A 72,089-nucleotide genomic window follows, 5' to 3' on the forward strand; every position below is an offset into this window, starting at 1 on the left:
CATAACATCTAACATACAGAGAGTTTAAATCACTATGTTGTACACCTGAAGCTAATATAACATTGCTATGTCAACTATACTCAAATTAAAAAACTGAAACAAACTTGTTTAAAAAAAAAAAAAAAACTCCTAAATCAAGAAACATTAAGGGAGTTGTTGTCAGTGTGTTTTCATCTGTTGAGAGATACTAGTAAAAAAACCCACTAATATAGTCATGCAAGGATGTATTATACAATAATTTAAAATAAACATGGTGCACTTTTTTAAAAAGTGCATTGAATTTGGAGATTAATCTGGGATAAGTTTCCATCTTTATGGTTTTGATCCTTCCCATCCACAAATCATGGTATCACAATCATGTTTTATCTTTCCGGTCATTTAAGTCTTCCTTTAATGAAGTTTTATAATTTTCTCTATAAAGTTTTTAATAATCTTTTAAAAGTTTCTTTTTCTGGAAATTTTACAATTTTGTTTTCCATTACAAATGATATAAAGCTGTTACAGTACATCATCTAAGGAAGACAGCCTACCAAGTGATTAATATACAAGATTGGTATTGAAACCAAAATGTTTGAGGTCAAATCCTGGTTTTGCCATTTATAAAGCGTATTACCTAAAGCAAGTCACTAAACTTCTGGGAGATAGTTCACTCATCCATAAAATGAAGAATTCTAATAATACCTGCCTCATAGGATTGTTATAACAATTATATAAAAGAAGATAGAGAGAGAGAGAGACTTAGAACAGTGCTTGACACAAAGTAAATGCTTTGCAAATGACAGTTTGACTCAGGATGGAGCAGAGCAAGCTGCATTAACAGGCAGCCCTAAAATCTCACTGGCTGAAAGCAACAAAGTTTACTTCTTGTTTACGCTACATGTGTGACATCCATTGTGGGGGCAGGGGAAGGAGATTGCTCTGTTTCTCTATTTTATTCTCACCCCAGGAACTAAACTGATAGAGCAGCTATTACCTGGATGATTGCCACATGCTGGGAATAATGGAAAACGTTAGCAAGTCATGAACCGGCTCTTAAAGCTTTCACGTGGAAGTGACAGGTATCACTGGGCTTACATTTCATTGGTTATAATAAGTCACCTAATCAAATCTAACTTCAAGAGACAAGAAAATAAAATCCTACCATGTGCTATGACAGAATTGAAAATACTAGCATTAATGGCTATCACGGTTATCATTACTCACTTGATCACACTTTATAAAAATTGAATTTTAAAAAATCATAATTTAAATTCTATCAACTTGCTAAACAATTGTTAAACTGGTTTTAATAGTTTGTGTGGAGCTTCTCTTGATTTTCTTGGTAAATATTCCACTATCTACAAATGATAGTTCTGTGCTTTCTTTCCCAATGGCTAAATTTATCTCTGTGTTTCTGTTCACTTTTGTGTTGAGGTATGTTGCTGCACTGGCTAGAACTTCCAATATAATGTTAGAGAAAGAATAAATCACAATAAAAAGGTGTGTACTGGCATCCCTTTTAATTTTTGTGAATTATTTCATTTTTACATTAGTTGACATCTCCTCAATTACTAGTGAAGAAAAGCTTTTTTGGTTTGTTTGGGGGTTTTTTTGGTCATGCAACTTCCCCTTTTGCACATTATGAATTTATACCTTTGGCTTATTTTTCTATTGAACTGTTTGTCTTTTCCTTATTAATATGTGAGAGTGTTTATATATTTAGATACTAATCCTTTGTTAAATACATTAAAAATATATTCTTACAGTTTATGACTTGTATATGACTTTTTAAAATGATGTTTTATGGGGGCACCTGGGTGGTTCAGTCAGTTAAATGTCTGACTTTGGTTCAGGTCATGATCCCAGGGTCCTAAGATTGAGCCCAGTGCCCTGCTCCCTGCTCAACAGTAAATCTGCTTCTCCCTCTCCCTTTGCTGCTCCCACTGCTTGTGCTCTCTCTCACTCTCTGTCAAATAAATACATAAAATCTTTTTAAAAAATAAATCAAATGAAAAATAAAATAAATGGTGTCTTACATCATACAGAAGTTTAAAGCAGCCAAAATTCTTTCCTTCGTGTTTTGAGTTTTTATGTGGGCTTAAAGAAATTCTTACTATCATTTTATTTTCTCCCACATGGTTGTAATTCTTATTTTTCACACTTATTTCCTTCATCTACTTGAAATTGATCTATGAGCTCTATATAGTGGGATCCTTGGGGAGGGAGATAGAATCAAGAGAACAGCGATTCACTTCCAGCCAACATATCTGACCATTAAAAACATTTTGATGAAAATGTAGCTTTCATAAAAATCTTTTTAATTAACATTAACTACATCTGTGTCCTGCAGAGCACAGTTTGGTAAATACTGAAATCAGTGAATTCTACCTGAAATGTCAAAAGGAAAGAAAGAAGCCAATCATCTAGTGTCCCCTAAGTGGAAATCACCGTGCTAGGTATGTTACCACAACTCATTTCATCCTCAAAAAATAAAAACAAAAATGACAAAACAAAACAAAATTTTAAAAAATCCTCCAATCTTATTAATCCTATTTTACAGATTTCTCAGATCATCCGGCTGATGATCTGTGAAAATAGAATCTCAGGCCAGATTTCTCTGACTTCCAAGTCCACTTCTTCCATCTTCTTCCCACTGCAAAATCTTCAAGTATTCTGAAAAGATGAAAGTATAGATTGACACATTAGATTTTAAGACAACATTAGACACTATAAAAGAGACATCGTGACTCTGGTAGAAGGTCTCCTGGCTTTTAAATACATAAGCAAGCTCTGTTTAAACATAACCTAGGTTTTATAGCTATTTTTAAGTTAAAAATATTTACCAGTATTCAAGTCCTGTAGACCTGAGTTTAAACCTGTTATATCAAGCAAGCTATTTTCCAGCGTCAGTTCAAGGAGGATAACAACAGCCACGGCACAGGACTGTTGAGCAGATTACATGGGTTACATAGAAAAGGCATCCAGCACTCTGACACAGAATTGGCACTGAAATATTTTTTCCATGGAACCTCAACTGTGTTTGTTATATGGACCTACAAACCCGCCACAAGGTCCCTACAACCTAAAAACTATGGGAAACTGTTGTCCTCTTATTTTTTGCTTTTGTTTTGTTTTTCTTTTTCTTTTGCTGTTGTTTCTTCTCCTCTACCTCTGCCCCAGGCAGCACTTTGTTGATAATACTGGACCTGCTGTATAACAGATATCCTGTTATTAATTATGACTAGGTTCAGCCCAGTGGAGTGAAGTAACTCTCAGAAAGCCAAGTCAGTGCTAGAATGAGTCACCAAAAAACTGAGACTCTCTTCTTTCTCCCCTGCTGCTTTGTTCCCTGCAGTGGCCACAGCTGCCTTTAGGTTGTTAGGGGTTAGAAAGTTATTGAACAGTGCCTGAGACAGTGACCTCTAATATCTTGTCTTGTCCTCAAGCATCTCAGAAATGAACAAAGTGGCATTCACAGGGAATTGGTTGGGTTATATCAGGACCCACAAAGATGCCACGTTGATTCTGTCTTGGGTTCTACTACTCCAACCTGTGTCTTTCCTATCAAAATTTTTTCCTATTCTTTCTCTTTCTTTTCTCCTCTTGGTTCTCCTTTGTTAAGTGTTTCTTCCCTCTCTCTGGCATTTTCCTTCTCTTTGCTCTACATTATGAAGCTACTGTCTCCACCCTATCCCCATCCTCTTCCTCTCCTCTCTCTTCCTCATTCCATTCAAACATAATGATGATGATGGATAACAAAAGTAATAAGCAGCGGTCTGCGGACTGCACTGCAAAAACACGGAGTACTTTCCGTTAGTAATCACAGGTGGTTCCCAGCTCCTGCCAGCCTGGTGGCTAAATTGTTAGGCCACAGAGAGACAAGTGGGAGAGTGTGGGTGGTACCCAGCCAGCAGCCGACTTGAATCATTCTCCTGCCAATCCTTCTGACAATGAAATGTCTAATGCAAGCAAATGCATTGTAGCTCATTAAGTCTGTTGCTAATGTACTTCAAGTTAATCACAAAACAGTTTTCAATGGAAAATTCCCGTATTTACTGTATGCAAGTAAAAAAATAAAAGAAAAAGAAAAACAAAAACAAATGAGACTGACTTGATGTCTTAACTAAGACTGTGACGTCATCTTTTGATTTTATGTCTGGCCAGCGTTTATTCTACAAATGAGTAGGCTTGTGCTTTTCAGACCAATGTTGTAACATACACGTGTGCTAAAAATTATACTGGAAGGCCCAGTGAAACTTGCATCTAACCAGACAAATTATCTGGTGGAGATACCCAATGTAGTTAATTCAAGACTGTAAGTTCTTATCTTTTCATATATGGCAATTTAAGAACTGACTCAAATGCATAATTATTTCAGACTCTTTGCTTAATTCTACCTATAATCCGGCCTTGGTTTTCTATTGTGTATTTACTTGATATTTTTATTTTAAAAAATCTTACTGTTCTTAACACATTTGTGTATTGTTTTGTGTAGCCACTCCAAATCTTTTGTAGAACACTGCGAGTTCTAAAATAAATAAATGAAGAAATAAACTCTATCTTTATCCAAATACTTAAACCATGTCTTGATCTCTATTCTGATTTCTATCTTGTAGATTTTTTTTTTCATTTTCACTTCCTCATTTACAATTTGACCTCAGGCCTATAGACTAAATGTCAGTGTCGTCCCCACCAAAATTCAGATGTTGAAACTAAATGCCCCATGCAGTGGTATTTGGAGGTGGGACGTTTGAAGGTTCATTTTGTCATGAGGATAGCGCCCTTATATGGGATTAGTGTCCATACAAAAGAAACTCCAGAGAACTTCCTCCCCACTTGTACCGTAGGAGAACACATAAACCAGGAAACAGGCCCTCACCAGACACCAAATCTGCTGGAGCCTTCATCTTGGACTTCCCAGCTTCCAGAATTGTGAGAAATAAATGTTTGTTGTTTATAAGCCACATAGTCAATGGTATTTTGTTGCAGCAGCCCAAACAGACTAAGATACTTCATGAAGTGTTTGATTGAAAGATATAATTAGAAAACATACAAGCTTTGGGACACCTGGGTGGCTCAATCAGTTAGGCATCCCACTCCTGACCTCAGTTCAGGTCTTGATCTCAGAATCATGAGATCAAGTACTGTGTCAGGCTCTGCACTTAGCAGGGAGTCTGCTTGATATTCTCTCTCTCCCTCTACTTCTGCCCCTTTCCTCAGCCCATGTGCACACACATGCATACTTTCATGCTCTCTCTCTAAATAAATTAGATCGCTTCCTCTCTTTCAAAATAAAAAAGAAAGAAAACACGCAAGCTTCATTTTATCAGAGTTATGCAAACCTTCTTAGCCTAAGACAAATGTAAGAATAGATTTGGAAAAATATCAACACAAAGTAGATATTTATTGGCCATTATTCTAAACTAAATATCTGGGAAATTCTGACTTAAAAGTTTTGGGGTGGCTAGGTGCTCAGTGGGTTAAGCATCTGCCTCCAGTTGAGGTCATGATCTCAGGGTTCTGGAATGGAGCCCCACATCAGCCTCCCTGCTTAGCGAGGAGTCTGCTTCTCTCTCTCCCTCCACCCCTCCTCCTGCCCATGCTCTCTCTCTCAAATAAATAAATAAAATCTTTTAAAAAAAAGTACTTGTTTTGATATGAATATCCAAATACAGTATTACTAAGGGTATAGCTCAGGGTAGAGCATTTATTTGACTGCAGATACAGTATTTCAAGCTAAGTTAAGTTTAAAGCCATGAAAGAAGCATGCACTTTTTTTCATTCTTACCTTTATTAGTTCAAGTCTCCATTAATAAATTCATCACAGGAAGAAAGTTTCCTCATAACCTATTGGGAATTTCTACTGCACATGGACACTCTGATTTGGAAAATTCATCTATATTCATGGGCTGAAGCAAAAACTGATTGCCTTGTGTCTTTCTCTTTTTCGTTCTTGAGGGTTAGAGAGTCTTTTTCACCATGGAATCTCCAGCTCTGCTTCCTGTGGCAGCATCTTTGTCATGGAGTAAGTCATGAGCTCTGTGGTCAGGGGGTTTAATTACAGGCCTAGCTCTGCCAGTTACTCTGTACATATTAGGGCAGTCTGCTTAAACTCTCTGTGCATCCGGTTTTTCATCAGTAAAACTGATAAAATAGCAACTCTTAGAAATTAACCAATACCTGCATATGGAAAACATTCAATAAATCATAAATAAATGGATGGGACAGTTAAATTTCTACATAAACGCATAACGTGATTCCTGAATTGTACATGCATGTCTCTGAAATTCTTCGAAACGGATGCCAGGGGGAAAGTCTTAATTAGTAACTACTAGTTACCCCAGCTGGCATGATCAGCTGCTTGATGTCACCTTCCCAGGTGACAGAGTGCCTGCCTGATAAGAAACTAATCAGTGTCAAGAGCTGTCTTTCAAATTTAAGCCTGCTTCAACCATGGCAAGTATCCTAATAGTATCAGCTTTTTATTGCATTTCACAATCAATTGAGCTATATATGTGGACAGTCTCCTCCCCTACCCCTGCCCTGGACCCCACACACAAGCAGAATAACAGCATGGCCAAAAAATAAGATTTGCCCTCCCATCCAGACTGAGGTTTCTGCTCTTCTGCTTATTAGTTACGTGTCCTTGGGCAATTTAAACTCACGAAGCTTCAATTTTCCCTTGTAAAATGGGGATAATTCCTACTCTGAGAGCTAGTAAGTAGAAAAGTAAATGACACAATATATGTAAATCACTTAACCTAGTGCCTGACATATATGAAGCATTCATTAAGGAGTGGCTGTCATTATTGTTGTTGTTATTATTATTATTACTTCACCCCAGATTTTGGGAAACTTTTCCTTAAGAGAAAGATATAACATTGGGTTACAAAATAATTTTATTTTAGTTAGGGAAAAAAAGTGTTCAGCAGTGTTCATCTTTGACAGAATTTCTGGTGTTGCAGTTGCCATCTGGGATGCACTAAAACCTAAAAAGCTGATAAATTCAAGATCGATTTGTACTGTGGATAAAGTCTCAAGATACTAATTAGATAAGAGACTGCCATGATTTTTCCGGATGACTGTGTTAGAATGGCTGGGGTTTTTTTGGGGTGGTATTATTATTAATAATGGTAATAATTATTAAGCCTGTTAATGTCTCATAATTACAAATGAAGCCTGCACTGAGTGCCACATCAGAAAAATTTTCTTTGCTTGTGGATTCAGTTTCTTTGTTCACCATCAGGCACAGTCCATAGATGTCAGTACTCATAATGATCCTTCTTTTCATGCCCTTTTTGCTTTGAACAATTTCTTCCAGTACATTTGGCTGGAAGGTAATATGCCTGTATAGCATCTACTTCCCTCCATGTGCCTTAGAGGGAAGGGAAGGGAAAGGGAAAAGGAAAAGGAAAGGGGAAAAAAAAGAGAAAGAGGAGGGAAGAGAAGAGAAGAAGAGAAGGAGCCTACATGGGGAGGACCTCACCACATTGGACTCACAAAAGAAGCAGGGGCAGGAGGTTATCAGCTGACTAATATCTTATAAAGGATTCATCTGCCTGAATGCGTTGAAGAAGGAGATGTTTGTCCTTTTAGGGAATCTAACAGGTAATCTGAGGACAAGTCAAAAAACATAACCATCTCCTCCAGAGGGGAATATCTGAATATAAAAGAGGCCAAGCTGGCCTTTAGAGAAATATATAAAGGAAATGTAATGTAATCAAGTCCACCTGGATATTTTCCGGGCTCAGTTCTATGTTACTGTGGTAGTGGTTTCATTAGTCATTTGTATAGCTACAAACTTGATACTCACTCAGAGCACATTTATTTTTTAAGCCAACCTACACTAGCTCCTTATTTCACTTTGCAATTTTTTTTTTTTTTTTTTTTTTTTTAGTGCATTTCCAACTTCTGATTTAAAGATTGAATCTCTGAGTAAAATTCTGGAAGACAGTTCAGATGCTTTGACAGGAAAAAAAAGGGGCGGGGGATTTTCTTTTACCTGGCATTGAAGTAGCCAAATATATTGGCATCCTGTTTTCAATGTGTAATGACTTCATTCCATAAGTCTTTCAACAAACATTTCCTGATTGCCTACTAGTGTCTTACGCACACCATTATTTGTGAAACCAAGCATAACATGATCCCTACCCTACTATTCCAAGGCTAAAGTCTTTCCTGAGAGTTTTGATATGTTCAGAAATGCATAATGTCTTCTGCCCAGCTACTTCAAACATTGTTCACCTCATGCAAGTTGAACAAACATTCAACCACTCTCTGTCACCCATACCCTGTTAGAATGAATAAACCACAAGGAAAAGAATGACAGGAAGGGATGTAGAAGCTGGGCCTCCAGAATGAGGATGAAAGAGAATGGAAGAAGCACTGACATAGCTAATTCAGACACCTCCCTTCCCTGTTAAGTACCCACAGCGTCTGGAAGCTCTCCAGAGGCTTGAAAATTCTTGTCTTCAAAGTGGTCCAATAAAATCATTCTCACTCAATGAATGGCAGGGAACGTACAGCGGATGGTGAAGAAATAGGATTTCTTATGGCTTTGTATTTCTCAGGGAAAAAAAGGTAGACACACTAAATCTTTTGTGACCCACATAGGATCTTCAAATTTTTTGATAAAACAACTTCAGTTACAAGTAAACATTGCTTTTGATAGCAGATTAGCAGTCTAGGATTGATACTTTGATGGAAAACCATAACACTCATTAATAATGTACATAGTACTCAGTTCCTAAAACCATTTCCCTAGTGGCATAAAGATTCCTCTTAAGAGATTCTGTAGCTCTCATTATCATTATCTTTTGTGACCTTAATGAGCATCAATGCCTACATATAGTGTGGTGGTATTGTAAAATGCTCCATGTACGCTAGCACCTAAATTGAGAGAAATATTTAATTTGTGAGGTTCTAGTTACTACTCTGACATGGGTATTTAATAAATGCCTAAAGAAGAGCTAACCTGATAAGCTCAGTCTTTGAGAATCAGAAATAGTTTACAATTGTTTATTCCAAGTAAAGGGTGAGCCTGATAAGACTATTGTAAAATACTATATCTTTTATCTTCAAGGTAAAATACAAAAATTCTTGGGTAAATATCAGTTTATTCATTTGATTATATTTTCTCTGTGTTCCTGAGGTATTCTACTTCATCATAAAACATGTTTTATTTTTTCAAGACTGAAAAATTCGTTTCTAAATAATACCAAGTTCAATGAAGGCAATGTTTATGCATTTACCCCATTTATACTGAGAATTTAACAACTTACAGTGACTTAGAAACATTGTTCCAGAAGACACGTGAAATTGTCTTCAGGATCAAGAAGGAAATCCTCAATAATGTTTACCCTTTTAGCCAAAAGCATTTAACTAGCAGTTTGGACCTTTATTGATCCAAACTCAATAGAGACTTGTGTTTAAAAGTATCTAGCTTATAAGCATAAGATAGAAAAATGTAAGAAAATCCAAACTCAAAATACCTGGTATATATATTTTTTCTCCTTCTTGGAAGCTGAATGTCTTATCGGTGTATGACCAAAAAATGAATTTAAAGCAGCAAGTATTAAATTAGGACAATAGAAACTCTGAAATTATATGAAAAAAATGTGAGCATGTGCATGTGTGTTGGTTAGGGAGAGAGAAAGGACAAGAAACACATATATACTGAGAAGCTTCTATATGTCAGGCCTGTTCAAGACACTGGAATAGAGTGTGAAAAAGAGTGTTCCTGACCTCAAGTATCTTATATTCTCATTAAGAAATACAGCCAGTAGGGACGCCTGGGTGACTCAGTAAGTTAAGCAGCTGCCTTCACCTCAGGTCATGATCCTAGTGTCCTAGGATCGAGTCCCACATCAGGCTCCTTGCTTGGTGGAGAGCCAGCTTCTACCTCTGCCTCTGCCTGCCATACTGCCTGCCTGTGCGTGCTCTCTCTCTCTCTCTCTCTGACAAACAAATAAAAATAAAATCTTAAAAAAAATAAAATAAAAAGAAGTACAGCCATACAAACAAATAAATAAATTTCAGAAACATACCCCAAATTTAGGATCTGGGATTTCTACAAATTACATTCAAAATAAGAACTCAAAATCTGAGATGGGCAAAAACCAAAGACACAGACCATTATGAGTATGGGCAAAAGAGAAAGGCAACAGTTTTAGGACACCAAAGAATCAGCTTTTAGAATTATTAAATACACCCAGAGGGAAAAAAATGTATAATATGTCACCATGCTTCAAAAATATATGCTCATGATCAAAAAATAATCAAGGAAGAAGTAACAGAAATAGCCATAAAAAATTAAGGGAGAATTAATTAAAATTAATTAAAACAAAAACTTATTTAAAAATAAGTTTTATTTTTAAATTTAAATTTAAAAATTAAAATTAATTTTAATTAAAAATTTTAAATTTAAATTTAAAAAATATTTTATTTATTTTAAACTTATTTTAAAATTTTTAAAAATAAAATTCAAAAAATAATTGAGGGAGAATTAACATTTAGAGATAAAACATAAATTGGGGGACATCTGGGTGGCTCAGTGAGTTAAGCTTTCTGCTCAGGTCATGATCCCGGGCTCGTGGGATCGAGTCCCGCATTGGGCTCCTTGCTCAGCAGGTAGTCTGCTTCTCTCTCTGCCTCTGCCTGCTTGTGCTCTCACTCTCTCTCCCTCTCTCTCTGACAAATAAATAAATAAATAAAATCTTTAAAAAAAAAAAAAGAAAACATAAATTGGGTGAAGATGGAGTCTCAGTGAATGAATGGGACATCAGAACAGACAGAGTTAGTAAACTGGAGGATAAATCAGAAGACATTACCCAAAGTGTAGAGAGGAAACAAAGACTGTACGAAAGAACAGAAAAAGTGAGAGATTCTAGCACACATCCAGTTGAGTCCCAGAAGGAGAAAACTTAAAAACACAGAAGAGAGGGCACCTGGGTGGCTCAAAGTGTTAAGGCCTCTGCCTTCAGCTCAGGTCATGATCCCAGGGACCTGGAATGGAGCCCCGCAACAGACTCTCTGTTCAGCAGGAAGCCTGCTTCCCCCTTTCTCTCTGCCTGCCTCTCTGCCTGCTTGTGATCTCTGTCTGCCAAATAGATAAATAAAATCTTTTTTAAAAAATGCAGAAGGGATAATCTCTGAAGAGGCAATCTCTGAAACATTTTTTCAGTGTTGATAAAAGACATATATGCATAGAAATAAGAGGTCCCACATATGCCAAGCAAGATAAATAAATGAGGTCAACATTTGGGCATATTTTATAAGGCTACACAATGCCTAAGACAAGAAAAGAAAATTTGGGGGGCGCCTGGGTGGCTCAGTGGGTTAAAGCCTCTGCCTTCGGCTCGGGTCATGATCCCAGGGTCCTGGGATCGAGCCCCGCATCGGGCTCTCTGCTCAGTGGGGAGCCTGCTTCCTCTTCTCTCTCTCTGCCTGCCTCTCTGCCTACTTGTGATCTCTGCCTGTCAAATAAATAAATAAATAAATAATCAAAAAAAAAAGAAAGAAAGAAAGAAAATTTTGAATTAGATGGAGAGAAAAGGCAGGAAAAGACATTTACCAGGAATGACAATTACACTGAGAACCAGCCTCTCAAGGGCAACAACAGAAGCCAAAAGACTGAGAATTACTATCTTCAAAGTCTGGAGAGAAGGTAACTGTCAATCTAGAATTTTAAATCCAGTAAAACTATCTTTTCAAAATGAGAGTGAAATGAAGATATTTTCAGATTAACAAAAACTGAGGGAGTTTGCCACCAAAAGTTCCTAAAAGAGCTTTTATTTTATTTTTTTTTTTTAAAGATTTTATTTATTTATTTGACAGAGAGAAATCACAAGCAGGCAGAGAGGCAGGCAGAGAGAGAGAGAGGAGGAAGCAGGCTCCCCGCTGAGCAGAGAGCCCGATGCGGGACTCGATCCCAGGACCCTGAGATCATGACCTGAGCCGAAGGCAGCGGCTTAACCCACTGAGCCACCCAGGCGCCCCCTAAAAGAGCTTTTAAATGATGTATTTCATGAACAAGAAAAATGGTTCTGTAAATGTCTTACATAGTTAAATAACACAGATTATTGAGGTGATGGTCACACAGCTCTATAATTATGTGAAAAAAAACCCCACTGAATTGTACCCTTTAAATGAGTAAATTGTATTGTACATGAAATTATATCTCAATAAAGCTGTTTTTAAAAATTGTAAGGAGCAAAAATCCTCCTTTGCAATAGAGACTGTATGACCTGAGATCTTGGGAAAATGAATATCAGAACTTACACTTACAGTTTAATGCATACAGTCTGGCCAAAGGTACACTGATAAATATCTCAATTTGATAATGAAAACATACATAGAGCTACCTACAAATCAAGAATATATTTTAGTGAAAACTTATAAGTTTCCAATAATAATAAATATATTGGAATAATCTTTTTTTTTTAAAGATTTTATTTATTTATCAGAGAGAGAGAGGGGGAGAGAGCGAGCACAGGCAGACAGAATGGCAGGCAGAGGCAGAGGGAGAAGCAGGTTCCCTGCTGAGCAAGGAGCCCGATGTGGGACTCGATCCCAGGACGCTGGGATCATGACCTGAGCCGAAGGCAGCTGTTTAACCAACTGAGCCACCCAGGTGTCCCTGGAATAATCTTATTTTTAAAAACACATACACTAAAAAAAAAAAAAAAAAAAAAAAAAAAATTCCTAACAATACTGAAAAAAATGTTTCTAAAGACAAAACTATAGAACAAGTTCAGAGAAGTCCTGTTTTCATCCCAGTATCACCAACTGGTCCCTCCTTCCCACACTGGTAATTTATATTTGCTTTATATCATCATTTACCCAAAAATTATATCTCAGAGGTGGAAGGTTAATATATCCATGTTTCACTGTTTCATGCAGTAGAGTACTGTGACTCAGGTACCTGCATCCAGAACAAAATGGAAAGCCATTGTAAATCTAACTTCCGATAATGTATATGGATAAGAGTCTCCCACAGCCTTCAGGAATCAACAAAAGACAAAACTGTTCTTTTGAGTAAAAAAGAGTTTCTGGTCAATTAACACATCAAGAGAGAGATTTGGAGGCCAGTGGCACTTTGAACTCTATATATGAAATTGCCAGCTACTTCCACCAACATTTGTAGCAGTATGAAAGGAAAATAGTTTCAGAGGTATGCATTTCCAAGCTGTGATGGTCTGAGCAGTTGGTTAATATCTCGGTGCTTCAGTTTCCCTGTTAAAACAAGGACAAAACCACCTACCATTTCAGACTGTTCTAAGGATGCTATTAAGTGATGTAATGACACAGAACCCAAAGAAAGAGCAGTGTGTGGATATATGGCACTCTAAGGCCAAGGTCAGAATTCTAACCCAGGACCACAGAGACAATCAATGTCATTTCAACAGTGATCAGCTGGTCAAGGTGTGAGCCAGGCTCCCATTGTACATGGAATTAAAATCTCAATTTCTATATTTCTCTGAAAGCATATAATATTCCAAAGCATTATGCTATAAATTCCATTTAAGAGTGATATGGAGGGTATGGCCCGTTCACAAAGGGGCCCAGACAAAGCTAAATGCAATTGGAATGCAAACACTTTTTAGCTGATTTGAATCTTTTCAGGGCTACTGCTGAAAAAACAAACCCACAAGCTATTCTTCCTCTTCTGCCATTAAACAGTGCTTCCCCGAAAGGAAAGTCTCCCATTGTTTGGATCACAGAAAATGTCACAATTCTTTACTTAATCTTACTATACACAATTTTTGGCTTTCTTAAACAGCCAACTCACAGGGCGTATTGTAGCTGGCAAGGCAGCCATGGAACATTTCTATAAAATCGCCTGGGAAATGTATCAGTGGGTTTTGCTGCACAACAGTAAAACTTGCTGCCACACATCAGGAGAGAACACTGGCCAATTATGGTCCTGAAGTGAACTGCCCACTGCTTCTTCTCCATTTCTTAAGCAAACTTCCTTTCCAGATTATTTTCCATAATGTGACAATTCTGGGTGACCACAAGCTGTGCTCGTTCAGACCACATTTGTTGAAAAAGGTACAACTGAACTTCACAAGTGGAAAAAAAGAGAGAGAGAGATCAAGTATTAATCTGGGTCCACAGAGGAAAGAAACAAACTATTTTTGCATCTACAAGCTTTAAAAACAAATAAATAAACCTTCACTCCTAGAAAGAAGCTTTTCTGCTGCTTTGCAAGCTAGTTGGCTGGCACAGGTAAGGACAAGTGACCACAAGGTTCGTGCCAGAGGCAGTCTGAGGGATGGACAGGAGCTCCAGGGTTTGCTCAGGACAATCTTCAAACCATCCTTCATCCTCTCCAGCTCCTAAAGTCAAAGCTGAGAAAACATTTTGCGATGGCCCTAGTAATTAGGCAAAAACAAGCTTTGCTGTCAATTAATGCATAATTTCGGCTAGGCAGGCCTGAAATAATGTAGTTAAAGTAGACCAAAACTTCATAAAAATATAGAAAATGCTGGGGTGCCTGAGTAGCTCAGTGGGTTAAAGTTTCTGCCTTCAGCTCAGGTCATGATCCCAGGGTCCTGAGATTGACCCCTGCATCGGGGCTCTCTGCTTAGCAGGGAGCCTGCTTCCCTTCCTCTCTCTCTGCCTGCCTCTCTGCCTACTTGTGATCTCCGTCTGTCAAATAAATAAATAAAATCTTTTTAAAAATATATAGAAAATGTAAAATGGGCGATCTGATAGACCTGGTTCCTACAAATGCCAGCTTGTTTGTTCTTCGAGATCATGTCACGTGACAGATTTGCACTTTTTCACCTAGAGTCAGAAAAAGACAAATCAAGGATGATCTCGTTGGACCAGGTCTGCTGTGGTGATGACAGATTCCCCCAGGTACAGGAGTAACCCAAGGGGGAGGCCATGAGAACCAGGAGTAGTCATTATCCCACGAGACAAAACCTCCAGCTCCAACAGGCACTTCTCTTGGTGGAAAGCCAACAAGACTCAGCCTGAAACCACTGGTTCTACACTTAGCAATGACCAGGTACCCATATTTCCTTCCTGTGTATGCTTCTGCCACCACATGCCACAAAGAAACCAAGGCAGTTTAGGAAAACACATTTCTTAAGCTTATTTTTTTAAATGTTGATAAATATGTTATGATAATTTTGCTCAAACTGGTACATGAGAAGATTTATGTAGTGCACAAATCAACTCTTTTTGAAATGTGACTTGTATTTTTATGTATATGTTTTTAAAATACAACACACGTAACCTATAATTTCCCACAGACTAATTATTTAGAACAAGGTTAAATTTATTTAGAATTTCCAAATGAGTTTATTCACAGAAATAATAAGTAAGTCATAGTAGAAGTGTCAAATGTAAATGGCAAAAATGTGAAGTTGGTACACATGGGACATATTGGGGAAATACATAATTAGGACACAAATACCAGGAGGAGATTTGTATGTTTCTAGTCAAGTCATAGGGTTCTGGCTGGTGGAAGAGGCTCCTAAGGTCTTCTTATTCCATGAAGTTTTCTCTGAACTATCTCTATAGGTAGACAGACCTTATTTCCTCAGCTGTGCATGGATTCCAGGAAGATGCTCCTCACTGCCTGGTAACCCACAAGACGAGTCTGCGGCTCATCACTGAGGGAGGGAGGATATCCCTTCTCCGCCCATGATGAATGCCACCACACATGTTTCTCCCTGAAGGAAATATACTCTCGCCCCAACGATTTAAATGACTTCTCATTGAAGGGGTTCCTGCAGAAGTTCCAGAGCTTCACAGAATGTGTTTGGGTGGGGGATGGGGGAGAAGAGGAGCCCCTGAGTCAGAAGTTATGCTCTTGGCCCAATTTTGTTCTCTCATCCTACATGAGAAACCAGTTATTCCAGGGTCCCAGCCTCTTATCTCTTCTTCCCATCAATCTTTCTTCACCCAGTGTCCCCCACTTGTGCTCTCCCACCCTATCACCACACCGTGCATTCTCACACAATCCTGACCATGAAGAAAGCTTAGCCCAGGTGACTTCTTCCTATTTCCATGTGCATGCACAAGTGTGTGTGTGTGTGTGTGTGTGTGTGTGTGTGTTTGGGGGGTACGATAAGGGGGAGGAGTTCTCAGATAGAAAGCAAACCACATTCTCCATTTACTAAAATTTTGTTACAAATTTCATTCTGGGATTCCTTTTGATCAAAGCAAAAAGAGAGGGTTAAAATCACCATAGTTCCTCAGGAAAAGGTTCATCTAGGTCTTCAGATAGACTAGAAGGCATCAGCAACATTGCCTACAAAGAATACCATGTGGCTTTCCTTTGGCTGTTGCTTACGGAATTAATCTGGGTAAGCTGAGGACTGGTTACACACCTTACTGCAATTATGTGTTTACATGTCTGTCCCCTCCTTCTAGACCATAATTTACTGAGGATTGGGCGTATGTCTCATACATTTCTCTATTTTCAATGCCAAGAACAATAACAGGCTTTAAAAGTGTTTGCTGTATGAATGACTACATAATCATGAGAATAGGACTGTTTGAAGATATAGGAACTGAAATGCTACATCGAAATAGGAAACATAGATAACTTTCTTTTTTAAATCAATAGTTATATTATTTTCACCTAGAAATCTGCTGTGGCACAATAAACAGCAGATGGGGTTTTCTACCCAAGAAGTTAAAATGACTGTCCATGTCGATCAAAGTTATTAGCTGTTTTGTTCAGCTTTCTCCTGCATTTTCCCTGTATAAGCTCAGCTTCCACAGTGTCCATGTGACTATATTTATCCCTCTGTTTCATTTTGGACACAGGAGCCTATAGGGAAAAAAGGAATGAAACCATAAAGCAGAGTGACCTAGATTACTTTTTACCTCGATCATCTTTTCGGGTCCCTCAGGCCTGCCCCAGATCTAGGCCATCTGCTTTGAGTGACAAGCGGACCAATGAATGGGACTGGATTATCTTTAATTAGGGGTTGTATATCAGAATAAATCAGTCTTTCAAAAAAAGAGGCTCTGAAGAAGTAGAACTTGAAATACTGTCTACTTGGTGACATATGTTAAAAAAAGGAAGACAGGAGGTTCAGCATAAATGGACATAAGGCTACATAAGGTTTTTGTGGTAAAAACTATAACAGGTAGTGAAATCTCCTTCTTTTCCTCCTCCAGGATACATACACAGTGGCAGGTTCCTATGTAAATGGTTTGTATTAGTTTTCTAGGGCTGCTATAACAAAATGCCTCCAACTGGATGGCTTAAATAACAGAAAATTATTTTTTCACAGTTCAAGATGCCAAAAGTTCAAGGTCAAGGCACTGGTAGGGTTGGTTTCTTCCAAGGCCTCTCTCCTTGACTTGCAGAGACCCATTTTCTCATCCTGTTCTCACATGGTCTTTTCTCTGAGTGTTTACACCCTTCATATCTCTCTGTGTATCCAAATTTCCTCTTCTTACAAAGACACCAGTCAAACTGGATTCGGGTCCATCTTAACAACCTCATTTTAACTTACCTCTTGAAAGGCCCTATCTCCAAATATAGTCACATTCTAAGTTACTAGCGGTTAGGACTTCAACATATAAATTGGGATGGAGGGGGGGTGCCTGGGTGGCTCAGTGGGTTAAAGCCTCTGCCTTCGGCTCAGGTCATGATCCCAGAGTCCTGGGATCAAGCCCCGCATCGGGATCTCTGCTCAGCGGGGAGGCTGCTTCCCTCTCTCTCTCTGCCTATCCCTCTGCCTACTTGCGATCTCTGTCTGTCAAATAAATAAATAAAATCTTTAAAAAAAATTGGGATAGAGGGAGGTACAGTTCAGCTTATACCAAGAAAGCACACTATATTCTTTTCATTTAAAAGCCATAGTTCACTTACTTGTGGCACATAAGGGATAACATGGAGGACATTGGGAGATGGACAGGAGAAGTGATGTGGGGGAAATCGGAAGGGGAAACAAACCATGAGAGACTGTGGATGTTGAGAAACAAACTGAGAGTTTTGGGGGGAGTGGGGGTTGGGTGAGCCTTGTGGTGGGTATTATGGAGGGCACGTATTGCATGGAGCACTGGGTGTGTTACATGAACAATGAATCTTGGAACACTAAAAAAAAAAAAAAAAGCCATAGTATCATTCTAATCAGGAATTGATTCACTTCTTATTGCTCAGGTATTTTAGGATTATACTAAAAGAAAGGGAGGAACTAGGCAGAACAATGACAAAATTAAGGATCATTCCCACTAGGAAACCAGAGAAGGTTTCCAACTAAAAATCAAGAGTTTGGATTATTCAAAAAAAAAAAAGGTATCTCAAGCTCAAACTAGACCTGGGGCAACAAACTCAAATGCTTTCCAGTCCAAACAGATAACATCAATGGGCTGCAGCCCGAGGTAAAAAGAAAGGGCAAATGGAGAAGAAAGACAGTAGCAAACTAGAAAGTGTATGTTATAAAAGCAATCAAACTCAATTCTTTTTAAATGCATCAGCCAGTTTGTGAGCTTTGAACTTGACAATGAAGAACCTCTTTACTACATGCCTCAAATGTTTGCTAAACAGATGTCCTTGCCCTGTACCCCATGACATTTCCTCCTTTCCCTCCTTGCTTTTTGCCAACCCCGGGCAGATAAGTTCCTTGGATTGGTGGCAGCCCAGGGCTTCAAGCTGCTGACCTCAAGTTGGAGTGTTAGAGCTGCCAACTGTTCTGTTCCTAATCAGTGCCGGCTGTGAAGGCAGTTTCTCTCCTGTGAGCATGTTCTTGCCTCATTTCCATTCTCTTCGGGCTTGGTTGTCATATGCACAGAGGCATGCTTGGGGCCTGGATGAAACTCCAGGACCAGAAAAGTAGAACATATGCAAACCTGCAGGGGCTATGAAGCATTGAGTCAGAACCAGATGAGCAGCAGAAATTAAAGATTCGTGAATGCCATGAGGGAGTGTAAGTTGGCATGTTTAGAATCAGAGCCAGTGGTTCCTAGCAGAATATAGTACAGAGATGAGACATTTTAGATTTAGGAACCCTTTTCAAAATACACATGCCTACTACCCGCAGCCTCTACTGAATTTTCATCACAAGTTAGCAGCCAGTAGTGTGTTAGTGACTAAAGGAAACAAATTCAAGAACGAACTGCAGAAATTTGTTTATTTACCCATAGCTACATTTACAATCCTCTTAGTCTGATAGTACTAGGAGATAGAATTGATTCTCCTTTTCTTAGTTCCTTTCTAAAAGGATTGCTCAGCTAGTAAAACTCCTGGCCTATCTTCACTTTTCTCATCACCCCACCTCAAGAGTGTTGGGAAGATTCACCTTAGTGGTGACTTTGGGAGTATTAAACTGGATGTGCTTAGGCCAGCTCTGCCTCTTTTTCCTTTTAAGGAAGCTGCTTGCCCAGAGATAGCATAGATCCCTTTCAGGACCAGCTCTGCCCAACTCTGCCCCCAGTGGGGGTGGAGGCAGTATGTCTGCCTTGGTCCAACACTGCATGTGTCTGTTTGCATAAGCTGCCTAATTCTGGGGTTTAGTACAAGGAAGGTCACTTTGCTAACAGAACTAAAGCCACATCCTCTCAGCCACCGCCAATATTGAAGGTAATGTTTCGTCCTCCATCTGTCGTTATTTTCTTTTATTTATCATTCTGTTCCGAGCCTGAGGATACAAAATTCCCCAATAGTGTAATCAAATCTGGAGTCTTTTTTATGGTAATAATGAAAAAATACAAGATTGCTCTTTGGTGATCCAGACTGCGAGCTCTGGATTTACTACTGTTCCACAAAAGGTAATTTCCCTTATACTAATATGAGTAAATATGAAGATAAATATACAAACACATGCATGTGTTTATACACATAGCATCTCCCATATCAAAATCGAGCCTATAAGATTTCAAGGCACAAATGGGTATCCAATAGTCTTCATAATACAATGAATGAATTCTTGTAATATCTATTGGCATATCAAATATCTTTGGAATTCATTTCAAAATATAAAACATAAACTTGTACAAGACTTCATCTTCAAAGACCAAACCATGTATCAAACTTTATGGGGTTTTTCTATAGCCTACAGAAGTGTTCCAAATGTTATCAAAGACTATTAAAATTTTCTTAAGTTAGTATGAAATAAACAAATGTGAAATTTCTAAGAAATCTAGTTGAAACTGTACCATTCTTGGTTTGGTCAACAGATGATTATTTATTACTATTTACTAATGGACAGAGTAATTGAGAAATTCACTTATGTCTTACTTCCAAAATAAATAAATAAAGGAGAATACAGATAACCTCCCAATTTGGGTTATTGAAAGAAACTGTCGTCAGTAGGAATGCGGCAATTCTATTTTACTTTTTTTTTTTTTTTTAAGATAAACCTTTGTTTTGGACAGTCAATCCTTCAAAAAAGTGAGGCTTAATTTCCCAGAAGAAGATGTTTGGAGTTTACAGATTTCTAGGCTTAAATGGAGCTTCTGGACGTAAATGAGTTTGAGGAAGAAAAGTCATAGGTTCTCTGAAATAGAGGGAGCAGAACTCTTGCAAAGCACGGCCCCAAAAGTGAAACAGCAATTCACACTCTTTCCAAGAAAGAGTGTGTGGATGCCTAAAAATGGCCACTATGAAATATGACAGTCCCCATGGTCACACTTGGCACTGAGAGTTGCCTTTCTCTGAAAAAAACTGGAACTTGGGCTGAGAACATCCAAAGAACTGACCACATGGATATCTCTTTTTCTAGATGTGCATAACTCTCCAGGTTCTGGTGCCAAATAAGAGAGTAAGGAGGCTCAATTTTTATTGGTATTGCCCTTCTTGACAACCTCGATGAAGAGCAACAAAATAAAGAAATATTACATTGCATCTATCATATTCAATTGTTTACTTATTTGTAAAACTATGCAGAGTACCCACATTCCACTGGTCATATGCTGGATTGTGTTTTGTCAACATGGCACTATCACTCCTGTCTGAAGCTGTGAATAACATGTTCCAGACCCTACCGGTAAAGTCCTGGGTTAAAGCTGGCCAAGAGAGGTAATTGTGTAAAATTTGGATAGTAGAGTGACACAGAAGCCATGCCTCTGAGAAGATCATAACAATCAGACACAGTGACAGACAGGGTAAATGTGCCTAAAGAGATTCAGCTTTTAGCTCATTTTTCAAACTTCTGTCTGCACCATCCAAGAGTATCCCAAGCCAACCACCAAATACTACACTGCATTCCCTACAGAGGTGGCAGCTTCCACAGACCTCTCCACACACTCCCCCCTCCATATTGCATTTCAGTATAGTTCATTTTTGCAACTCCTCTTAAAACAACTCTTGGGGGATTTCCCCATAAGTTTTGAACTGCACATAACACTAATGTTTCATGCTACTGTGTTGGTTACTTTCTCTGATCCTCTGATTCTTCTCTTCCAGATCTTCACTTGCCTGGCTCCTCCTGCTTGTATATAAGCTCTAATTTCTTTAGTAAACTCCATGAACTTGACTGGTTTTTTTTCTTGAGAGAATCCTGACGCTTCAAGTTTTGGTACTGAATGTAGTTTTAGAAGAACAGGAGGGAAGTTCAGAAGGAATGTCTTCTCAATTTTGATTAGATATAAAGGCTGTAATGACCCTGTTGCTAATGGTAAATGAGATAGTCTATGACATCCAGGGCAAAAGTCATTTACATAATCACTGGAGGACACCTAAAGTCAAGGCTTTAGGGGACCAAGTTGTTGCATCTATCAAAAAGTACTGGAGAAATAAAGAAAATTTAAATTAAAACAGTGGAGTTCTTTGTCTGCTAATAGAGCTTAGAGAAAGAAAATTATTATCTCCAAGCTTAAAATTCTCCAGTTATGACACAGGTAAGGAGCCCAAAAGCACTTATGATTTCCCTGAAAGAAACCTTCATCTTCCTATACACACAGAGTCACCATTTCTGAAAACCAAACCCAGAATCCAAATCTGCAGGTGATTAAATTATAAAGCAAATTAAATCCATAGATTTATGAGGTTATGTTAAAGTTAAGATATTGACTGGAAAAATAATGTAATCCTGAAAGACTGGACAGATTGAAAGAAGCTGAGAAAATTGAACACCCAAATTCTGATGAAATTTCCATTCTAATAGAAGCAGTTCTTTATCTCCTGAGATTAGTCTTCTCTTATCTAAAAAGCCTATAATAACCTGAGGTAGTCTAAAATCTGAGGTAGTGACCCTGCAGGGGAATGATGATCCTTCTCAAGATCTATCCCCACTTGGTCTAATATAACCAGACTCAAGTCCCAGCAGGAACCAAGGGGCTGGGTACAAAGCATGACCCAGTAAGAGGTCCCTCACATGCCGAAATAATGACCAGATTTTGCCAATTTAGTGATGGGAGTGATGGGAACCTGAAGAATAAAAATATATGTGAGAATGGGTTTATTGTAATAACAGCAAAATTAAAGAATCAGAAAGTTTTTACCTGCAGAGTTCTCTGATGTTGGCTAATTGATCATGATATCACTGGGACTGAAATAGATTAGCAGAGTACAAAGGTTTAATTTGACTTGTGTTCTGGCAAATAGATGTGTGACCTAAATCACCTCCACAGAGCTGTGGCTCCTCAACCAATTTCTAGACTTTAGCTTGTACCCAAACCGAGGTCCCCATGAATGAAGAAAAGGCCAGGTCCTCTGTACAAGGATCCTTGTTATCCTTTAAAAATGTGTAATGTTAATCTTCCTCATACATTTTCCTAAAAGAACTGGCAGCTATTTATCCATTTACCAGAGTAACTGTGCATTGGGTAAAGATATTACTCAAATTTTTCAGAGATTTCTGTTCAGTAGCTCTGCACCAAAATTCCTAGAGACCCAAAACTCCAGTATCATCTACCAGAGTACAAAATCACAGAAGTCAAGTGATAATTGAATTTTGATTTGGAGCCCTCCCAGAGTGAACTCAGTGATACCCCATGGCTATTTCCTTAGTTCCAGAATGTAACTGATAAAATAACTGTTAGGTGTGGATTTGTGTCCCCCTCCCCTATTCTTACCAAATTCATATGTTGAATCCCTAACTGCCAGTACCTTGGAATGTGACTGTATTCAGAGATAGAGCTTATAAGGAGTGATTAAGTTAAAATAAGACTGTCAAGGTAATCTGATATGACTTGCATCCTTACAAGAAGATGAAATTAGAACACATACAGGATACCAGGGGTGATGAGCACACGGAGGAAAGGCCGTGCAAGAAGAGAGCAAGAAGGTGGCCATCTGCAAGCCAAAAAGAGAGCCCTCAAGAAAAACCAACCCAAACCAACACTGATCAGCTATCCAGTCTCCAGAACTATAGGAAATGTGAATTCCTGTTGTTTAAGCCACCCAGTTTGTGGTTAACTATAGAAGTCCTAATAACCTAATACAATAACCATATTGGTTCCATGAGGGATAGTAAATGAAAGAGCAAGTAAAAACTACAGCTACCTCTACCTACAAAAAGAGTAAACCACATTCCTGAAAGGATTGCAGAGGTTAGTGCCACTGTCAAGGACTTGAAAGATGAAGGGATGATTATTCCCTCCAACTCCCTATTTAACTTACCTATGTGAATTGTGCCGAAACCAGTTGGTTCCTGCAGAATAAGATGGATTATTATAAACTTAATCAATTATTAGCTCCATTGCAACTGCTATCCAGATGTGTCTTGTTTGGTTGTTTGTTTGAGAGAAAGAAAGAGAGAGGGAAAGGAGAAGCATATGCACAAATGGGGGTGGGAGCAGAGGGAGAGGGAGAGAGAAAACCTTAAGCAGGCTTCATGTCCAGCATGGAACATGACACAGGGCTTGATCTCATAATCCTGAAATAATGACCCAAGACAGAATCAAGAGCTGGACACTGAGCCAACTGAGCCACAGAGGCACCCCTGCCTGTTGTTTGTTTGTTTGTTTGTTTTAAACTGAAGCAAATAAACACAGTTCTGGATTCTAGGTATTACAGCTATTGATCTGGAAATCACCTTTTCTTTATACCCAAAGATTACCAGAAACAGTTTCCCTTCAGCTTGAAAGATCAGTAATATACCTTTTTGTCCTACCTTAACATTATAGCAACTCTCCAACTTTCCAATCATAACCTGGTCCATAGGAAGCTTGATCATCTTGTCTTACATAGAATATTATACTGATGTACTATGTTGATAATATGATGATTAATTCTTACAGTAGCAAAAACCCTAGAACCTTTAATAATATTCATGCCAGAGGGTAGGACTGCTACAAAAATTCAGATGTCTGAAATTTCTAAAAATTCAATGGTCTTGGGCATGTTAAGATATTTCCTCCAAAACAGATATGTTGCTGATCTTGTACCTTTACCACTAAAAATGAGGAACAAGAACAAATGGGCCACTTCAGGTTTTGGAGCTAACATAAATACGCCATTTGTAGAGGCTGTCTGACCCATTTACAAGTAATTTATAGAGCCATCAGTTTTAAGTAAGAGCCAGAGGAATAGGGGACTCTGTACCAGATCTGGCTAGATCTACCAAGCTGCTTTACAGTTTGGGCCATATGATCCCTTAGACCCAACAGGACTTGAAGAGATGCTATATGAAGCCTGGGGCTGGCCATTACGGGTGAATTACAGTATAGGAATTAGTATTCTGGAATAGTTATGCCAACTCCCACACATAAATATTCTCCGTTTGAGAAACAGCTTCTTGCTTATTTATAAAACGTAATAGAAAACTGAATGCTTAAACATGGACCATCAGTTTACTATTCGAACTGTGTTACCCAGCATGAACTGGGTGTTGTCTACACCACCAAGCTTGGAGGTGACCAATTAACTGATAAATGAAAGTCTTCAGCCTATTTTATGGATGGTTTTACACCACATAATTGTACAACCTACAAGTGGCTTGTGGGAGGATGGCTATGAATGGTAGCAGTGAGGGGAGACCTTCCCAGTAGGCAGAATCTTAGAGAGAAAAACTCGATATTGATTTTGCCCAGAAGGAAAGATTGCCAGAGGTGTGGATCTACACTCATTCATAAGCAGAGACTAACCATTTCTCTAGTTGACCAAGGACTTGAAAAGAACACAATTGCAACATGGATGACAACAAAGTCAGGGGAAGAGCTATCTGGACAGACCTCTCAGAACTGGCAGGTAGTGTGAGGGTATTTGTGCCTCATGTCAATGTTCACTGAAAAGTAATTTCAGCAGAGGAGGCTCTTAATAATCAAGTGAAAAACGTGATCCAGTTGTAGAGGTCAGTCTCTCTTTCTCCAGTTACCTCTGTCATTATCTCTGTCTTGCACAAAATGGCAATAGCAAGAGGGATGGAGATTAGCAAGAGTTGGGCTTCTACTCAGCAAGGTCAATTTATTTATAGTTACAGCTGAGACCATAATCTGCCAATAGCAAGGACCAACACTGAGGCTTCAAGCTGACAACTAAGGGGAACTTAAAGTAGGTTGGTGAAGTGGATAATAACCATCATGGAAGAGACAGCAATTTGTTTCATTTCTTCCATGTGGATTTGCCTTCAATACTCCTAGAAGAACCACTGTTTATGGACTAAGAGAATATTATATTCACCCTCATGGTATTTCAAACAGTGTCACTTCTAACCAAAGGACTTATTTTACAGTGAGCACAATGTGGCTTTAGGCTCATTATCAAGGAATTCACTGGTCTCACCATGTTCTCTATCACTCTAAAATGTTGGCTTAATAGTATAGTGGAATAGCCTGAAGACTCAGTTTTCACACTAGTTATGAGACAATCCATTTTGGAGCTGGCATATTGTTTTCAAGAACCAATATATGCTCTGATTCACTGATCAAAATATGATACTCTTTCTACCATAGCCAAGATGTGTGGACTGGGAATCAAGAAGTACAAATGTGAGCAATTCTTCTCATCATTATACCTAATGATCCATTAGCAAGATTTTTACTCTCATCTCCACAATTTGGGGCTCTGTTAGTTTAGAAGTCTTAGTTCCCAAGGGGGACTGCTTCCCAAGGGGGGACACAATAATAGTTTCTTTAAACTGAAAACTGAGACTGCTACCTGGACACTTTGAGCTCTTATTGCACTGAAATAACAGGCAAAGAAGAAGGCTACTGCACTAACTGTGGCTGATTCTGATTCTGAAGCGGAAATTGGATTTCCTCTTATCCCATATGAGCAGGGAGGAGTATGCCTGGAATCTACAAAGTTCTCTGTAGTGCCACTTAGCATCATTCTGTGCTAAAAGTTCATGGACCACCACAACAACCCAATACAGGCAAGACTATTGATATCAGAGACTTTTTGGGATTAATGTATTGGCTCTTGGGAACCTTGACCAGCTCAGGTACTTGCTTAGGTAAAGAGAATTAAGGAATAAGAGATGAAAGAGGAAACTTTTAAATACCAGTTTCATCCATGTAATAATTACACACTAGAACTGTAATACTTACCAATATTTCTTCCTTGCTTTGATATGAATACATTCAAGTAGATACATATCAACTTTCCCCTATGCAATTTACCAACTACCCAACTTAAAGTATTGATAATCATTTGCCCCATATATCAGGATTTCATTGTAATTTATGAAATGGAAAATGTGGTTCAACTAGAAGAAGAAGAAACATCCCCCCCAAAGATGGGTGAAATGGCACATGGAACTTTTGTTTTCTTTCTTTTTTTTGTTTTTAAGAGTAAGATTAGCATGTTTTTCTTTGCACATGCAATAATTTCATCATGCTATACAGAAATATGATTTTTCTATAATCTTTTCCTTAAATTTGATTTTTAAGATGATAAGTTGGAAAAAGGAGTAGATTGTGTTAAACTGCATTTTTTCTAATTAACATATTCCTTTCCTGTCTATGATTTGGAACTAATTATGTTCTGGATTAAAGCTGACTAAGACTGAAATTTGTAAGAATTTTGGTAACCAGAAGTAGAGGTCATTACTTTTTTTTTTTTTTTTAAGATTTTATTTATTTATTTGAGAGAGAGATCACAAATAGGCAGAGAGAGAGGGGTGGGGAGAAGCAGGCTCCCCGCTGAGTAGAGAGCCTGATTCAGGGCTGGATCCCAGGATCCTGAGATCATGACCTAAGCCAGAGGCAGAGGCTTAACCCACTGAGCCACCCAGAAACCCCAGAGGTCATTACTTTCAGCAAGCCATGGCAGTCACACACAGTAACAGATTTAGAAATGTCTAGGGGCCCCTGAGTGGTGCAGCCGGTTGAGCAACCAACCCTTGGTTTTAGGTCAGTCATGATCTCAGGGTCTTGAGATCAAGCCTCATGTGGGGCTTTAAGCTCACTGAGGAGTCTGCTAGAGTTTCTCCTTCTTTCTCCCTCTGCCCATCCCTGTGCTCACTTGTGTATTTTCTCACTCAAATAAATAAATCAATCTTTTTTAAAAAATGTCTAGAGAGGAGAGGGCTAAGGTGGTGGAGGAGTAGGGCAAACCTAAGCCTCCCTCCTCCCTGGAACACAGCTAGATAAATAACAAATCATTCTGAACACCCAAAAAATCAACCAGAAGTCTTCAAGAACAAAGCTTCACATCTACAAACAGAGAAAATGATCTGTGGAAGGTAGGAACTGGGGAGAGTTGGTTTGTGGGAGAAAATAGCAGGGGGCATGGCAGAGTGGGGAGGAGCCCTGATTGGGGAGGCAGCAATAAAAGAAAATGAAAGAGAGTGGGGAAAATAATGCAGACTGCATTCTTGTGCAGGGGACTTCACAAGAAAAACTGTTCCCCAAACCCACTGACTGGAAAAAAAGGGAAAGAGTTTCAATACTACCAGTTTTTTTTTTAATAAACAGTGGAGTACAGAATCTGAAGTTTCAGAGGTCTGCAAAATCACCAGGGAGCACACCTGGTGAGTTGAGGGGTTCTCAGGAGGGAAGCCAGGTGGAGTCCCAGGAGCAGGAAACAGAGTCTGAGAATCCCCTGGGTCAGACAGAGAGAAATGGTCCCTCTGCTTGAAGTGAGCTCAGTAGAGGGTATACACCACTCTGCAGGCAAAAGACCCTGTGGGTACCATTGAGCTGTCCTGTTCACCTGTTCATCATTGGAACAAAGATGCAGGCTGAGGGAAGCAGATCCTGGTGCCAGTGGTACATTGTGATTTACCATAAATTCTGAACCGCTGTGTAGTCACACAACTGTTTTCTAGGACAAGCCAGAACCAGCCACAGCGCAGCGAGACCCTCCCCCAGAGGATTAGCGTGGGTCTGCAGTGTGGGCCTCTGAAATATGGGGCTTTGAAACACAGCAGTACCTGAGATAAAACACAGGAGTTCTGCATCCTTTGGCAGGAAAACAGGGTGAAGGCAGGATCTGACGGAAACCAGGAACACTGAAGGGGTGATTGTTTGCACATCTGTGAGGCCATCCTGAAGGGTGGTGGATGTGAATTTCCAACCCAGAGACAAGGGAACAAGGCATAGCCATTTTCACCATTCACCCCTCACCCACCAGCAGTGATCGACCCCAGCGAGCTAAACTGTACAACCAGGTGAAGAATGAAACCGCTATACGAAGCCCTGCCCCCCTGCACTCTGCAGGTACATCTTCACTAGGGCAAGACCACCTGAAAATCAGAAGAGAAGTTCTCTCTTCAAAAAGGCCAACGCAAAACCCTCCTATGCACTAAGTCTACTGACGATAGAGTGCTATAAAACTTCAGCCCCAGGAGAAATGAGATTTAGCTTGGTTTGTTGTTTTGTTTTGTTTTTTTTAATTTTGTGTTTTTGTTCTTGTTCTGTTTTGGGGGGAATACATAAATAGCAATTTTTTCATTTTCATTTTTGTTTATTAGTAGTATTTTTTAATTATCTTTTTTTTTTCTATCAAGCTTCTCATAACAAGCAGACCAAAGGATCTACCTTCCTTTATTTACTTTTTTAAATATTTCATTTTTATTTTATTTTGCTTTTTTTTTTCTCCAAATGACAAAACGGAAGAATTCACCCTGAAACAAAGAACTGAAAGAAATAAAGGCCAGGGATTTCATTAATACAGATATAAGTAATATGTCTGAAGTAGAATTTAAAACAACAATTAAAAAGAATACTAGCTGGGCTTGAAAAAAACATAGAAGACGCTAGACAATCCCTTTCTGCAGAGATAAAAAAAAAAAAAGCTAAAATCTAGTCAGGCTGAAATTAAAAATGATATAACTGAGATGTGATTCTGAATGGATGCCATAGCAATGTGGATGGCTGAAGCAGAGGAACAAATCAGTGATGAAGAAGATAAAATTATGGAAAATACTGAAGCTGAAAAGAAGAAACAGTATAAAATGGAAAAAGAATAGTGTCCTCAACAAATGGTGTTGAGAAAATTGGACAGCAGCATGCAAAAGAATGAAACTGGACGCTTTCTTAAACCATACACAATAATAAATTCAAAATGGATAGAAGACCTAAATGTGAGACAGGAAACCTTCAAAATCCTACAGGAGAATACAGGCAGTAACCTCTTTGACCTCAGCCATAGCCACTTCTTACTAGACATGTCACCAGGTAGGTGGGTGATGGGTATTAAGGAGGACACTTGTTATGATGAGCATTTGGTTTTGCATATAAGTGATGAATCACTGAATTCTATACCTGAAACCAATATTACAATGCATGTTAACTAACTAGAATTTAAATTGAAATTTTTATAAATAAATAAAAATATAAAATAAAACAAAACAAAACAAAAGAGGGACACCTGGGTTGCTCCTGCTGGTTAAGCAGCTGCCTTCAGCACAGGTCGTGGTCCCAGGGTCCTGGGATCGAGTCCCTCATCAGGCTCCCTGCTCAGTTGGGAACCTGCTTCTCCTTACCACTCTGCCTGCTATTCCCCATGCTTGTGCTCTCTCTCTCTCTTTCTCTGGTAAATGAATAAATTAAATCTTAAAAAAAGAAAGAAAGAAAGAAAGGAAGGAAGGAAGGAAGGAAGGAAGAAAGAAAAGAAAAGAAAAGAAAAGAAAAGAAAAGAAAAGAAAAGAAAAGAAAAGAAAAGAAAAGAAAAGAAAAGAAAAGAAAAGAAAAGAAAAGATAGAAAGAAAGGTCTAGGGAGCTCCAAGTTCCGGCTGGTCTTCCTGATTTCTGGCCTGCCCATTGCTGTGGGCTCTAAGCCACACACCAAAAGTCTGACTGTGGTCCCCATAGAGGTAGCAGCTTCCCCAGCTATTAGTTCCACAGACTATTCCATGTGCTTCCATTTTGCAATTCCATTCCACTGAACAGATACACAGCTTTGGGAATTCACCTACAAACTTCAACTTGCACATTTTCACCAAAGCTTCAGGTGTAAGATCCCAAGCTTTTTGGCCTTCAAAACCCCTTTTTACTCTTAAAAACTAATGAGGACCCCAAAGAGCTTCAATATATGTGGGTGGTATCCATCAATACTATAAATTAAAACCAAGAAATGTTAAAACACAAAGCACTCACACACATTCCATCACAATGTGTGATCTCAAATCATGGAATTTCTGAAATTCCCCACCATCTCCTCATGAAAGATGAGAGAAAAAGAAAATATTTTTGACCCTGTTGACTTCCTAAAGGAGTCTTTGGTCTCAAAGATGCTGCTATGTCCCCAGATACTACTTTGAAAGCCCCTGTTACAGACTACTGTGATCAGTGACTTTTTCTCACCCTTTGACTCTTCTCCAGCCCTTCACTTCTCTACCTCTCTCACATTTGTATAAATGCTAATTTCAATGGAAAACCTCTTGTTCCCCTATTACTTTTGTTAGTTTTCTAGGGTTGCCATAACAAAATATCAAAGACCGGATGGCTTAAAACAAGAAGTTATTTTCTCACAGTTCTGGAGTTTGGAAGTCCAAGATCAAGGTGCCAGCAGGACTGGTTTCCTCCCAAGCCTCTCTCCTTGGCTTACAGATGGCTGCCCTCTTGCTGCCTCTTTACATGGCCTTTTCTCTGTGTATGTGCATTTCTGGTGTCTCTTCAGTGTGTCCACGTTTTTTTATAAGGACATCAGCCATATTGGATGTAAGCCCACCATAACAGCCTCATTTTAATTAATCACCTCTATAAAAGACCCATCTTCAAATCCAGCCACATTCCAAGGTACAGAGGACTAAGGACTTCAACATACGAATTTGGAGGGTCACAACTCAGCCCACGCTACTTTTGGTCAATCTGAATTTCTGACTACACCCCGAATGATACTTGGTTAAAATTTTTGGTCATGCCAATAACCTATTTCACATGAATGGCTTCACAATTTTGCCAGGCAGGATGAATCCAGCAAATCAGGGCTCATGGACTACAATAAACACATTGTAGTCTAAAGGGGTATATGTATACACATACACACATATACACACACATGTACACACACATGTACACACACACAAACATGTGTATATATACATATACATTGCTAGAGACTAGTTACCACAGTTGTTCGTGTGTGTGTGTGTGTGTGTGTGTGTGTGTGTGTGTGAATGACTGTGGTAACTAGTGTCTAATAATGACTCCAATGAATCACACCTCCTTGTATTTCTACCCTTATGTTGTCCCCTCCCACATTAACAATGAGCTGGTTCTATGACTCATTTTAACAAGTAAATGCAGCAGAATATCATACCACTTCTATGCTTAAACCTTAAAAACACTAGGCAGTTATTACTTCTGTACTTTTAGGACCCTTGAACCACTAAGACCAGCTATCTTGTCAGAGTGGCCACGCAAAAAGCCCACCACACACAGAGAAGTCCACACATATGGAGGAGGAGAGTTTCTGAGACTACTTGAAGAGAGAGATGCCCAGTCACCCCAGCATCTCAACTGGTACCAGCCTTCCAGCCATCACCACCATGGTGTCTGTCATGTCAGTGAGCCATATTGGATGTTCCAGCTCAGTTAAGTCTCCAGATAACCACATCCCTAGCCAAGATCGTACAGAGCACAAGAACCCTCCTGCTGAGTTCATTAAATGTACAGAGACAATGAAATGGTTGTTGTTTCATTATATAGCAAAAAGTAAACAAACAATATTGGAGTCCTCTAAAAATCATTTCCAAAATTTAAAAGAAACCCTGGCGCTCATTGAAAAGACCACTGACAGCATTTCTGTCTCACTAACAGATGTAGCAAAGCCAAGTGGCATTTTTGTGGACAGCTTTACACAGAATTTATCAATCCACAAGACTGTATTTGAGTACTCATTCCATATTGATGTGGCAAAAATATTTAGCAAAGGAAGACCACTTGAGTTTATATATCTGTACCACTTCGTTTGCTCCCACTGTTGTTTCACCATATGAAAAAGGAATCTTTTTTTTTTTTTTTTTTTAATTTTGTCAGGCGCCTGGGTGACACAGTCAGTTAAGCATTGGACTCTTGGTCTCAACTCAGGTCCTGACCTCAGGGTCATGAGACCAAGCCCTTTGCCAGGCTCTGTACTCAGCACTGAGCCCACCTGAGATTCTTTCTCCATCTCCTTCTGCCCCTCCCCTCCATGCTCTATCTCTCTCTGTAAAAAAATAAATAAATCTTTAATTCTATTTGATCAAACATGCATGCTCATTATTTAATGAGTTATTTTGCTTGTTAACTTCAGCTTATTCAGTGCAATCTAACTATAGTATAATATTTACTTTAGAAATAAAAGGAATAACTTTAGTAAAATATAGAAGCCAAATTTTATAGTACATTGAATTTCTATACCCAAATCTCAACACTCTCATTTAGTAAATCTCAGTTTTCTATAAATTGCTCCTAAAAGACTGAAGTTTCATTTAACTCTCTTATTGAGTGTAACAAAATGACTGATGTGAATTTACCTTGGAGATTTACAAACTCAGGGCAGTTTTTCAAGTTCTATGGAGTGGGAGAGATTGGTGGAGGCACCAGATTAGACTATTCCTACTTCCAGGATGCTCTACATGACGAGACCATTTAATAAAATAAGTGCAGTGTGAAAGAAACTTTTTTAAATCTGGTTTTTATATCATTAATCCTCCTGTGAGATAATAATCTCCAGACATAATAGATGAGCAAGAGTAACCAGAATCTAACTTAGAACTCATTCTTTTCTCTCCACATACTAATTTCTTCTCAAACCTTTTTAAAATTCAAAAGGTGAAATGATATGGAAACATGGCAACTATGATCAAACATCAGCCCCAAAGCTTATAAGAAATACTTTGTTCGTGTTATTAAATTGTGGATTATTGTTTCTCTGCATATTTATTTACCAATGAACCAAAGGTTAATTCTCTGTCTGTAAATTAAATGGATTTGTAATTAGAGCTTTTGTTTAATTTGCTTTAAAGATCATTCCTGTTTATGTGTGGACTTCAATTCCATTTTTAAATGTAATTGCTTCTAAATCCCAGAGGATGCTAATGCAGATTCAAACCAATACATTTTAATACCAGAATTATGACTAAGGATTAACAGTGTAAAATTTTATAAAGAAAGCTAAATGCAACTTTTTTTGTGGCCCCTCTGTTTGTGGCTTCTGATTACATGTAGCTGAAATCATAACTTCCAGAAGCTCTGGGACACCATACAGCTGCCACAGCTTCCCCAGCTCCACGTTCATTGTGGAGAGTGGTCTAGAATACAAACTCTTCACTAAGTCAGTCTTCAGAGCACAGGAAGAAGGGAAAAATAATGACAATCCAAGTAGTTCCTATTTTCTGTCTCCTACAGTTCATCTCCAAAAAGTCATCTCCAAAGGTAAAGGGAGACTTCAGATGGAGCCTAGAATACTTCAGTTATGTTTTAGCACATGAGTCAGCCATGTCTGGAGAACCTTATCACAAATTCCGCCCTAAGCCAAATCACAAGAGTGGCTGGGCAACTGGACATAGTGACCAGTTCTAAAGAGTCACTATGTGTCACTGGACAGGAATGAGATTAAGAAATTTGTTTTTACTTGAACTTTTCTCAGAGAAAACTGGTTATAGATGAAAGGAATAAACTCAGAAGGCGGGAGATTAGAGGAGGTCAGACATTGTAATGACCTGCTGATTCCTCAGTCCTTCTTTGGAGCCTACTCCTAACTGACCACAGTGTTTGTTTTTCCTCTTAAGAGGTGGAATGAGAGTTGTAGTTCAAAACTGACTCATTGGTGATTATTCTAGAGAAAAGCTGAGAACTGTTACAACTGGTTGTCTTTATCCTTCTCTCCCGTCTTATGCAGTAACTTCTCAAAGTAAATGTTAAAGGAATATTCAAAGAATAGCAATGTAAAAAAAAATCATTAAAATTATTATGGCCATCCAGGGAGCCCCACATCCCGGCCTGGCTTTGCCTCTGCTGTCCTCGACACAAAATGAAGAGATTAAGATAGGCTATGTAGTTCCCTATAAAACAGGGACTATGCATTGAATATTTGTGACCCCTCTTCCACCAAAATATTCTTATGTTGAAATCCTAATCACCAACGTGATGATATTAGGAGTGAGCCTTTGAGAGGTGCTTAGATCATGAGGATGGATCATTTATGAATGAGGTTAGTGCCCTTAGAAAAGAGAACCCACAGAGCTCCCCAGCTCCTTCCACCCATGTTAGGACACAAGAAGAAGCTGACAGTCTGCAATACAGAAGAGAGCTCTCACTAGAACCTGGCCATCCTGGCACCTTTATCTTGGAGTTCCAGACTCCAGAACCATGAGAAATGTATTTCTGTTGTTTATAAGCCATTTGGTCTGAGATATATTGTTAGAGCAACCCCAGTGGACCCAGACTACACGCCATCATCCTTACCTCACCTTCATACATGTTAGGCTCTCTGCATAACCCTGCTGAAGACTTACTCCACACTCAATAAACACTAAATCGACACTTAAATTTCAAAAGTACTTTCTTTAAAAACAGCTGTGACTAGCACCATATTAAGTGTCAGGGAGGTTTCAGTGAGAAATATATGACATGGTCCTTCCCATCAAAGAGCACTACTTAGAAAAAGAGCATCTACTTAGAAAAAGAAGATGAAATGAAGCCTCCACTGGACCTTGGTTCATCTAATAGAAGTTCCTGCTTTTCACTTGGTACTTATAAAATATGGAGTATATCAAAGCAGAATGTTGTGGGAATAGATCTCCTCTTTGTGAGTGTGTGTCCATGTGTTTGAAGATGGAAATTCTCAGATCCATATCTTGTGACCTCCTGACCAACTGTAAAGGGACAGAATACAAAGTATTTAGCAGGAGGCAAATTTCAGCTACAGAGAGGGGGGAGTCTGCAGCATATGCAGATGCAAAATGAAGAGGAGGAAAGATTTCCTCAGAAACTTAATCATGCTGGACCCCCTACCTGGATAATTCAGGGGGAAATGAGAAAACTGTGTCTGTAATTTTGTCTTTTTTAGATAAATTAGCAGGATAATTGTCTTGACTCCCTTCTTCCTTCAGTAGGTGGAGACACAGCTGGGCTACATGTAGAAGCCAAGCCAATCTTGATCCAAATGAAGGGGCAATCTCAGTAGGGTTGCAAAAATAAATCTCTCACTCTCAGCCTCTGCTCTTCTTGTAATCTGCCTTTATACAAGACCTTTTTCTCTGGGCTGGGATATAATTAAAGCTTATCAAATTATCCCACCCATTTCCCTATCACAGTTGCTCTCTATTTTGTGTTTCTTGCTATTTGCCTTTAAATTTTTCTCAAGAATTACTTTTGAATAATTCTTGAAGAGATTTATATTCTTCCCAACCAAAGTATTATTTCTGGCTGTAGACAGCATTTCCCTTCATATGCATGACTACTGTAATCGATAGAGTCTGCTTTCCTCATTTATTCATTCATTCGATCATATTTGTTAAATAAGTTATTTCATAAATGTGTGGTGAGTGAGAGGGAATCTCTTCCCTTAGAGCCGGAACCGACATGAATTCTAGGTCCACCAGAGAGGACTGACATCCGAGGAAACAAAAAAATTGTGGAAACATACTTCTGCAAAATGCCTTATCATAACACATCTGTCCCACATAGCTGATGGAGGTGTCTGACATATATGATTCTGGAGACTCATGTTCTATCTACATGGCTTGGATTTTGAGTCATCTGAAACTTACACTCTGAGGTTGAACTCCATGCAATTCAATTAATCTACAAAATGCTATAAACATTTATACATCCATCTAAATGTATTTGTAATTGAATCCTGAGGTCTGATTTTCCTGGCAATTTTTTTGTCATTTGTTTCTAAACCACCAATATATGTTCTTATTATTATATATTCTTATATTCTCATATATATATTCTTATTCCAAAAATAAGAATAATTATTCAAAGCTGTCTGTGTAATCATTCGAAAACAAAAGTGAGAAGAATTTCTGTTGTCTGTTACCAGTGTGTATACAGTTGCTGATTGTCCACCAGAGCACAATTTTTTTGTACAACTATCCTCAATCTCTGTTGTTTGCTGAATGCCATATGTTTTGAGCGTCATAGTTCTTGCCTGTTATTATTTTTTTTTAATATTTTATTTATTTATTTATTTGACAGAGAAAGAGAGCACAAGCAGGGGGAGCAGCAGAGGGAGAGGGAGAAACAAGCTCTCTGCTGAGCAGGGAGCCCCATATGAGGCTTGTTCCCAAGACCATGGGATCATGACCTGAGCTAAAGGCAGACTCTTAACCAACTGAGCCCCCAGCACCTCTTGCCTGTTGTGCTCAAGCAGATCAGTTTTTCTCTGTCTTTATCAGCGTTTAAGATGTCTTCCAAGTTAGCATCTGTCAATCTGACATGTTATTTGAACACTTAAAATTCACTGGAAATTTGAAGGGAAAAATTATTGTGTCCCTAATCCTAACTAGAGCATATGTTCTAGCCTGTGTGGAACAATTTATCCAAAAGGCTGAAAAATATTTTTCAAAGACACAACTGTCCTCAAGGGCAGAAATCAATACCTTTGCATCTAGATATAATGCTAAAAGTTAAAACTCTGGGACTTGAGCTAGAAGCTAGACACTTTACTAATACATCAGAACAAAAATTTATCTTTGAAGTCCATGAAATGCACTCATATTTTCATAACTTTAAAAATTTTTATAAATATTTACATTTATTTTTATTTCCATGTAACCTAAGAACAAAAATACAATATATTTTATGTGTATGGTCAAATGCTGAGTTTTAAAAAACTAGACACACTAACATGTTGATAGTAGTTATCTCAGAGATTAAGGTCATTGGTGACTTTTATTTTCCACTTCATACATTTTGTGTCTTTTAAATTTTCTGTATAAACACATATTACTTTTTCTTAGATTTTATTTATTTAATTTAGATAGCATGAGTGAGTGAGAGAGAGAAAGCATGAGCAAGAGGAAGTAGGAGAAGGAGAGGGAGATGCAGGCTCTCCACTGAGCAAGGAACCTAACTTGGGGTTTAATCCCAGGACCCTGAGACCATGACCTGAGCCCAAGGTAGACACTTAACCGACTGAGCCAACCTGGTGCCCTGAACACATATCGCTTTGAAAATATGTTTTAGATCATTTCAATAAACAGACATATATCTTTCTATTTAAAGGGACTAAATTAATTTCATATTTTTAATGTCCCCACTTACATACCATCAGGAATTTTAGGAAAATTTTCCTGGCAATGGTCAGCAGACCAATATTTCACTTAAGTCAGTAATTTCATTGGAATTATCAATATAAGCTAGAAAGAATTACAGTAAATGTTGAAACAGATCATAAGAATTATTTATTAATACAGTAATCATTGTGGCCATACCATAATACATTAAAACCTAAATATCTTACAGAAATAAGGAGGCAACTTTTTTGTATATCTAAGATATTTATTACTTATAATAAATTATGTAAGTGCTCTTAACCTGCACTGTTAAAGTAGATGTGAATCACCTGTATCCTGAAAAATATATATAATAATTATTATTATTTTAGTAAATGGTGTGAATTTTACAGAAGTGCAATGAATACTTGGAAAACTGGTGATCTATAAAATTTAGACTTCATTTGCTATATTGCTAGGTGATTTATATTTGCATAGTATTTTAATGTATTTGGCAAGATCTATGCTGTTACAGTAAAATTATTCCAATAGCCGCTGAACTAAAAACCTCAAATAATACAGCACAATCTTGACAGGAAGAAAAGAAAGAGCAATATAATTAGTCAACAGGTTTTTAGTGTGTGCTTTATGCCCAGCTGAAGCCTGTTCAAGTGAAAAAAGTATCAGAAAAAAGTATATAGATGCCTGTCTTAAGGAAGCTTATAGTACACTGAAGAGATACAACAAAACTCATATAAAAAAGGGGGAGGGGACAGTAAGACATGAAATTTTGTGATGTTGATTATAGGAACAGTAGGTATGCAGAGAAAAGAGGTGGGCTGGGAGAGGGGTGTCTGAATAAACTGTAATAACAGGCTTTCAGAAGGAGAGAGAATTCAAAAACATCCAAGCAGGGTAGACATGGTCTGCTTATACAACAAGGAAAAATGTGATTTCAGACGATGAAATTGATTGAATAAAGAAAATAAGGCTGTTAACTTAAATGTAGTGGGGGAAATGGTAAGCACAAGGAGAGGAATGAGAACACGTGATGGGCAGAAGCATTGGAGGGAAGTGCAATACAGGGAAGGGGAGAGAGAGGGAATGACAAACCATGTCTTCACTCTGCCAAGCACATGCGACCAGATGCTCTGAGTCCATCCAATCTCCAGATAAAGCTCCCCGGAGTCCCTTAGAGGAGTTAGTCACCAATTTAGAATATCAAACAGCAGCTTCATATGGAATGAACATGGACTAATGGCTTGGACTTTGCATTAACACCAGTCCTCATGTCAAGACACTCCTCCAAAGTATTGTTTCAAATTTGGTTCCTCTGGGAGTCTAGTTTATTCCTCACCTCTCCTGATCCTTTCTGGGCTCTCAGTCATGGATCCTAGGCTCACTGAGAAGCCCAACCCTTTGGCTCTATCCTTGCTGTGAGGATTGAAGCTGATCTTTCTCATAGTTATACCTTACAAAAGGCCAGATAATTTATAATCTGAAAATCTATGAATAGATAATGTGATGCATCAACGCTATATTTTTTTCAACTAGTTGGAGGAAGTTTGGTGTTAGGGGCTTATGCAAATTTACTGAGTTAAAACTGTGTAATTTATGAGAGGAAACTTGAATCTAATCTTTTCTGTTCGGGAGTTTGAAAAGAATGAAGGGAAAATCATTGGAATGAATATGGATTTGTTTTGTACAACAGAAAATCATATGTGGAAATGATCTACAGGGCATTCAATTCAGCTTCCTGCCAATGCGGAATTGCTTCCTACCATAAAAGCTCAGAGGTTGAGTTCAAGCTATTTGAAAATATGATTCAGCTGCTACCAAACATCAAGGGGAGCATATGAATCCTGAGCAATATATTTCAATATAAACTGGTGACCTGGCTCTACTTAACAATACTGTATGGTATATTTGGAAGTTCCAACAAAAGTAGATCTTAAAAGTTCTCATCACAAGTAAGAAAACAATTTTTCTTACTAAGTGACGTAATGGATGTTAACTAAACTTGTTGTCATGATTGTTTCACAAAATACACATTTATTGAACCTCTTGTTGTATACCCTCAAGTTATGCAATGTTATTATGTCAATTATACCTCCATAAAAATGGAAAAATAAATTTAAAATATGAGCTGGTAAACTTCTGTAAATTATACTACCTATCCACATCTAAACATATTTTTTGCTTGCAATTGGCCTTAGGCTAGTAAAAACTTGGACTATAGAGAAATAGAAATAGAGATACAGATAGAGAGAGATAGAGAGATAGATAGAGATAGAGATAGAGATCCCTGCCTTACTTTGGCTCATTGAATCTGTAATTTAGCATGTACCCCATACCTGGGAGAATACACTAAAAAGACAAAGTCTACTATTGCCCATGTTAGCCTTTGTCCAATAAATTCAGATAAACCCATTTTATCCCACACTGTATACTTTGGCTGCCACATCAAAGTAAGCTACAGACGATTAAGTTTGTTTTAAGCAATTTCCTTGCATTTTCTCTAGTTTCTATAAAGGTTGCCCTAGCTAATACCACAACCTATTATTTAATCCCCATATAAAATCTAAATGAATGAATGAATGAATAAACTTAAATCTAGCCAAAAACTCAAATCTTGTGGCGTCAATGGCCAGCCTAAAATATTCATCTTTCTATGGATTCCAATGACTTTTTAAAATAACCAAACCTACAACATGGCCTACAAGGCCCTATCAAGTCTGGCCCCGGCTACCCATTCAGTCTCATCATACACCATTTGCTAACTTCTGTGCTGCAGCTTATTATACAAGCCTTCTTTTACCAGTGTGTCATGCTTCCTCCAGCCTTCTCACAAATGCTACTTACCCTGCAGAAGCTCTTGGCTCCCAACACCTTCCCATCATCCTCTTGGCCAACTATAACTCAACTTTCAGCTCTCACTCAAATGTCACTTCCTCAAGAATGCCTTTCTGAAGCCCCAAATAGATCAGTTCTCCCTCATATATGCCTTTATATATCCTTGTAATTTTTATTCACAGCAACCATCACTGATTATAATTAGTAATATCCCTCCAGCAAGCCATCAATAACCATTTCATGGGGGGAGGAGTCAAGATAGTGGAGAAGTAACAGGCTGAGATGACATCAGGTAACAGGAGATCAGCTAGATAGCTTATCAAACCATTCCAAACACCTACAAATCCAACAAGAGATCAAAGAGAAGAAGAGCAGCAATTCTAGAAACAGAAAATCGACCACTTTCTGAAAAATAGGACCGGTGGAGAAGTGAATCCAAAGTGACAAGAAGATAGACAACGGGGGAAGGGGCTGGCTCCACGCAAGCAGCAGAGCAAAGGAGCACAAAATCAGGACTTTTAAAAGTCTGCTCCACTGAGGAGACATTGCTCCAGAGGCCAAGCCGGGGTGAAGCCCACACAGGGACAGCATGGCCTCAGGTCCCGTGGGGTCACAGAAACATTGGGGCTGAGTGTAGCAGAGCTCACAGGTATTATTGCCGGGAAGCTGGCTACAGAGATGGAGCCAAAGAGTGAGCTCTCAACTCAGGATTACCTTAAATCATGATCCGTGGCACAGGCCACTGCTCTATGAGCAGGGACCCCCACAAGATCTGGGGAGACCCCCCGGAAGAGCTCAGGGATCTGCAGGATTTGAAGACACCAGGCGGGGCTGTGTGCCAGAGACAGAGAAGCTTGGTCACAGGCTGGGTAAGCTTGGAGCGCAGCCAGAAACTAGGAAGATGTGAGTGATTGAGCGCTTTTCTCCAAGGGCACATTGAGGATTGGGACCCCGAGCTCTCGGCTCCTCTGGGCCAGAGATTGGGAGGCCACCATTTTCATTCCTGTCCTCCAGAACCCTACAGAAAGCATTCAGGGAACAAAAGCTCCTGAAAGTGAACCCCAGTGGATTACTTAGCCTGGCCCCTGGTAAGGGCGGTGCAATTCCCCCTCCGGCAAAGACACCTGAGAATCACTATAACAGGCCCCTCCCCCAGAAGATCAACAAGAAATCCAGCCAAGACCAAGTTCACTTACCAAGGAGAACAGCGGAATTCCAGAGAAGGAGCAAGCAAAGCGTGGAATTCATGGCTTTCTCCCCAGGATTCTTTAGTCTCACAAAGTTAATTAATTTTTTTTAATTTTATTTTTTTCTTCTGCTAATATTTTTTCACTTTTACCCTTTCCTCTTTTAACATTTTTAAACTAGTTTATCTTAACAATAACTTTCATTTAAAAAAATCTTTTTTGAACGTTCATTATTATTGTCATATTTTATCCTTCATTGTACCTAACTTTATTTTTTGTATACACATAGGGTTTTTTCTTCTAAAAAAATTTGGGATACAATTTCTAATAGATCAAAATACACCCAAAATCTAGCACAGGGCTTTTTTCTAGTCTCCAGCCTGAGCAAATTCTCTCCACTTTCTTTTTCTTTGTTCTCCCACTAACCATTTTATGAAGTTGAATGGATAGCCTGCTTTGTGCCTGAGCAAAACCTGAAAGGTTTGTGTTTAACCCAAATGGGGCAACCACATCAGTGTGGAAAATGCTATCTTGCCTTTTGCTCTTGGGACAATCAAATGACTAAACAAAAACAAAAAAACAAAAAACAAAAAAAAAAGAGGGAGAGAGAGAGAGAGTGAATAGTGAATAAAGTTGTTTGTTATGTATGGGTCATTTAAGAAATATGAAGCTGTGGAAAATTGGGCAAATGCCAGTCCCCAGACCACTTGTGGCAAAGAGACATTGTCTACCCCACTCAATCTCTTCTTTTCATTATATCTATACTTGCTCAAAAAGAAAAGGATCTTTAGAAGACCAAAGAAAGATAGAGATACCATAAATTGTAAACTAAAAAGTGACTTGGTGGATATTAGTCAGATAAAGATAATTATTTTGTTATCTTTTAGATGCTCCATTCCAAAACATCTAAAATTGCTAATCTACTCCTAAAGAGGACTATGTCAGTCAGTATGGGCTAGGTCATGCTTAGTAAAAATCAACCTCAAAATCACAGTGGCTAAACACAGAACACATATATTTCTCATGTCCCCCTAGATGTGCAATGTGAACCAACACAGGAATTAATCCCACTATGGTTACTCAAGGACTGAGGCTAAAGGGAGGTCTATCTTAACCATCCCCCTACCCTGGACTTCATGAGTTTGTGGTCAACCAATGTAAAATTGTCTTCTTCCTTTTTTTTTTTTTTAATATTTTATTTAGTTCTTTGTCAGAGAGAGAGAGAGCGTGCACACAAGCACGGGGAGCAACAGAAAGAGGGGGAAGCAGGCTCCCCACTGACCAGAGAGCCCAACATAGGGCTCCATTTCAGGACCTGGGATCACGACCTAAGCTGAAGCAGACACTTAACTGACTAAGCCACTGACATGCCGGTGTCTTGGAGAACAGGGAGAAAAAGACCCATGACTTGAGGATGGAGTCAAGAGAAGTGCAAGGGGGGCGCCTGGTTGGCTCAGTGGGTTAAGCTTCTGCCTTTGGCTCGGGTCATGATCCCAGGGGCCTGGGGTCGAGTCCCGTATTGGGCTCTCTGCTCAGCAGGGAGCCTGCTTCTCCTCATTTCTCTCTCTGTCTGTCTCTCTGCCTATTTGAGATCTCTCTCTCTGTCAAATAAATAAATAAACCTTTAAAAAAAAAAAAAAAAAAAGAGAAGTGCAAGGATAACAGAAGGTGTTCTGTCCCAAAAACAGCCCCACTCTGTAGCAGTAACTTGAGAGGGTAGCTCAAGCCACTGCTATGAAGTCCCGCAGGAACAGAGTCCTAGTTAAAAGTAATGATTTCCATGTCCTCACGTCTGAAACTAAAGCAGCACAGGTGCTAGACTTGGAAGGATCATGACAATAGGCATCACAAAGGTTATCAGTACGATAGAAGCTACCTCGATATTTTGGTGCAGCTTAAGAGACCTCGGAATTTCGTACAATCTGGTGGAGCAGAGAGCAGATGATGCAAGATTAAATTTGCGGCCAGCCCCACCAAGATGCTAGCTCAGAGGCAGATTTCAGCTGAATTTAGGGAGAAAAAAACTGTGTCATTTTGTATATACGAGATTTTATAGTTAAAAATCTGTGCTCATCAGCAAAAGGAAAACTTATGGACCTGGACTAGACTTATGAAGACCATTAAGGAAAAGAGAGTTCATTTTATTTATCACTATACATTCTTGTCTGACTTGAGATAAAAGGGGGGATGGGGGGGAAACAGAAGTCAACAGAGAGATCCCGCAGATATGATGGTGTGAGCTCTGATCTTAGGATAAAGGCCTAATGTAATACTTGATGCATGAAGGGAATCTACCCCCAAAAGCTGCCAGGGGCTGTATCCAAAGAGCCAGAGAATCCAGAGAACGAAGGAGTGCCGTCTCTAAGAGAAGAAAGAGAAGTAAAAAACACTTGAACATAACAGGATACCCCTTAGGCTGGACCTTGAAATCAATCACCTACCATGTTCTCTCTAAATGTTTAACACTGAGGTTGCTTTTTTTAATAAAGATTTCATTTTGCCTATGGGCTAGCCATCTCTAAAATTCTTAGCAACTACCAAATGCTAAATATTAGTCCTCAGAATCAGGGCTTAATGTTGTTCTTATTTAATCTCTGTGGTCACAATCCCATCCAACTGAAATAATGTGACATAATCCAACTACTTTGACTTGGTTGAAGATTTGAAGATGAGAAACAGATGGTGCAGAGGGGAAAAGCACTTGAAATTTAGAGACAAAGAAGTGCCTGATTTCTGCGTTATCAATCTGTGGAGCTTTTCATTAGAAGTTTTTTGAGGGCTTTCATCACTAATTAATACACAGTGATATGTCAGAAAAGCAAATTTAACACTGCGAAAACTAATAGATACACATACCAAAAGCTATTTAACACTGACTTCATCTCATTTGAGCACCACTGTTTCAGTGTTTTGTTCAATGAAAACTGACACTTGGTATATTAGATCAATTATCAGATAGAAAACAGAGTGCAAAATAATTACAATCAAGCTCTCACAGTCAGGCCCTTCCAACTTCCTCCTTCCCCCAAACAAATCATTTCCTCTAGCACTATTCTCTGAGCCTCTCGCAAATTCCTACTGCCTCCAGCCTCCCGGCTCCCCCACCTTGCCATGCCTTCGCTCCTGCAATTTCTGCTGAAATTGTCCCTCTTCACTTTTAATTGTTTTGAGGACAGAAACCCACATTGGATTGTCCTTGAGTCCCCTAGAGGCCCTCGCACAGCAGCTTCACGTAAAAAGGAGTACAATAAAAGCTTCCTCAATTAAACTGAAGTTTGATTATTGATTTCAGTCATTATTCTAGTGATTCTCATGTCCCAGGAAAAATGAGTATTTACCAACCTTTACTCTACTCTTTCTTAATCTGACAAAATCAAAACAAACAAAAAGGAAAAACCAGGTTTTCAAGAGAACAAAATAAAAAGAGTTAAAGCAAGTGGGCAGAGTGAAACAATAAAAAAAATGGACCATAAAAGTCAATTCCATGGAAGAGCAATCTCTTCACTATCCTCAAATGGGTGTGTTGGTCGAATGTACAGATGTCAAGGAAACATTCCTATTTAGTTAGTAGTGCGTGATAGACCTCATCAGAATTAGTCTTTATTCTTTTGAGTACTTTGTAGGGTGTTTTTTTGTTTTTTGTTTTGTTTTGTTTTTAAGCCTAGTTTCAGGAGGTTCAGCTGCTTTCTGTTGAGATGGCCCTCTTTGGGGGAGTTCACAGATCTCCAAGGCACAATAGAAAAGTGAACCAATCCAGCTTAGCGTGAAAGGAGCTGGGTAATTAGGTAACCATTCCATTTACTTGGAGGCACTCCTTAGATCTGTGAAATAATTCAATAAAAGCCCATGTTCGTGCATGAAGCTCTTATGTTAGCAGAGGTAAGTACACTGAGTATTTCACACATAATCCCCGCCATCTTAGTGTTTTCAAAAGATGTAAATGCTTTCTGCTTAAATGATAATGATGATGATAATGTCTATTAAACGCCTACTTGTGCCAGTCTCCATGATAGGCACTTACCATAAATTAATTCAACTTAATGCTCATGAATAATGACAGGTATTAATATCCTCTTTTCACAGATGAAAACACTGAAATTCAGAGAGGTTAAATAACTGAATGAGGACCACACAGTTGACTAACAGAGCTGACATTGGACCCATGACGAATTCCAGAGGTCCCACTCTTCCCTGTATGACATCCCAAGTTCACTAAATGACATACCTGCTAGTTGTCACCTGAGATGGTTAGCAGAGTTTGGAAAAAGTTGGCATAGGCCAATTTAATATTTAAAATCTTTATCCGTGGAATTTTAAATGAAGGAAAAACTGCAAGTGGGCAGGGTAGACTAAGGTTTCTATGAATAGAAAAGGAAAAGTTGAAAATGGATAACCATCACTCTGCCAGGTCCATTTGAAAAGCTGGGGAAGGAGGCGGCTTGGGCCAGAGTTGTGAGAGCCAGACACACCTGGCTAAGATAGGCCACCATTTGTGTGAAGAAGAAATCTGTGACTCATGCAAATCTCCCTCTCAGGTACCCAAGTAGGTGCAAAGAGCTGCTTACCTGGCATCGTGTTGAAAAGCTTTGCTCTGCTTTCCAGCTCTGTGTTCATTTGGGTGAAGGCTACATAGAGAAAAAAATAAAAATAAAACGGAGAATGAATGATTACCCAGCTATGTTGTGCCGGGTAAACATCCAACTGTTCAGCATTTTTAGCAGTGATTTGAAAACAAACAAAACTCTTAACATACTTTCAGATGCCCCAAGACTGAGTAAGAGAGCTAATAAAATTAAGATGATACATTGATAAAATTATCTTAATAAATCAGAATACTAAGGAAAACCCAGGAAAAGGCAACAGAGGTAGCTTGTAAAGTAGCATGTGTGTGAAGTATATGTGTATATGTGTAGCAGTCTAGGTGGGAGCAAAACTTGCAGAAATCTAACGGAGTAGAAAAGCTAGGATGAACTTTCCATGTTAAAAAGCATTGTGCAGGAGGTAGGCTGCAGTCCCTAATAAGCCACAATGTGCCAACAGACAAGGAAGGTGTTGGTGATGACGGGACATTTGGGTGTCTCAGTCAGTTAAGTGTCTGCCTTCGGCTCTGGTCATGATCCCAGGGCCCTGGGTTCATGCTTTGCTCAGCCGGGAACCTGCTTCTCCCTCGCCCTCTGCCTGCTGCTCTGCCTACTTGGGCTCGCGCTCTCTCTCTCTCTCTCTCTCTCTCTGTGTCAAATAAATAAAATCTTTAAAAAAAAAAAAAAAAGGGTGCTGGTAATAGACACCACTATTCAAGATCAAGTCTATCCAGAGGAGAGTGAGCAGTATAATGAAAACTTTTAAAACCTGGGCACGTAAGGAACAGCTAGAGGAACAGAGGAAAATGAGCCTGAAGAGGAAACTTTACAAGTGAATTTGCTAGACCTCTTCCTTGTGTAATAGAAAGTACATGGCCTGGAGACCAGAGCAGAGGGAGCACAGGGCCAATCAGGGCAGCCACTCAACCAACCTCTGTCAAACTCAGCATCCTCAGGCCCTGTGGTTGGCTTACTCTTAAATTATTGACACTCAATACAGTATGTACTGAAAATAAAGAATAAAAAGCAAGACATAAGAGAGCTAACAGTCCTGTGCCCAAGACAGGCACGTTTCAGTCCATCAACATAGAGAGTAATGACGCTCTGGGAGTTCAGAGGACAGGTCACTCGCCTTGAAACAGGACCAGGTCTTCCTGAGACACTTGTTTTCCATGATGTATGAGTTTACCAGGGCTGCTGGAATAAAGGACCGCAAGCCAGGCAGCTTAAACGACACAGCATCTCCTGGTTTCTGGGGGATAGAAGTCCAAAATCAAAGTATCTGGAGGTAGGTTTCCTCTGAGGCCTGAGAGGGAAAATTTTCCCATGATTCTATCCTATTTTCTGGTGGTTTTCTGACAATCTGTGGTGCTCCTTGGCTCACGGATCTCTGTTTTCATCTTCACATGGTGTTCTCCCCTTTCTCTGTGTCTGTCTCTGTAGCCAAATACCCCTTTTTGGATGAGGGCACACCCTAATGGCCTCATCTTCACTTGATCATCTGCCAAGATTCTATTTCCAAATATGGTTGTACTCACAGGTGCTGGGGAGGGGACTGCAATGCCTTATGGGGGGTGGGGACAGTTCAACCTGTAACACATGGCTAACTTGAAATAAGCATGTTAGAATATCTTCTTTTCTTTTTATATATATCTAAGCAACAGCTGTGACAAAATTTATCCTCTTATATTCGCAGGAGGCCCCGATCCTCCACGATGACCCTAATCCTCACTCCATCAAGAAGCCGTCCTCTTTCTGTATTCCTGAACCACATCGCCTCCTCACCCCCAGAGGGGAGGCTCAGGAATGTTGTAAAGGTCAGGAGTGGAGTAAGAATAAATGCTTTAGGAACTCTTTGAGACTTTTTTAAAAGTCAACAATTAATTTTTTTTTTTTGGCTCCATCAAAGTGAACTCAAATCAAATAAAGAATAGTTATAAAAATATTCCTGTAATCAAGTGATTCCAGGGTAAAAATTGCCAAAACAGTCAAGTCAAAATATCATATAACAAATTGCGGGGTGTAGGAGAGTCTTGGATAGCTTATCCGGAGGGCCATGCTGAAGCTGAGTGTAGAAGGACAAATAGGAAATTAACCAGGCAAGGAAAGAAGCCTTCTTGGTGGAAGGAATAGCAAACACAAAGACACAATGTTGAGAAAGTAGGAAGCATCAGAGAATCTCAAGTGATGTGGCATGGCTGAGGCATAGGAGTAAAGGAAGTCGGGCCAAGGCCTAACTGCCAAAGGCAACAATACACCATTGGCTTTCTATTCAATCATAACTCCTTTATTACCGCAATGGAGAATGAGCACGGATTTGACACAAGGTAGGCCGTCTCATATGCACAGCTTTAAAAGATCACTTTGGCCACCCAGAGGAGGATAGACTAGACGAATGAAAGTGTGGAGATGAGAGACCAGTGGGAAGTCTTTGGGCTAACACAGGTAGACAATGCTGAAAGACAATGCTGGCTCAGACTGACTGAATCAGAATTTTCTGCTGTTTGAACTTTGAGAATCTGAAGATTCCTCCAGCCAATCCCTGTGACTAAACATTTAGGGGCTGACACCCAGGAGAAAGAGAAGACATTCCGTTGACTCAGGACCCGGTTTTAGTACTGTCTAAGAAAATACTTTGTCACAGTTAAACCACTTGAAGATAGAACCATTACCCCGGAAACTTGTCACTGAATGTATTCAAACAGGCTAATAAGCCAGTTTCGGAGAGGAAATGAAGGACTTTTACTTGTCAGAAGAATGAGAGTGCCTTTAAGGCATTCCAGGGCCAGAGAGCTCCCACTGTGCAATGAGCAGGAACCCATGCCAGGCAAGGCAGCAGGCAGGCATTCAGAAGAAATCTGCATGCCCGGGCCCTGTGTATGCACCCCTGTTGGTCCAGCAGTGGCTTCAGTCACTGTCTGCCTCTGACCTGGTTTGGATTCCAGGTTCTGGCCTTTGGATCTGTCTCTGTTTCCATGACAACGCAGTCCTGTGTAAGCCCTGCTTGGTAGCTGGCGGCTACATCTGGATTCACCCGTGCAACCTCGCCTTTGGTTTCAACTTGTCATGATGGCTGAAGCCCCGTTTCTGTCTGGTGCACCTCACGCCTGGTTTCCAGCTTCATTCAACCCTTCCTAGTTTCCATGCTACTCATGCCCACATTCAGACCCCTGCTTCTGGACCCAGCATACAGACCGCCCCCTTCTAGGCAGTTCCAACATTGGGCTACTGGACATGTTTTCCACGTAAGACGATGGAGATCCAGCGGCTTCCCAGTGGATCTAAGAAAAGGGATCTACAGCCACTAAAAGTACAGACTGTTAATTCAGACTCGAATTTAAATCTAGACAGTATGACAGTAAGCAAGTTACTTAATTTCTTCAACTTTCAGTTTCTAAACCTATTTAAAGATAATAAATGCATCTAACCTAACCCCATTAGTTATAAAGGTATAAGCAGCATAGCCAACTTCATCAACTCAGAATAAACACATGACTAGGTGTTTTTCTCATTTAGAGTCAATAACTCAAGCATTCAGGGACTCTTGTTAACATCCAGGATGTCTAATATCTCCTTCTTGACCACTAGTCCACCCCAACACCAAATAGTTCAAGAATTCTAAAGACTTACTCAGCTCAAAAAGGTCAAATCTAGGTTAGTGAGAGAGAGAGTGAGAGCGAGAGAGAGGCGGAGCTTCCAGCCAATCCACGGACCCAGTTTTGGTTGATGGATGCTTGTGGCCACAGTCTCAGTATGGCTCCATTTTCTGCACAGGACAAAAGATGTCTCAATCTTGGGCTCCCAGGTTACTCTGTTGTAGCTAATCCTTCCTCAGATCTCGCATTGGTCCTGGACACTAACCCATCTACCATATACACATCCATCCCCGAGCTTTTTTTCAAGGTCTTCAAACTTATATTAGATTCCTAGAGTTGCCGTAACAAATTACTAAAAAGCTAGCTGGCTTAAAACAGCAGAAATGTATTCTCTCAGGGTTCAGGAGGTCAGAAGTATAAAATCAATGCGCTAGCGGAGTTGATTCCTTCTGAAGTCTGTGAGAGAGAAATAGTCTGGTGCCTCCTAGCTTTTGGTGGTCCCGCAAACTTGAGCATTTCTTGGCTTATAGCCTTCTCTACCTGTATCTTCACGTATTTCCTTTATTCTGTGTATCCCTGCGAGTTCTTTTTTTATAAGGACACCAGTCACTGGGGATGCCTGGGTGGCGCAGTCGGTTAAGAGTCCAATTCATGGTTTCGGCGTAGGTCATGATCTCAGGGTGGTGAAACTGAGCTCTGGGTCAGGCTCCTGCTCAGTGGGGAGTCTGCTTGAGATTCTCCCTCTCCCTCTGCCCCTCCCTCCTGCTCTCTCGCTAAATAAATAAATAAATCTTAAAAAAGATACCAGTCATTGGCCTTAGGGCCCACGCATTAGATGAGCATGACCTCATCTCAACTAATTATACCTGCAAAGACTGTTTCCACATAAGATCTACATTTTGAGGTTCCAGAGGACAGGGTTTTGGGGGGACACTACTCAATCCACCTTTTCTTAATAACAAAACTGGAAGACCTATTTTCCTAATTTCAAATATCTGAAAGAATAGTTCTCATACTCCTTCCTTTTAGAAAGCCCATCGGACACTCTATGTGAATTTTTCTTTTGCCCTCTTTCCCAGAGCAAGGGAGAGCAAACACAGCTTCTTATAGTTCCAAATCTATCACTTAATAAGAAAAATCTACCCAAGGAGTCTTACCAGCCCTGTTCTTATGATTTAAAAGAAAGTGGCATCATTTTTAATCTCAACTCACATGTGAAGTATAAATGATGTTCGATACATAGACAACCCTCAATTATTGGTGATTATTTATTTTCCCCAAAGGTAACCAAAAGGACCCTGAGGATACAGAGTATCAGAATAAAACTTACTTTGCTGGAGGGAAAATATCTGCCCTCCTTAGTTTCTAGTAAAATTTGAATGGGACTCTCAATGCAATGGCAGCCTCCATATCTCTCATGTAACAGCTAGAGGTATTTTATATACTGTTGGCTCATGGATCAGATGGACCTAATGATTAGGTCTGATAATGATTATCAGACCTCTCTGATACTCTGAACATTTCAGGGCTCTTGCCAGTGCTAAATGAGGATCATTGTACATTGTACAATGAGCAGGCTCATTGTAGCAACAGTGTATTGGGTTCTTCCACTCACAAAGCAAAGGCTCACTTAAGACTCCAATCCAGATCTGGACCCATGCCAGATGTCTTCCATTTCCCCACCATATCAACTCAACCCTACTAGTCTGCTCCCTGCCCCAAGACTTAAACTCTTCTGTCCTGAGGCTTCCAGTTTGATTTAGAATACCAACTGGAAGTCTCAGCTGCTGTGTCCTTGACCCAAGGTCATATTCTTCTCAAAGAGGTCTCTGCAAGACTCTGTATCCCCTGCCACCCACTTGAGGCTGAGGGATGGTAACTGCCTCATTCTTTTTGTAATATTAACACTGTACCATTGCAAATAGTCTCTTTGTAAATAAAATGTCCTGAAACTTATTCTTCACCTTCAAAACATTAGATTTAGACGAAATACATTGAGCTGCTTCATAGTTATTTTCACCTTAAACATTTCGTCAAGAACCTTAAGACCAGAAGAGATCACCTAAATGAAATCTTCATTTAGCAAAGGTTGGAATAGAGTCCCAGTGAAGTTCACAAATTTGCCAAGGGAGAGCTTATCCTAGAACCCAAGCCTCCTAAACCCAAATCCAGTGGTCTTTCCATTAACCTTCCCACAAGCCTGGATAAAGAAAAATCATTCTCCTAGACAATATCAGTGCCCTCCAGTCACATAATGGACTTCATCTTTCATTCTCTTCCTTTTTCCTTTAGCATTTTCTTCACCCCCTTCCTTTCCAGAAATCTTCCTCTGGCCTGAGAGAGAAATTCACATTTATCGATTACTCCTTAGGCACCAGACACCATGAAACACATAAGTAACCCATGCCGAATCGTGTGTTATGTTATTTAACAATCTCAACAACTAAGTATCAAACCAATTTTAGATGGATTAGGAAACTGAAGCCTAAAGAACTGAAGTGTCCAAGGTGCACAGCCAACTCCACAAGCTTCAAGTCTGGTCTGTGCCCCCCTAGAACCTGTCCTCCCCCTGTGATGCCACCATGCTTCCTGCAGGCGCTGTCTGCCGCCCACTGCCCACCCACTCTGCTCCTTCTCCTGTTCACTCGGACAACATTCCTCCCTTCTTCAGAGCAATACAGCCTTCTGAGGCCTGATTCCATTAACACATACCAGAAAACAAGCTGAATCATTTCTAATAAATTAATTTAAGGAAACCAGTTACCCATCTCTTCTCTGGGGTTTATATTTTTTAAAGGATCCTTAGATTCAAAACCTAACGTGGTTTCTACAACTGTAGGAAATAGTCGGATTGTAACTGATGCAAGATCTTGGCATGAATTCTTAGCACGGAAGATAGTACTGTTGGCTTTTGTTGAAAAGAATCACTTCAGTAGGAAGAAATGAAAAAGATCCTTTCTCACACATTCATTTAATTAGAAGTCCACCCATTCGTTCTCAAGCCCTGCTGGAAACTGGGAGAAATGAGCAAGTATTACTTGCAATTTAGGTTCTACAAATGGAGAACTCTGAAACAAAGAACATTACACTCACAGTGTGAGAGGGGGAAAGTGAGATTAGGTTTGTGACCAGCTTTCAAGGCTGAAAAGAGGAAGGAGCTGAATTCATAAGGAAGTACTTACACCCACTGCTTTCATTTCTATGACTTATTTTCAGCACATCGAGTAATTATTTTTACAGTTTTCTCTCTTTTCTCTTCTGTAAACACTACAAGGGCAGGAACTGTGTCTTCTTCCTCTTTGCATTGCGCACAGCCCAAAGCCAATGTCTCATCCGTGGAAGATGTTCACTAAATGTTTCCATCAAGTAAGTGCTTTGCCTTTTTAAGCCACAGTGCACTTTAAAGAGCCCACTCACGATTTTATCTCCGATGTTGTGCACATTTCAAAACCCTATTTTCAAGGAAAAGGGTTAAAATAAGATTTCACCATAGCATCAGAGGCATCACAGGATGATTTTATCAAAAATAATGAAAATATGCCAAAGTTCATGAGCTCCTAGGATCTCTTCTAAATGATTTTTTCCTCTTTTATTTTGGAGAACCTTGGACCCTTAGCTATTTTTTTCCTTTTTTTAAAAATACCATTCACATAAAACTTATTTTTGAGGCAGAGTTCTTTATGCATTCAGATTACTTGTACATTAGGCACAAAAGGGCTTCTTGAGCTGATTTGAGGCTATTATATACACCTGTACATTTTAAGTGAGTTTTCAGCACAATAGATATTAACAGCTGTTCTCAGAAGAACTCCATGCTTGAGGTGTACTTATTATTGCTTCTTTACAGGATTTTGTTTTTTTCTTTTGACGCTGTATCTACAATAATACCTCCAGTGGTTGACAAACTAGGGAGAAAACAGCATTAAAATTGGTTATAGTTTGTGTTTCAGAAAAAGAAAACCAATAAAGAAAGAGACAAATTTCAAAGCCCAAAGAGCTTATGACACCCTCTTTTTAAACAGCATCAGTATATCCTAAATCATTACTTAAAGCTTTAGAAATAAGAGTTGGTAAGTGAGTCTGCTGTTTTTGCATTTTTATCCTTTTTTATACTTCTCACTGACAGTTTAAACAAAATTGGGTTGATCTTTTTAGAGCTCTGTATTCACACTAATCAAGCATTAAAGGCAGTCAGCACTGTGTTTGCTTTGTTGAGCCCACCGTTGAACCCCAAAACAAGATTTCTTTGTGGGTTCTATAAAACAAAATAAAACAGAGTACAGCAAGATTAGTTAGTTACAGTAAACAAGGAATGGTTCCAATATGCCTTTTGGGTCGCTTTAAAGATAGGAATCAGAACCAATTTTCTACAAACAGTGGGCTACATTCAATGAGATGATGTTCAAACATTCATCACATGTAAAAGCTTCAATCTGTAATGGCAATTGAAAATTTGGCTCTGGCAAAATAGAGGGACTGGCCACCCACTTCCTCAAGGCTCATAGGTCACTGCAACTGGTTATGACAACTCAGCTGGGTTTCAGATGTCATTTCTGTTCTCACTGCCTAGAATCACAGCACCCAACTATCTTTTTTCTTTAAACTGGACAGCTGGGAGTCTTTGTCACTTTTATGTCCTAATGTTAAACTAAAGTAGGTGTTAGTATTCTTTGAAAAATCACCAAATGAATGGAGGAGCAAGATGGTAGAGGGGTAATCATTGGTCCCAGGAGTTCAGCTAGGTAGTTATCAAACCATTCTGAATGCCTACAAACTCAACAGGAGACCAAGGAAAAGAAGAACAGCAAGTCTAGGAACAGAAAAGTGACCACTTTCTGGAAGGTAGGATGTGCAGAGAAGTGAATCACAGGTGATTTACAGGAAGATAGACCACAGGGTCTGGGGCCAGTGTCCAGCAAGCAGTAACGGAGCACAGAATCAGAACTTTTAGAAGTCTGCTTCACTGAGGGAAGTTGCGCCAGAGGCTAAGCAGGGTGTGGAGCCCTTGCGGGGACAGTGTGGTCTCAGGACCCTTGGGGTCACAGAAAGACCGGGAGTGTCTGAGTGAGGCAGAACTCCCAAGTATTGGGGCAGGAAAGTCGGCTGCAGAGACGGGAGCTGAGGAGTGGGCTCTCAGCATGGGGTTACTTTAAACCATGATCCAGGCAGTCAGACCACTATTCTTTGAGCAGGGACCCCACAAGTGTCAGATCCAGGGAGACTCACCTTCCTCCCCTGGGAGGAGTGGCACGGGAGCACGCTGCAGGAATCTGCTGGGTTTGGAGACTCCAAACAAGGCCCTATGCCAGAGACAGAAACACTCGGTCACAAGCCAGGTGAGTACGAATTGCGGCCAAAGACCAGGGAGATGGGAGGGATTGACTACTTTACTCTGAGGGCACATGGAGGAGTGGGGCCTGAGCTCTTGGCTCCTATGATACTGGGCCAGATACTGGAGGCCACCATCTTCATTCCCTTCAAAGCTGTACAGAAAGCGTTCAGGGAATAAAAGCTCCCAAAATGAACCCAAGCAGATTACTAAGCCTGGCCCCTTGCAAGGGTGGTGCAATTCTGCCTCAGGCAAAGACATTTCAGAATCACTGGAACAGGCCCCTCCTCAGCAAAATATCCATCCAAGACCAAGTTTACCATTCAGTGAGAACTGAGGAACTCCAGAGCAAGGGGAATATAACACATAGAATTCATGGCTTTTGTCTCATGATTCTTTAATCTATCAAAGTTAAATTTTTTTAATTTTATATTTTTCTTGTTCTACTTTTTAAATTTTTTCCTCTTTTCTATTTTAACCTGTTTTAACTATTTTATCTTATCAATACCTTTTTAAAAAATTTTTTTAATTTTCATTCTTATAGTTATATTCTATCCCTTCATTGTATTTAACCTTATTTTTGGTATACATATAGGTTAATCTTTCATTAAAATTTTGGGATCAGTTTCTTCTAACAGATCAAAATATACCCTAAATATAGTGCATGGCTTTGTTCTAGTCTCCAGCCTGAACACATTCTTTCCTTTCTTTTTTCTTCTTTTTTTTTTTTCAACCAACTTAACTTATCAATTCCTTTTTTAGAAACTTTTTAAAGTTTCATCTTTACAGGCATATTCCATCCCTTATTTTTGTATCTATATATACATTTTTCTTTTTTAAAATTTGAGAGGCAGTTTCTTCTAACAGACCAAAATACACCCAAAATCAAGTGTATTGCTCCGTTCTATTCACCAGTCATTCATATATATATATATATATTCCCCCTCATTTCTTCCCCCTGGTTTTGGGTCTCTTCCAATTTGGTTAGTGTATATTTTCTGGGATCATTGTTATCCTTTTATTATTTCATTCACCCATTCACCTATTTGCATCTGGATAAGATAACAAGATAGAAAAACTCATCTCAAAAAAAAACAAACAAAAACAAGAGGCAGTACCAACAGCTAGGGACCTAATCAATTGGCCATTAATAAGATGTCAGAGCTAGAGTTCAGAACGACAGTTATCAAAGTGCTAGTTGGGCTAAAAATAAGCATGGAAGATACTAGAGAATCTCCTTCTGGAGAAATAAAAGAACTAAAATCTAACCAAGTTGAAATTAAAAAAAAAGGTATTAATAAAGTAAAATAAAAAATGGAGGCTCTTACTTCTAGGATAAATGACACAAAAGAGAGAATTAGTGATACAGAAGACCAAATGATGGAGAATAACGAAGCTGAGGAAAAGAGAGATAAACAACTATTGGACCATGAGGGGAGAATTCAAGAGATAAGTGATACCATAAGATGAAACAATATTAGAATGATTGGAATCCCAGAAGAAGAAGAAAGAGAGAGGGACAGGAGGGCAGAAGTTATACTAGAACAATTTATACCAGATAATTTTTCGAATTTGTCAAAGGGAAAAAGCTTCAAATTCCAGGAGGCACAGAGAACCTTCCCCCCAAAATCAATAAAAACAGGTCAATAACCTATCATTTAATAGTAAAACTTACAAGTCTCAATGACAAAAAGAAAATCCTGAAAGCAGCTCAGGACAAGAAGTCTGTAACATTCAATGGTAGAAATATTAGATTGTACTCGGTGTTGGCTGAAGTCTTGATTAAAAAATAACATTTTAAATTACCAGAAAGCCAATACAATCATCAAACTATTATTAAGAGATTCTAGTTTTTAACAATATGCTTCCATCAATGAATATGAACAACAAAAAAGCAAAAAGCATTTAACCAGTGTATTTAACTATGCCAACTACACAAAAAGAGCAGTCAGTAATCTTCCTTAGAATTACTTCTTCCAGGGGCACCTGGATGGCTCAGTGGGTTAAAGGCCTCTGCCTTCGGCTCAGGTCATGATCTCAGGGTCCTGGGATCGAGGCCCACATCGGGCTCTCTGCTCAGCAGGGAGCCTGCTTCCCTCTCTCTCTCTCTGCCTGCCTCTCTGTCTACATGTGATCTCTCTCCGTCAAATAAATAAATAAAATCTTTAAAAAAAAGAAAAACTTAAAAAAAAAAAAAAGAAAGAAAAATATGCAGCCAAGAATACTATATCTAGCAAGGCTGTCATTGAAAATAGGAGAGAAAAAAGCTTCCAGTTTAAACAAAAACTAAAAGAAGTTGCAAACACCAAACCAGCCCTTTAGGAAATATTGAAAGTGGTCCTCTAAGCAAAGAAAGCCTAAAAGTAATGTACCAGAAAGGAACAGAGACAATTTAGAGTAACAGTCACCTTACAGGTAATATAATGCCACTAAATTCATATCTTTCAATAGTTACCCTGAATGCAAAGGGCCAAATGCCCCAATCAAAAGACACAGAATATCAGAATAGATTTAAAAAGAAAAAAAAAAAAGAGCCATTGATATGCTGCCCATAAGAAACTCATATGATCCAAAAACATCTCCAGATAAAGTGAGGGGGGTAGAAAACAACTTACCATGCTAATGGACATCAAAAGAAAGCTGGGGTGGCAATCCTTGTATCAGATAAACATTTTAAGCCAAAGATTATTATAAGAAATGAGGAAGGAAATTATATCATACTTAAAGGGTCTGTCCAAGAAGATAAAACAATTTTAAATATCTATGCCTCTAACATGGGAGCAGCCAACTATATAAACCAATTAATGACAAAATCAAAGAAACACATCAACAATAATACAATTATAGTAGAGAACTTTAACACCCCCCTCAATGAAATGGACAGATCATCTAAGCAAAAGATCAGCAGGGAAATAAAGGCCTTAAATGACACACTGGACCAGATGGATATCACAGATATATTCAGAACATTCGATCCCAAAGCAACAGAATACACATTCTTCTCTAGTGCACATGGAACATTCTCCAGAATAGATCACACCCTCGGTCACAAATCAGGTCTCAACCAGTACCAAGAGATTAGGATCATTCCCTGCATATTTTCAGACCACAATGCTTTGAAACTAGAACTCAAACACAAGAGGAAACTTGGAAAGAAACCAAATACATGAAGGCTAAAGAGCATCCTGCTTAAGAATGAATGGGTTGACCAGGAAATTAAAGAAGAATTTAAAAATTCAGGAAACAAATAAAAATGAAAACACAACCGTTCAAAATCTTGAGACACAGCAAAAGTGGTCCTGAGAGGAAAGTATATAGCCATACAAGCTTTTCTCAGGTAACAAGAAAGGTCTTCAAGTACACAACCTAGCCCTACACCTATATGAGCTGGAGAAAGAGCAGCAAAGAAAGCCTAAACCCAGCAAGAGAAGAGAAATAATAAAGATCAGAGCTGAAATCAATGAAATAGAAACCAAAAGAACAGTAGAACAAATTAACAAAAGTAGGAGCTGGCTCTTTGAAAGAATTAATAAGATTGATAAACCACTGGCCAGACTTATCAAAAAGAAAAGAGAAAGGACCCAAATAAATTAAATCTTGAATGATAGAAGAGAGATCGCAACCAACACCAAAGAAATACAAACAATTATAAGAACATGTTATGAGCAACTATACACTAGCAGATTTGACAATCCAGAAGAAATGAATCCATTCCTGCAGATATATAAACTACCAAAACTAAACAGGGAAGACATAGGAAACCTGAACAGACCCATAACCAGTAAGGAGATTAAAGCAGTCCTCAAAAATCTCCCAACAAACAACACACAGGGCCAGACAGCTTCCCAGGGGAATTCTACCAAACATTTAAAGAAGAATTCATACCTATTCTTCCGAAACTGTTCCAAAATATAGAAATGGAAGGAAAACTACCAAACTCATTTTATGAGGCGAGCATTACCTTGATCCCAAAACCAGACAATGACACTATAAAAAAAAGAATTACAGACCAATATCCTTGATGAACACAGATGCAAAAATTCTCACCAAAATACAAGCCAATCGGATCCAACAGTACATTAAAAGGATTATTCACCACAACCAAGTGGGATTTATTCCTGGGCTGCAAGGCTGGTTCAACACCCGCAAATCAATCAGTGTAATACAATGCATTAATAAAAGAAAGAACAAGAACCATATGATACTCTCAATAGATGCTGAAAAAGCATTTGACAAAGTACAACATCCTTTCTTGATCAAAACTTTTCAAAGTGTAGGGATAGAGGGTACATACCTCAATATTATCAAAGCCATCTATGAAAAACCCACAGTGAGTATCTATTCTCAATGGGAAAAAAATGAGAGCTTTTCCCCTAAGATCAGGAACATGGCAGGGATGTCCACTATCACCACTGCTATTCAATTCAACGCTAGAAATCCTAGCGTCAGGAATCAGACAACCAAAAGAAATTCAAGGCATCCAAATCAGCAAAGAAGAAGTCCAACTCTCACTCTTTGCAGATGATATGATACTTTATGTGGAGAACCCAAAAGACTCCATTCCAGAACTGCTAGAACTTATACAGGAATTTAGTAACGTGTCATGATATAAAATCAATGCACAGAAATTAGTAGCATTTCTTTTCACCAACAAGACAGAAGAAAGAAAAATTAAGGAGTCGATCCCATTTACAATTGCACCCAAAACCATAAGATACCTAGGAATAAACCTAGGTACAGAACCTAGGACAGAATGGGAGAAGATATTTCCAAATGACACATCAGATAAAGGGCTAGTATCCAAGATCTATAAAGAATGTATCAAACTCAACACCCAAAGGACAAATAATCCAATCAAAAAATGGGCAGAAGATGTGAATAGACATTTCTGCAAAGAAGACATCCAAATGGCCAAAAGACACACGAAAAAGTATTCAACGTCACTCAGCAGCAGGGAAATGCAAATCAAAACCACAGTGAGATACCACCTCACACCAGTCTGAATGGCTACAATTAATAAGTCAGGAAATGATAGATGCTGGTGAGGATGTGGAGAAAGAGGAACATACCTACACTGTCATTGGGAATGCAAGCTGGTGCAGCCACTCTGGAAAACAGTATGGAGGTTCTTCAAAAAAGTTGAAAACAGAGCTATCCTACATCCCAGCAATTGCACTACTGGGTACTTACACTAAAGATACAAATGTAGGGATCTGAAGGGGCACCTGCACCCTAATGTTTATAGCGGCAATGTCCACAATAGCCAAACTATGGAAAGAGCTCAGATGTCCATCAACAGATGAATGGATAAAGAAAATGTGTTATATATATATACAATGGAATACTATGTACCTATCAAAAAAATGAAATCTTGCCATTTGCAACAACATGGATGGAACTAGAGGGTATTATGCTAAGTAAAATAAGTTAATCAGAGAAAGACAATTATCATATGATCTCACTGATATGAGGAATTTGAGAGGTAGGACAAGGGATCCTGGGGGGAAGAGTGGGGGAAAAAATGAAACAAAATGGGATGGGGGAGGGAGACAAACCTTAAGAGACTCTTAATCTCAGGAAATAAACTGAGGATTGCTGGGAGGTCGAGGGGAGGGATAGGGTGGCTGGGTTATGGACTTTGGAGAGTGTATGTGCTATGGTAAGTGCTGTGAATTATGTAATACTGATGACTCACAGACCTATACCTCTGAAGCAAATAGCACATTATGTGTTAATATTAAAAAATGAAAAATAATAAAAAGAAAACCACTGAATGACATTCCAGGGCACCTAGATGGCTCAGTGGGTTAAGTCTCTGCCTTCAACTCAGATCATGGTCTCAGGGTCCTGGGATCGAGTCCCACATCAGTCTCTCTGCTTAGCAGGGAGCCTGTTTCCCCCCTCTCTCTCTGCCTGCCTCTCTGTCTACTTGTGATCTCTCTGTCAAATAAATAAAAATCTTAAAAAAAAAAAAAAAGGAGAAAGAAAATTAGACACTTCTGTAGTAATCATGATATAAGCAGTCTTTTAATACTTAGGCTTAGCATGTGAAATACTTCTGGTTGGCCTCTCCCTGAAGTATTCCAGTGTTAAAGAGGAAAGAAAGGAAGTGGGAAAAGGCAATATTCTCAGCATGAGAGACAAACAATGCCACCTGCCTGCCAGGTGGAGGGGCGGTAGAGGGTAGAGAAAAGGAAGGCAGGAAGGACTCTCCTCTCACCCTCTACTCTCCATTCCAAAAGCCTCTCAATCCCAACTCACCATTGAAGATACTTCCATAGATTCTCTCTAGGGCTCATTTATTTATTACTTTATTTGAGAGAGAGAAAACACACAGGACAGAGGGAGAGAGTCTCAAAGCAGACTCTGCGCTCACAATCCCAAGATCATGACCTGAGCAGAAACCAAGAGCTTGGGTGCTCAACCAGCTAAGCCACCCAAGCACCTGCAGGGCTAATTTTTAGATCTTGAGCCAGACAGTGTTATGTGTAATTTATGTCATATGTAACGTGTTTTAAGGGTAATATGATCATATCTTTTGTTTATTTATTTTTTTAAGGATTTTTTTTATTTATTTACTTGACAGAGAGAGATCACAAGTAGGCAGAGAGGCAGGCAGAGAGAGAGAGAGGAGGAAGCAGGCTCCCTGCTGAGCAGAGAGCCCGATGCGGGACTCGATCCCAGGACCCTGAGATCATGACCCGAGCCGAAGGCAGCGGCTTAACCCACTGAGCCACCCAGGCACCCTGATCATATCTTTTGAATCAAAATTGAAATGTACTGGTCTGACACATTGATCTAACTGCACATGAGTAGAGTATATTTTCATAAATTCTAATGTACATATAGTTTTATTATTTTAACAGCACTGAAATAAGGATCTGTTGTGCAATCAACAGTGTGTCAGTTTAACTGGTGGGGTGTTGTTTTTTTTTTTTATTGGTGGTACAAAAAATAATGGTGTATCCTACAATCAAGAGCATCTCAGATTTGATAAAAATATATCTGACCCCAGGGTTATCTTAGGAAATCCAAGACAAGCAATGTGTTTTTTGTCATGTTTAATATGTATGTTCAAACTGTGCCATTCCTTTGATCCCAAACTGGATTTCCAAAGAAGGTGATAGTTAGTTTTATGTGTCAGCTTGGCTAGGTTCTAGTCCCCTGTTATTCAATCAAACACTAATCTAGACCTTGCTGTGAAGGTATTCTGTAGATATGATTAACATCTACAATCAGCTTGACTTTACATAAAGATGAGCCTCTATCTCTGGGTTGGCTTAATGCAATCAGTTGAGAGGCTAGGAGAGCAGAATTGAGGTTTCCCTAAGGGAGAAGAAATCCTGCGGCATCAGCCCCTGCCAGAGAGTTTCCAGCCAGCCCTCCTTGACAGCCTGATACACAGATTTCAGACTTGCCTAACCAGCTCCCAGTGTCACATAAGCCAATTTCTTGCAATAAAACTCTGTATGTGTATTTTACGGTTCTGTTTCTCTGTTGGAACCCTGACTGATGCAGAAGGTCAGTGATACTTTTTTTTTCTTCTAACATTTTTTTTTTCTTTTTGACATTTAATTATTTGAAAAGGTAACACATTTCCCTGTTTCTTATATGTGTATGAAGGTATACCAGTGAAAACATTTCTTCCTACTCCCTTCCCTATCCTCCTAGTTCCTCATCTCCTGCCACCTGTCACACAAAACCACTATTCTTATTGGTAATTCTAAAGTTTTTTATGCATAAGCAAATAAATACAGATATATATATCCTCCCCCCACCTCATGTGAAGTTACAAAAAAAAGAAAAAAGGGTAACCAACTCTACACAGTATTTTGAACTCTTTTTACTTGTCACAATATTTCTTAAAGGTTCCTCTACTTTAGAATACAAAGAGCTACTTCATAGTTTTTTCACAGCTCTATTATTTCTATTTCATGTCTATTCCATGATCTATTTAATCTATCACCTATTGGTGGAGATTCAGTTTTATCCCAACACTTTCACTATTATTCACAAGGGAATATCCTTAAAAATACTTAAATTGATGGCTAGGTAGGTAGATGATACATAGATACAGCTATATATAATGACACGTGTATATATAACTGGTATGTGTAGAACGCACAGGTGGAATTACCTAAAAGGACAGAGATACTTGCATTGCTAGTTTTGAGAGACCTTCCTAAATTGTCCTAGATTTCCCATTGTCACCTGAAGGAAATATTTGTTTAGAACACGCTTACTTTCCCACAGCCTCACCAACACAGGTGTATCGTTGAACTTTGGAATTTTCATCAATTCAATAAATTACAGAAGTATGTTTCAATGAATACATAATTTACATTTCACTTAACATGAGTGACAATATCTTTTTAATATGTTTTCTTTCTTTTGCTGTATGGCCTCTGTTCCTAATGAATTGGCCTTTTACAACACTCAGGAGTTCTCATACATGAAGGAGATTACTCTTCTATAGGTGATATGAGATGCCAGTATTTTTCCCCAATTTTGCCCCTCTCAGTGGACCTTCCACAAGGAACTTCTTTATATTTATGTATTTTGATTCATCAGTCTTTTCTTTTATGCCTTTAGATTTTGTATCATACTAAGAAAAGCCTTCTCCACACCAAGGTTACGAATACATTCACTATTTTTCTTATCTTGTAGAATGTTTACAGTTTCCTTTTTTACATTTAATTCTTTATTATTTTTCAGATAGCTGAACAGTTGTCCCAACATCATTTACTAAATAGGCTACCCTTTCCCTATGTATTTGAGATCCTTGGTCATGTGCCAACCTTCTATATATATTTGAATCTAGTAATCATACTAGATTCTACAAACTACATGTTTTAATTAATAAAGCTTTATAATGTAGTTCAATACCCAGTAAAGTTAATTCTTCCCTGCCTCACTTCACCGTCACCACTGTTGTAATTTTGGAAGGTTTCCTTGGTTATTTTGCTTAGTGCTGCACAGGTAGTTTAGCAACAGTGCGCCTCTCTTCAGCCTGCTTTGTTCCCCAGAGTACTTCCATACTCACTTCTCACAGTCCTAAAATTCTACCACTGGATAAACTGAATCAGAAAGCCAGAGCGTGAGACAATGGCCTATCACCTTGCTCTGTGAACTGAGAGAGCCATCTCACCTCTTCGGGTCTCCATTTGCTCTTTGACAGAATAGGGACAAAGATAAGAAGAAGAAGAAGTTTCACGTAGATGTTCTCTGAGATCCCTTCTGGTCCCAAGTCTTTTGGCTCAACATCTAGGCTGACATGGACATTCTTAATTAATGGAGATTCTTAATTAGCAGTTTGTGATTTTATGTTATGAATAACTGGATTTTTAAAAAAATTCTATACCATTGGCAATAGGAAGAAAATTTTTGAAAAATGACTTGTTGGGGCACCTGGGTAGCTCAGTCGGTTAGGGCTCTGACCCTTGATTTTGGCTCAGGTCATGATCTCAGACTCCTGAGATCCAGCCCCATGTTGGGCTCTATGCTCAAGGGAGAGTTGGCTTGAGATTCTCTCTTCCCCTCTCCCTCTGCCCTTTCCTCCACTTGCGTGCTTGCACTCTCTCTCTCAATAAATAAATACATAAATAAATAAAATCTTAAAAATGAACAAATTTAAAAAATGACTTGTTTCCCCTATAGATAAAAATTTAGGGACACCTGGGTGGCTCAGTTGGTTAAGCAGCTGCCTTCGGCTCAGGTCATGATCCCAGCGTCCTGGGATCGAGTCCCACATCGGGATCCTTGCTCCGCAGGGAGCCTGCTTCTCCCTCTGACTCTGCCTTCCACTCTGACTGCCTGTGCTCGCTCTTGCTCGCTCTCTCTCTGACAAATAAATAAATAAAATCTTTAAAAAAAATTTAAACAACAGAATTCTTGCTAAATTACATGTTCTAAACCATCTACCTTTCTTAAGCACAACACAGTGAAGAGAAGAATCTGGCATACGTAAAGCACCAACAAAAAACAAAAGCTCCAGAAGGTCTGCTTCTATTTTTGTTTTTGCCTTTTTTTTTCCTTTTATACCTTCTGTAAATTGCTAGCTGACCAAATGTTGTAAGACCAAAGACTCACAATGCAGTTTTCTTACACATGACTGAGTGGCCGCTGAGCACATTGATTACACATCACCGCTGAGTAACTGGGACAATACTCCCATCTAAATTGCATGCCATGGAAGGGAGTGAAAAAATGAGCCAATAAAAACTGTAGTTGGTTGCATTGCTCTGAGAAGTACATTATTTTTAAAAATCTTGCCAACAGGTTGGCATACTACCAATTTCTGTTACCAAAATACTACTGCAATTAAATATTTGGTAGCTTCTATCAGCCACCTAATCTATGAACTACCTAGATCCATGAAAAAAAGCCCTCTCTGGAAACCTCAATTTTATCCGTGACTGCTTCATTAGGAGATTCTGCCCTCTCCTTTTTCCTCAATGGCTGTACATTAGGTAGACTCCATTGGAATGTAGAATGTGAAGCACAAAACCAAAAAGAAGAGTCTATTTTCAGTAGAGTATTTTTATGCTTTCTGCAGATGAGTCCCTTACATATGTAATATGCCTCTTGCACAAAAATGAAGCTTTCTGAGAGTGATTGACCTACATGAAAATCTCATCTCAGCTTTAAAAAATTTCTATGCAAAATAGAACACTAAGATAGAAGGATCTGCATTCATTTCAGCAAGTCAGAAGTTACTTGGGCACAAATCCTAATGGGAGCTGCATACAAATCCCTGGACATCAAAATATCCTTGACTGGGTTGACTTTTAATTTAGGAGTTTACTAGAGCCTACAGCTATATTGCTGGAGTCTGTGATAGTGTCAGATCCCATAAATGAAGCATGGAGGACTTGGTTAGCAGCCTGGGTAGACTGCCAAGGATTGCCCTGGGGACATGGTAATTCAGTACTCAAGGTAGCCTTCATTTCTGGAAGCCAATACTAAATCACCGCCCTATAATGGTATTAGAAGCATTGCAGTGCAATCTGAAATGTTTGCTATCAGCTCCTCTCACTTATTTACAAAGCTCTTTTCTCTGGCATGTGCAGGGTAACCGCAAGGACAATAAGTTATATCTGCCACATCAAATTTCCCTGCAGGCAAAGACTGCCTGGCACCCTGCCACTAGCCAGGGTTTCCTTGAACACCCTTCCTAATGGGTAAGCCAGGCTGGAGAGAGAATGGATGATCAGGGAGAGGAGACAGTAGAGCCAACTCCTCCAACACTTCAATTCCAATGGGTATATGACAAGAATAACTAGAGAAAAGAATAAGAGGCCATGACCATCTCCTACTTGTTTTCATCTCTTCTCAAGATTCCACTGAGGGATGAAGATGCTTAGGACTGCCATCCTGCAATTTCCTTGGTCTTTCTGCCACTCCAGAAGTGGAGAGCTGGAAGAATAATGGTAGGCAGGAAGTCTAAGCAATGGCTACAGCTTTGTCCTGTTAGCAGGTAGAGACAGGAAGGTACTCAGGAACCTGAGGGAATTGAGCCACCACTGTCATCATTTTCATCACTCATGTGTCCCCATATCGAGATCATGCATTGTGCACCCCTCATGACAAACTCATATCTGAGAAGTATTTTTTCCCCTTTTGTACAGAAATAAGAACTGAAGCCAAAAGAGATTAAGTTATGTGCCTGAGGGTGGTTGCTCAGTTACACAGGAGAGCCTGCATTTAAACCTGTACTCTTCTGACTCCAAAGCATAGGAAATGGGGTAGTAGACTTACCTCAGATTAGTGGTACCTCAAGTGAGACTTACCTCAGCCACAGCTGCGTTCCCAAAGACCAAGAACAATATATATGCTGAGTAGTGCCCAAATCCTCATGTGAGAATCTAGAGCACCAATAAATATGGGGCATGCTAAGAATTATAAAACCAGTTCTGTCAGTGTTAGCCTATCTCTCCCAAGGATTTATAAAGTGAAGACACCATAGAAAATGCTTCCTTTGGAGCAAACTGTTGGGCTACCATGGCATCTCTTCTCTCCTTTCTTTGGCAGTGGGGAAGGGTATTACTCTTCATAACCTCAAGGCAAATGAGAAGAACTTCTAAAAATGTTGGCATGGCCCCTCAACTTTGAAAAATAAAAACTCATTCCCACCAGGTGAAACTGAAGGAAAAGGTGACATTTTGAAGAGGGGGGGCCATCGTGGAAATGAGCTGCTCTGCTACCAATGCAAGAAAGATATGGTTCTCTCTAGAAACTAGATGTGGACTCTGGTAGAGGAAGAAGATTCGTGGTAATTGTAAAAGAAAGTCAACCCTAGACTACTTGGAAGGACAGAGGCATCAGCAGCTAGGAGGGTCTTGCCTAGTGCAACACATCCAAAGCCCCAGGGTAGGGGGGGGGGGACCTCATTACATCCAACTGGAAGAGAGGCATGCCCGCATCCTGGGAGCCACAGGGAAGAGAGCCACAGCTGGAAGAGAGAAAGAACCAGAAACCACACATGCACAAAATCCCAAGGGACTCATCTCCAGACTGCACCTGCACAAGCTGCCTACAGCAGCCACTATCCTCCTGAGCTGCTTTCTGACTGGGAAGTAGCTTCACAGAGGAAGCACATACATTAACAAGAGCAAGAAGATGATCACAGACACCTCTCCCATAGCAGGCTTATAAGTGTGAAACAGGCTTGATCTAGGGATGAGAAGTTGAAGTAAATTAGATTTATTCTTTATTTTTGTACAACAATGGACTAGACAGGAATTATGTGCTTGCTAGATGAGACTGGGATCTTAGTGCTAACACAGGAGGATTATTGAAAAAATAACTTAAAAACTGTGAAACCTGCTTGAAATGTCATGCAAGAACAGGGGACAAGGAAGAGTCACAGAGCCTGTATTAAACAAAGTTCCTTTATGGTTTTGAACCCCTCTGAGCTCATTCAGTGTGTAACTTATGCGCCTGAAAGTCTGTTTCATGTACATGATGAAATGCCCTTTTCTTGGCCAATTCTTTTGGGGAATGAAATTTCTAAAGGTCTGCTGTGTCACGTAGGCCATGTGCTATTTACCCTCAGCTCGTTCACAGCTATCTGGAAATCCAACTCCACCCCCACCTCCACAGAGAAACTAGAAACCTCCAATTATGCACACCAAATAAATCTATAAATAGGCTGATTGTGTTGGGTGTCACAGAACTCCTTTTGCATCTTGGTCCTGCCCTAGTCATACATTTTTACAGCCTACGAAGTTTTTAATCCAGCTTTTGGAACCTCGGTCCCAAGTCCCGTGACCACTTCAGAAGATGCCAGAAGAATTCATTAGATCTGAGTACTTTGAGATCCCTAAAGCAATTATTTCTTAAGCACTACCCCATACAAGTGATCAAGGCCCAGGATGGGATGTAATTTGTCTATCAGGAGCACTCACACAGATGGTGCTTCTGCAGCGGTAAGGCAGCAAGCCGAGAGGGAACAGTAGCAGGATGGGAGAGTGAACACTCTTCAGTAATGAAGTACATACATGCATATTAAATCTGGACCCCGGTTTGCATTTTGCATTTTTTTAAATAGGGAGTGCACTCTAAGTCTATAGATTCAAAACTCTCCATAGATAGCTATAGAAACATGTTTATCAACATGTTGTAATGCTTTTTAATTTCCAAAAATTGTCAATAGAGGAATATAACTTGCTTCCTAATTTGAAGATGAAACTCCTGATGGCACCTAAAAGACATGTTTCCAATACTCCTTCATGTAGTATCACCATACTACCTATATAATATTAAGTGGAAAAGAAAGAACGCAAAATTGTACATGCAGTATGTATAGTTAAAACATCTAGCCATGTTCCAGCTTAGGGAAATCAAATGTAGCGAGTTGAGACACCCCCAGAGTACTAATGTGACTCACAAGCCCACCAGGTGTCCAGGGTCCTCTGCTGAGTTACTGGGCCCCAAAGCAGAAATTGTCAGTGCCCCCATTGTATCTCCTCAGGTCTCAACAAGTGCAGATTTCTACACCAATTACATTGCTTGATTTCTACCTGCCTTGGGGCTTTCTCTGGCATCTAGAATCTGATCTTTGTGCACCTAGAACAAAGGTGGTCATGTCTGAGAACACCTTCCATCCCTACTAGAATTCAACCGATGACCACCCAGAGTAGTGTAAGTAACCCAGCTCTCTTACTTCTCCAGTGAGATAACTCTGACACACATGTTCTCTCTTGACTCCTTGTGTTCTCCCAGCAGGATTAAGCTCTAGTTACCCATAAAGCTAACTGGGTTAATAACTCAATCACTGCTGGGGTTTCCTAAGATCACCCCCAAATATTGTACCAAATCTTCATCTCATAGTATGCTTCTGTGGAAACCGATAATGGGACAGTTGGTAACAGAAATGGTTCTAGGAACCAGATCCTTATGATAGGTTCTGGAACTGAATGGTGGTCAGCTGTAGGAAGTGATAACTTACAGTTAGCTGTGGCATCATAATTATGAAGACACAACTGTGGTGAAGTGGAATGAGATTAAGGTAGAAGAACATGCATAGAATTTGAGAGACATCATAAGGACTCTCAGGTTTGTCGGCTAGTTGATTGGTGCTAAATGTCTATATAATGAAGGAAAGATATCAACAGATTCAGGTCAGCCAATCAGAGCACTCTGTGAAAATGAAAAGAAGGGCTCCATGATAGGCTTTAGAGACACTCAGCTCTTGCAGCTGGAAGAGCAACTGTTGAATATGAGGCACAGAACCTGAATGTGAGGTTAGCCACTACAATGAAAAACTGAATTCTCTACACTTCTAGAGAAGACGCTGGATATAGGAAGAATGGGATTCAAAAACTGGGACAGGAGCATCTGGTTAGATGCACTTGAAAAACTTGAATATCAGGTTCCACCAAATCTTCTGGACTGGCAGAATTGCCCAACCCCCCTGCTAAGAAGCAGGTTTCTCTTATCTTCAGATCACACAAAAGCCTCACCCACAGCAGATGTCTCACGAGGTAATATTTGCCTCCTCAAGATTTGTCCACGCCTCCCCTGACTGCTTCCAGGCCAAGAACTAGGGTCAAGTCTCAGCATAATCAAACTTGGTTCCCTGAGGAAAGGAGTTATCTATCAAAAAAACTGTATGATCTGCCACTATGTATTGACAAGAACTAGAAGAACATGCTTTGGAATGGATCTTTATAGTACTGAACCAAAGGCAATGAAATACAATAGTGGATAAAGAAAAAATATTTAATATAGGTGTACTCTCCTGGCACACCTCAAGGATATCTGGCAAGTCTTGTAAAGATTCACAGTGCTAATCTCTTGAATCCTGAAGCAAGACAAAAGAACTTCACAGCAGAGAACTATTCACTCTCCAAAAAGTAGTTTCTAGCACACTTTTGGACCTTCATAGATACTGGGTTTCTAACCATGGTGTAAAAAGTGAATATGAAACCCAAGCTGCCTATCTTGAGCGAGACATTGCCTAACTCTCCAATCATAAATTCAAGTGGGCATAGTGATAGTCCATTATATAAAGAAAACAGTATATTCAGGACTAGGCTCCAGCAGATCCAGAAATCACAGTAAGTTATATGAAAACATCCCTGTCACTAATCTTTATTGTACCTCTGGCTTCATGGAGGGTCTCTTATGATCAGCTGATGAAGGAAGAAAAATCCTGGGCTTTGTTCATTAATGGATCAGCATCATTTGTTGGTTTAGGCAGAAAATGGTCATTATCCTAAAAGATAATGCTGTGGGAGAATCTTTACAGGAGTAAAAGTTCAATCAATATACCCAGTTTTTAGCTAGGTGTAGAGAGACAGAGTGGCTTGATGGTAGCATATATTTGGATTCTTAGAGCATTGGCAGATAGCTTAGCTCATTCTTTAGAGGCCAGGGAGGAACAAGATTGGAAAATTGGAGAGGATTAAGAGGAACAAACTTCCAGTCATAAAGTAAATAAGAGATAAAAAGTATAGCATAGGGAATATAGTCAATAAGATTATAATAGCATTCATTGTTTGGTGACAGATGGTAACTATGTTTGTCATGGTAAGCACTGAGTAATATATAAAATTGTTGAATCATTTTATTTTTTTTCAAAAATTGGAAGATTGGAGACTTTAAGATCTGAGGAATGAGGATAAATATAGACCTAAAGGACATAAATGTGCAGATCTGATATGTAAAAAAAAAAAAATGCCCATGAGAAAGTATTCACCACTAAAAGTGGCTCTAAATGCCCAGGTGTATAGAATGACTTACCCAGTGGAGATCAAAGTCTGTCATCAACCACCTCAATGGAATAGCCATGTGGCAAGGATTGGAGAATACATGGAACCAACACCATGGGTTCCATATCCCAAAAACTGATCTATATACTACCATGGCTGAATGTTCCCCCTGTCCAAAACATAAACTGATGTTGAAACTTATATATAGTATCATCTTTTGCAGAAACCAGTCAGTTGCCTGATAACAATTGATTACATTGGACTCTATTTTACAGGGGCCAAAAATTGGTCTTTACTAAAATTGATACATACTCTGGGAATGGATTTGCTTCCTTCTTGAAGTGCATCAGCCAACACCATGATCTAGAAGCTCACAGAGTGTTTATTTTATTCTAAGGAGATCCTACATAACATTGGCTAGGCACTCTATGGTGAAAAAGATGTGTCCCTGAGTACATGGCCATGAGATGCACTGATCCTATCATATACTGCATGCCAAAATTTGTTGGCCTTTTAGGGTGCTTGAACAGCATCATAAAGGACAGCGGAGGTGAGATCTAAGGCATGATACCTTAGAGGTTGGGATGCAGTATGTGCTTTCAACCAATGCCCATTACCTGCTGCTCCATTTCAATAGCTAGGATACCAAAGGATGAGAATAAGAGTGGCCCTTCTTACTACTGATCCCAGTAAACGATTTAAGGAGTTTGTGCTTACTTCTCCTGAAACTTTTAGGCCAGCTGGACTAGATATCCAGGTTTGTGAGTGAGATAAAATACAGTAAAAGACAAAGTAAGAGATCACTAAACCCATAACGATGACTGCCTTCCAGCCAATTTTATGGTTCATTCTGAGAGACCAATAGACGAAATGAGTTAGTATCCTGGAAAGAGTAAT

The 72,089-nt window shown here is 39.3% G+C and overlaps 1 long non-coding RNA gene across 1 annotated transcript; it reads right to left on the reverse strand.

Annotated features, from left to right (window-relative positions):
• Positions 1 to 360: 360 nt before the first annotated feature.
• Positions 361 to 46,100, reverse strand: LOC309870366. Its single transcript, XR_014314538.1, has 2 exons — positions 46,039 to 46,100; positions 361 to 2,652 (listed from the first exon to the last, which is right to left on the reverse strand). It is a non-coding gene; the product is annotated as an uncharacterized lncRNA (long non-coding RNA).
• Between the last annotated feature and the right edge of the window lie 25,989 nt (positions 46,101 to 72,089).

The sequence above is a fragment of the Mustela nivalis genome, assembly GCF_964662115.1.
Source record: "Mustela nivalis genome assembly, chromosome: 7".
NCBI classification, from domain to species: Eukaryota; Metazoa; Chordata; class Mammalia; order Carnivora; family Mustelidae; genus Mustela; species Mustela nivalis.